The sequence below is a fragment of the Coregonus lavaretus genome (assembly GCF_964263955.1).
Source record: "Coregonus lavaretus genome assembly, chromosome: 28".
Lineage (NCBI taxonomy): Eukaryota > Metazoa > Chordata > Actinopteri > Salmoniformes > Salmonidae > Coregonus > Coregonus lavaretus.
The window spans coordinates 11,706,773-11,770,508 of record NC_140015.1 but is presented as its reverse complement, the minus strand read 5'-3'; the positions used below and the strand labels follow the sequence as shown (position 1 = coordinate 11,770,508).

At 44.5% G+C, this 63,736-nt stretch overlaps 2 protein-coding genes across 2 annotated transcripts; one reads left to right on the top strand and one right to left on the bottom strand.

Annotated features, from left to right (window-relative positions):
- Positions 1-7,614: 7,614 nt before the first annotated feature.
- Positions 7,615-31,286, bottom strand: LOC311103641 (F-box/LRR-repeat protein 20). The gene is made up of 15 exons (XM_084145247.1): positions 31,006-31,286; positions 26,973-27,034; positions 18,890-18,944; positions 18,703-18,777; positions 18,374-18,468; positions 18,160-18,228; positions 17,947-18,042; positions 17,396-17,522; positions 16,831-16,905; positions 15,836-15,966; positions 15,436-15,496; positions 15,299-15,343; positions 14,972-15,028; positions 11,971-12,183; positions 7,615-11,823 (listed from the first exon to the last, which is right to left on the bottom strand). Exons 1-15 carry the CDS (start codon positions 31,045-31,047, stop codon positions 11,716-11,718), a joined length of 1,311 nt encoding a protein of 436 aa, XP_084001373.1. The 5' UTR covers positions 31,048-31,286; the 3' UTR covers positions 7,615-11,715.
- Positions 31,287-34,778: 3,492 nt separating this feature from the next.
- LOC311104542 (uncharacterized protein) lies at positions 34,779-51,440 on the top strand. The gene is made up of 14 exons (XM_084146407.1): positions 34,779-36,122; positions 39,035-39,748; positions 40,302-40,481; positions 40,703-40,842; positions 41,139-41,309; positions 41,421-41,610; positions 43,902-43,958; positions 44,803-44,904; positions 45,255-45,332; positions 46,127-46,243; positions 46,383-46,514; positions 46,722-46,945; positions 47,126-47,569; positions 49,498-51,440. Exons 1-14 carry the CDS (start codon positions 34,864-34,866, stop codon positions 49,920-49,922), a joined length of 4,233 nt encoding a protein of 1,410 aa, XP_084002533.1. The 5' UTR covers positions 34,779-34,863; the 3' UTR covers positions 49,923-51,440.
- The last annotated feature ends 12,296 nt before the right edge of the window (positions 51,441-63,736 follow it).

The window sequence follows — 63,736 nt, the reverse complement described above, 5'->3', positions numbered from 1 at the left end:
CTGTGGTCTCTGTCTCTCTAACAATAGAGCCCTGCCCAAAGGGAGATAGAAGAGAATTAGAAGTCTCAGAGGGGAAGACAGACACCATGTTATAGCACAGCCTAAAGCAAAAACTCAAAAGCTAACTGAGGAGAGCATATTGAATTAGAAAATTTGGTGTTGTTGCTGTCTTACTGAAGGAGTCATTAAAGTTCACATACAGTCTCCCTGAACTCTCCTGTATTCTGTAGGCTTGATCAAAGCCATCACAGTGGGTTTCTAAGGAAAGAGACTGGTGGTAAGTCAATCAAATATATTTATAAAGCCCTTTTTACAGATGTCACAAAGTGCTTTACAGAAACCCAGCCTAAAACCCCAAACAGCAAGCTGTAAAAGGACTGTGGCTAGGAAAAACTCCCTAGAAAGGCAGGAACCTAGGAAGAAACCTAGAGATGAACCAGGATCTGAGGGGTGGCCAGTCCTCTTTTGGCTGTGCCGGGTGGAGATTATAAGAGTACATGGCCATTAAGGCCAAATTGTTCTTCAAGATGTTGATAGATGACAGTCTGCAGCTACGCGAAGGGTGCTATTTTTGTGGCTGCTGTCCACTCCTCCAGAATCTCATCTGTTCCTAGACACACCTCAGCCAGTCTGGACATTACACACCACTGTAAGCCAGCCCAGTCAGCCCAGCGGCGACACTCTATAGAGCCATCCTCTCCTCTCCTTCTCTCTCATTGGCTCTCTGCCTTTCTCTCAATTTCTGACATCCTTCATCTAAGTTGGGACTAGTGGGAACATGCTGCAGGCAGCTTCAGGATGATGAGAGTAATTCTTCTCGATCTCCCTCTCATCAGAATGGCCTTGTGCTTGTGTGATATCTGATCCCATCAAATCACTCAGGAGGCCTTATCTTTTGGAGTGGCTCTGATTGTGTGTGTGTGTGTGTGAAAGAGAAATAGATGGATAGAAAGATAAGATAGAAGGATAGACGGAGAGATGGGATGTGTGCAGCGTGTGTGTGTGTGTGTGTGTATGCGTGTGCGAGAGACTGACAGCAAGACCCCCACATCCTGAGACCATCAGACCCGGTCTATAGGGTCCATTCCCCGCCCCCTGATCCGTTTATTTGGATAGAATGGCTTTAACATTTCCCACAGTGGTCATCTAATGGATTCTTAATAGACTACAACTGAGAAAGTGTCTTTGGGCACCAAGCTACTGAATTTCAAGCATTTAATGGGAGCTCCATAGACATCGCAATTAACCTACTATTTTAAAACTGCCGGAGTCAACCTCAATCAGAGCCATGGGGTTTACGGTGAAAGAGATTAATCATTGTGGCACTGACCCTTGATACTACAACCTAAGCTCCCAGTAATGAAGGGCGATATTAGTAGCTGACATTGAGGAGTGTGTTTTCATCCTAGTAGTGATGACATGATAGGAACGTTTTTGGATTGCAATGTCAGAGTGATGTAGTAAGTTGTATGCTTAAAAATAAATAAAGAGAGTTGCATCCTCTATATACAAGCTCCCAGTAATTTATTAGGTAAACCACTAACGTTTTGGCATCACTGTGCCTTCTTCAGGGTGATGTAGTAAACCATAGTAACCTGGAATAGAATAGAAATGTGCAGCATGTGTGAGCTGATTCAGTGTCTGTGTGAGATAGTGTGTGGCATGCATGTGTGTGTGTGTGTGAGAGAGAGAGAGTATGAGTGAGTGACTGAGTGAGCGTATGTGTGTGTCTGAATGCATCATGGTCCATGGATGGACTCAAGAAGACTGAATCTCTTACAGTCAGTAGCCAGTTGTGTACAGACAAAACTGTCTGAACAGAGGCTAGTAAATGGAAGCAACCTGAGAGAAATGGATGTGGCAGGTGGCTGCTGTCTGTGTGTCTGTTTAAAAAGGCACTTCAAGAAAAAGCACTTTAAACCCTGACACACTTTACAATGTATTCTATAGTCGACTACGTCAAGGTTACCTTTCAAAATGGTGTCTCGCAGTCAGGTAGCATTTAATGCAATCACAAACCTGTGGTCCTCTGTAGCTCAGCTGGTAGAGCACGGCACTTGTAACGCCAAGGTAGTGGGTTCGATCCCCGGGACCACCCATACACACAAAAAAATGTATGCACGCATGACTGTAAGTCGCTTTGGATAAAAGCGTCTGCTAAATGGCATATTATATTATAAACCTAATTTCAACAAGTGAGGCTGAGCGTTGTTAGGCTACATCAAAGGATGTTCTGTGCTCTTACCTTATGCTGCATTTAGACCAGGGACGCAAATACCGTCATACCAGTCTGCATAGCGGGACAAGAAAGACGGTGACGGCAAAAGCAAGCCAGTACGATTGTATGCCTTGCTGTGGTGATTTCAGTAAACGAACAGTGCAAATCAACATCCGGTATAAAACAACGTTATGGCAGATGGCAAAAGTTGAAATATTTTAACTCTGGCGGCAAGTCCCGTTTGTACAGTGGCGCATTCACCGCCAGCCTCAAGGCATTTACCGTCGTTCTCTTATTGAAAACAATGACATCCAGTTTGCCATCTACCGTCTACCTCGTGCCATCTAAAAGCAGCATTAAACTCAATCTCAGCAAATAGTACAAAAGTGCTGCCGACACATTCAATGACACATGATAGGCAATGATAGGAACATGACAAGGCAGTCAAATGACCAGAACATCAAGGGACAACATGTAATAGCTTGTTTCTATCATGTTTGACCACAGGGGCCCTTGAATTCTGGACAGTAAATTAGTTTGTATCAGTTGAGAAATTGCTTGGCAATCTTTAATCTCTTCCATTAAACTAAATGTTGTGAGTGGAGTAGTGCTGTGAGTGTCTGCAGTGTTCAAACCATTTACATTCAAAACTAAACAAACTTTCCTAATGGGCCTAATGGTAAGAGAACCTGGACAGGACATTCATTCTAAAACATTCTGGAACAGGCGTGCCCCTTTCTTGGTAAAGTCTTCTTCATATTGAGCATGTGCGTGTAAGCGCACACACACACAGCAAGAGAGAGAAAGAGAACGTTCCAATCCTCTTATTTTAGTTACCCCTAGTGACGCAATTTACCCCTAGTGACGTAATTTACTGATCATGCGGTTTTGAAATGCACCTGGCTGCAATCTACTGTGTTCAAGACAGTTGAGTTTATTACCTTTCAAATTATGAAAATAAACTATATATATATATATATATATATATATAAGCAGTGATTAACTATGATTTTTTTCTGATATTAAGTCAACAGTAACTCCATCTCAGCATTGTATAACAAAATAAAGATATCAATGTGATGGTGAAAGCAGCAAGCACTTTTAACTTTCTGAAGCCAAGTCATACAGGTTACTGGTATGTGGTTGTCATGGCCTTCTGGCCAAATATTATACATGTGTTAACACAAATCAAACATATTCACCATGTAAAAACACCTGGAACAACCATTCAAACAGCTTCACATTTCAAAATCTCCACTATCTAGTCAAAAGAACGGACTGCGTAAAACCTGCAAACCACTGTGGACTGAGGTTCAAATTTCTCCAGCTGGTTGTCTCGCAAGGATATTAGTTGTTTCACCGCGGTCCGAAACAGTTGTCAGCCAGTGAGACATTTGAGTATAGTATACTACTTGCCTTGGACACAGGTGTGATGGACATGTTGCTTGGCGAGCGTTGGAGCTGCGTCTCGGTCTCCATCTCGCTGTTCTCTGTCATCATCATTCTCTTCACGGGATGAAACGAGACAGTCGGCTGTATGTGGTCCGGGTTCCAGAATAAACGGACTGTTACAGCTGAATTCATTCAAATGTGAGTTAGTCAAAAGTACTTCCCAGTGTAGCCATTGAGATTGGCTAAATAAAGTGTGCCATCTCACCACCTTTTAAGGAATCGCGCGCGCGGGGAATAGGCAGGCTGTTGAGGATCATGCGCCACGAGTTGCACAGGTTTACATCCAATTAATATACATCACAAGTCTAAAGGCATTTCAGGTCAGGGCTGCAGAAAGGGTGCAGTCTGTGGCGGTATCCGAAAGATTGGACCTTAGTTACGCATCAGCAAATAACGGTCCTATCCTTCCATGCGAGGCAAGTAACCTACCAACTGCTATTCTCCCTGGTAGTACTATAGTTGTCAACTAAAATCTGATCCAAATACCTCATGTTGGAACAAGCAGGTGCGACTCTCCTAAAGAAGAACAAATATTGATGTTTTCCAATCTGAGGGCTTATAGTCCATTAGATTTCCCAAAAACAAATAGTTGAGATGTTCCGGGAAGGTCTCTCGCACAAGCCAGAACTTCTGTAGTAGTGGTAGTATGGTAAGGGTACAATAGCATTTTCCTTTCGTCGAACCTTTTACTGGACGTGTGCTGCCAACATAAATTCGACTAAACCTCAAACCCAGTCACGCCTCCATGTGCGTCCGTGGCGCATGATTGAAGCACTCTTTACAACTATGTCAATATTAATTTACTCAAAATTCAGGATTGGTGATTTTCCGAATTTCATAAAAGGGGCGGTATCTTGATGTAACAGGAGTTTAGGATAGAAAATACTGGGCTTCAAATAAAGCTCCCATAACCGTGTTGGGCACATGGAAAATCTGTGTGTAAATGAATGCCATTTCATAGAACATTTGTATTGTCAACATTTCCATTGATGGGCTATCATAAAGTGTTTCCTCACATGCCTAAGACGATATGGTTGAAAGAAAGATATCTTTTGCATAATGATTACATTAGGAATTATGTGATTTTAGAACAAATGGTCAGTGTAGTGGTGAAAAAATAAATTAACACTTTTGAAAATAATCTCCAGGATTTTTGTTTCCACCTACACCACCATGTCTTGTTTCTAGGTGTTAGTCATCAATATAGGTAGCCAGCCTATACGTGCCCTTCTTTATGTGTCATCGAGCACAAGTCAAACAAGATCAGACTCTCTCTCTCTCTGTGTGTGTGTGTGTGCACTGAACAGCGCATGAATCAGCATGATGAATCACTTCGAAATAATATACTGTACCTTATTACACATTAGAGCACGTACCAAAGGGTACATGTAGATGTCATACCTGTCTATTATGAAATGGATAGGGTAGGGGGCCAGGTTTTCCAAACTGATGTGATGACATCTTGCCTGAAGTGTAATAGATTATTCGAAAACAGTTTCAATCATTGCACGTTGACTAGTGCACTTGTCTTGGAATGAATACAGAGAATGAAGCTGTCTCACCAGGTATCCTACTGATAATGGGGTCTGTTTATACTTAGGCTACATATGAAAAAACACTGATCTGAATGACCCAGAGGAGGAAAAAAAAAATCTGAGCAGTCAGTGTAATGTTTTAAACAGGACACTTAGGAATCTAATCCGAGAATAGCTTCAATTTTTATTAATAGATTTTTCCCCAGAAAGATGACCCATGTGGGAGGGGTTGGCCCATTTTCCACTGTCTGTGTGTAAGTATCTACATGAGCATATCTAAAAGAGAGGTAGGAAGTAGGAGGACAGAGTTCGAGAAAGGGAATAAAGAGAGAAAGAGCAAGAACGAGGGAAAGCATCTTCGACTAATGATCTTCTCTGTTCTCTTCCAGGTTTCTGTCCTCTCCTTTCTTTAACCCCTATGCTCCGCTCCAAGGTTACCTGTGCTTATAAAACGAACCCCTACATGCTATATTTGTTACAGCATCTTCCATTTAGCAGATACAGTAAATGTAGCACAGCCCATCTCCCCTTCATTTTCTCACCGTCCTATAAAAACACAGCGGGCACAGTCACAGACACTATCTGCAAGGCTGCCTTATAGTCACAGACCCTATCTGCAAGGCTGCCTTAGTCACAGACCCTATCTGTAAGGCTGCCTTATAAAGGTGAGCTCCTAATCTCTTATACAGATGTGCCTCTGATGCCTAACCAGCAGGCAGTGGCCATTCATCATGGGTCACGTGATACTGACAGTGGGATGGTTATAAAGGGGGGCTATGGATGGTGGCTGTGATTGCAAACAATTTCCTTAGTCTTTGAACCCATCACATTCATCTGTGGTTTTCCACTGATTGATCATTACATACAGTGGCCATCCCAATTAGCAATACTGCACCCGTCCCCAGCAGTAGGGAATTCAGATGGAGACAGAGAGAGAACGGAATAAGGACAAAAACAAGTAACATGGGAAAATAGAGATGGAGGCAAGAGAAACATAAGAGAAAAGGGAGATGAGAGGAGGAGGGAATATGTAAAGGTTTGGGCGTTTTGGTCATTTGTTCAACTGTGGACTCACAGACAATCTCTTCTACTTTCACATAGGTGAACGTGGAAGAGTGATGGAGAGCCTGTGTGTGTGTGTGTGTGTGTATGTTAGTCTGCCACAACATCAGAGAGAGCTACACTTCTGCATGATTACAGTATTTCTATGCATGTATGCGTTCCATTATTCCACCTAAGCCCTTCATCAAAGTTTGAGCTAAGCTGTCAGAAGCCATTTCATGGAGGAGAGGGGGAGAGGGAGAGGAGGAGAGGGAGAGCGAGAGAGAAGTAAAGGAAGCCAAGGAGAGTGACATTATTGTGTTACCCCAGCAATCATATTCCAATGAATTATTCCTAGTTTTCTCCAGCGCGTCAGCACCAAGTGCCAGCTGTGTGGCGGATTGTGCAGACACAGAGAGCAAAGGAACATGCTACCTAATAGAACACTGGGGCTGCAGTTTGTTCTCCTGCATGTGTGTTTAGGGGAGGTATGTTTGTCTACTGCAACATGCGTCATATTTAAGCATATGCCACATTAGTCTCTTAAGTGTGTGTATAATGTCATTATGCTGAGTGGCACAAGTGTAAGCGTGACCATAAACTTAGCCATAGAACACAGCATTCTTATTAGTCAATTGCTTTGTGTGGAGAAAACAATACACCCTCATTGAACATTCATAAGATTTTCAATCTCCCTGCTCTGCTGTGCACTCGCAGACTGATACCCCAGGTGTCTGTAAGCCAGCTAAAAATAAGGTCCCCCCAGTGACAAGATAGGAGGCAAAAACAAGCCACCATGCCAGAGGGAAGGAGGAACACAATATCTCCAGCAGCAGGGGGACAACTGGAGCCAAAATGGCCCCCACGTGGCACTATGATCCCAACAACATCACAAGCTAAGTCGCTGGCCGTCATGGCACTGTAGGAGGAGTAGCAGTGTGGTTACTCCCAATGGGGCAGACAGAATGATCCTGTTCATTCATGTGTGATTTCATCACTGACATCTGATACCCACACACCACTAGTATGGAGACTTGGGTTACATACATGTTTGAGTTAAGTGTTGCTACAAAGTGGATCAATTAAGTAAAAGAGCATTTAACTAGTCTTAACATAGTTCCAGTCTGCTTCTTCCAACCCAGCACAGTACTCAGATTTGGATGTCTCCACAGCCATATTTTGGAAAGAAGCTTATTGCTGCCCTCTAGTGTTGCGCTAAGGTTGGGACAATACGCATTCTGGTCCCTACATATAGCCTATACCTGGAGCCAAGAGTGTTTCCTAGTAAGGTCAGGAAAAACTTCAGAGCGAAACAAATTAACACTTCAACATACTGCAATTACAGAAATAACAGGCAGATCTTAATAATATAGTTATATATTTATTCATACATACATATTCATTTATAATCAGTTAATTGTAAAAAAAAAAAAAAAAAAAAAAAAAAAAAGGGAAAGATTTACATTAATTTATATGAACTACAGTCATTGTCAAAAAAAATAAAGTAATCCCCAGGTGTCAAACTACCAAGAACACACTTTAGATCCACCATCTTGTTCATGCAGCCAGCCGTCCTTCCCCCACCCCCTCCAACACACAGTCTAGTCATAGGGACTGAGTGGGCATGAAAATGGACTGATCCAGAATACAGTAATCTGTTATCTTCCATGTAAACTGCTGGAAAATCAGAGGGATGAAGCGCTATAAATTGTTCTGCATGTGTTTAGTCTTGACATTCTACAGGGCAGTTTGTGTCGTTTATGAGACAACCCGGTATGGACATGTTCTCGTGTGTTTGTATATATATACATTCTAAAGGAACCGCTTGAGGCTGAATTTGTCTGTTGTCTGTGCTGTCAATAGTGTGTATGTGTAGGCATGCATGTCTACTCTGCATACCTTCGCTCTGAACTGAGTTATGATTCAGAGAGGTCCATGGCAGTGCAAATGGTCAGTGCATACCGTGTGTGTCTCAGTCTCAGTGCGTCTGTGTATGACTAAGCGTATATAAGTGGTGCCTGTGACTCAGCAACTATGTGTGAAGAGGGCAAACAGGTGTTATGGATCCAGGCGTCACCATGACTTTCCCTCTCCCTCTAGTAACTCCAGACTGTACGGAGCAGTGGGAGTACAGTTGCACCCAGCCAGAGGGTGAGTAGTATGAGAGTACATTATGCATCTCTGTCATCTTGGCTCCTGGATGTTCTCTAATCCCCCATAAACCCACATTCAAACAAAACAGATTAGACTGGATTAATCTCAGCTTGCATTATCCCCCTCCCACTCCGACTGACAAATCACAAAATAGAAAATAATCATCATTAAATGTTTTGCCTGGTTGGTTTGAAAGATGTAGTTTTAGAGAACATAAAAAAATTCCTATTGGGCGTACCAACTGTTTTTTGTTTTGTTTTCTATAGTGGGCTGGGCAGCAGTTTGCATCATAGTTTTAGGGGATCCCCAAACCAAGGCATAACAAGTAAAGGAAAAGCACATCAGGAGAGGAATCTGTTTCTGCTACATCAACACACAACCTAGGCCCTAACCCCCCCCCCCTCCCCCGTTCCCAGACAACGCCTTCATGGAAACACATTCAATATGTTGTATAACATCCATTATACATACAAGCAACACCGGTTCATCCTTACCGACTCATCATTAACTTCTATTACAAATTGCACTGGCTCCAACCCTTCCTCCTGTACAAAGGCTACACTCTGGACATTAGGTAACAAGAACTCTTAATAGAACACAAACTGCATAAGACCAAAACCAAGGACTGCAAGAGGGCTCAAACTTAACGGGGGAAAACACTGAACTCATGACTGAATGCAAAACAAAAACAGCCCCAACCCAAAACACACCAAACGGAAAAGAGAGAGGGGAGGGGTGAGAACGAGATGTAGAAGTCACCAACTTGAACAGAAAAAGGCTAAAAAAAGACTAAACTATAAAAAGAAAAAACAGAACAGAGAGAACAGAAGAGGAGAGACAGAAAACAGAGAAGGTTAAAGTGTGGGAGAGGAGGAAGGATCCAGATGAAAGGCTTTGATACTCATGAGCAGGGGCCAAAGTATTTTGGTAAGGTGGTAGTAGTGGCGGTTTGGGACACATACCCCTGCACTCCAACATGTCTCTCAGCAGGCCAGTGTTGTGCGCTCAGCTCACTCCAGGTCAAGATTCTAAACTACTTCCTTGTTTAGTGACCGCATCTATCCAATCCCAGCGGCCCCTCCTCCTCCCATGTCACTGGTCCCATGCAGAAAGAGGGGGGGTGTTGCGCTGGAGGCTGGGTCAACTCTACTGTCACCCTTTCCTCTGCAAGGCCTCATGGGAGTTGAAGGGGTATCACTGTCACTGACCAGATCATGGTGCCTGCTAGCAGCCTGGCACTCCAACACTGGGCATCTTCTTCTACCCGTGTGTGGTTCACCAGCTCGCATTCATCAAGAATGCTCATCACCAATGGAGAAAAAAATGAAAATTAAGATACCTTGTTTTCGGTTGGCTTTTTCTTTCCGTCCTCCTGGTCTGCCTGGTATCACAAACTCACACAGTGACGTCAATCTTTTTCATTTGATGTGTTTGTGTCTCTATTCTATATTTTGTTGTTGTTGACAAGACTAGCTTGCAGTGGCCTGATTTATTATGTCTCCAAGATCCAAAACCGGTGCTAGTTCACTGTCCAAACTACTCCCCATAGCCCCGGAACATTCTCTCACACACATACACACACACACCTGTGTGTGTACAGTATGTGTATGGCTTAACATAGTTCATAGTGTGAGACCCATTGACGTAAATCTCTCCTTCACACCATGGTGCTGGATTTCCACAGTACTTACATATATTACATTTAGATTTTTAAAAAAACTAGAATTGTTACATGCAACATTTGGCATCTTCTCAAGTCCCCACATGTAAGTCTCAATTGGTGTCCTTTTTAGAAAAATATTTGTCTTTCTCTTTTTTGTTTTGTACAATGAAGCTTCTGGTTGTAACAGAGAGAGGGGAAGGGGAAACGGGCATTGAGCTGTGTGTGTGTGCACCAGTGTGTAGTCATGTGGCAGTAAACTATTAGGTGAGTCATATAACTCTTTAAAAAGTAATTTTGCTGGATAAACTCAGCATATCCCTTAGCAGGCCTGTACTAAGCTGTAGCTACCTTGAGTCTAGAGAATAACTACTACCCACTGTATCTACACTATGTGTGTGTGTGGGGGGGGGGGGGATTGGTAGGCAGTTTAATGGCTGTAGAAGACACCAGGACTCTGTTCAATTAAGCCCCTTTTCCACTGGCTCTTAAAATTCGGGGCAAATTCGAGTTGGTTCGAATGGAATTCTCAAATTCGAGCCAGCGCAGCTACATCATATCAAACCGGTCGTCTGGTTTGATTGGTTAGCTAGCTAGCAGCCAATAGCCAATGTAATGGCAAGCAAGGTAGGAATTAAACTAGCTAGCCAGTTATACTAACGACGACGCTAACCGTTCAGCTAGTTAGCGATCTAAATACATGGCTCTGAGTATGGCTAGCACTGACAGGAGTATGTGGTAACGTTAGTTACAGCTGGTTACAGCATGGTGATGGTGAATTAAATTATTCAACATCTTGCTAGTTAGCAACATTAGCGAAGCCAGCTGCAGTCACATATTGGCTACCTAGCAACATGACATCATTTATTATTTTTGGAGGCAGTGGAAATGCAATTTCAGCTAGCCCACCAAGGCCAGCCCAACCTGGGTTGACTTCAAAGTGCCAATGGAAACGGGTCTTTAGTTAAAAAAAAAAAACAGGCCTAGCTATAGGTTTGGAGTGGGCAGTCTGGAATCAGAGGCTAACAAAGAGCTACTCACATTGAAGTGCAGTTTTGTCTAGAGGTAGCTTGTCAGTCGTTTAAAGATTCTGAGGACATTTCTACCAAACCAATATCCTCATAGTAGCTCTAGCCATGTTTCTGGTTATCTGCCCAGCGCCCACAGACACACATTGGATGTGAGTTTCTTATCCAAACCTATCTTTCTGATACTTCAGTAAAAGGTCATAGTAGTCCTTAGGGAACCTTGTATGAAGTGAGCCCTAGCTACATGTAGTCCATACAGTATATCAGGAGCCTAATCTGTGAACAGCAGTGGTTCTATTATGTAATCCTCCCTGTAATGCTGGGCTGTCTTTAGAACATGGGCCCGGGGACAGCAGGGAATGTGCTGACGTTCATCTGTGGTGATGTGTGTGTTTGACAAAGGCTGTTGTGAGTGGGTTTGAGAATGTCGTTGGGAAGGTTCTTCCCAGACCCTGTGGTGGTTGGGCTCTCTCCCTCTCTCTGCGGTGCCAATCGGGGACACACACCAGCATGTATACCTTGAGGCCAGATCGGACCATGCCGAGCTAGGTTGGGTGGAGGGGCAGCAGGGCCAGGGGTGTTCGGGTCAGAAGTTGGGCTGTGGGGGACAGGGGCGTGGTCTTCACATCATAGCAGGATACAGCAGCGACAGAATCTCTGGCGACTCCCCCCGACCGAGGGGGGTGGGGTGACGGGGGCGAAATACGCGTGCACTTTGATGTTAGGCAGATGGGTCTGGAGAGGAGGACAGAAAGAGATAAAAAGATAAGTGTTGGTGTAATGCATCTAAGAAATGTTAATTCATCTACTGTAATCTATGTGAGTCTGGGTGTCCGTGCACAACTCATAAGCAGCCATGTATGCTATACCACCAGTGCCTACCCTTAGTCTCTTGATGCCTGCGCGGGTGATCTGCTGGCAGTCGTAGAGCTCGATGCGGTCCAGGCTGTGGCAGCTCTTCAGGTGCTCCAGCGAGGCGTCCGTGATCAGGGGGCAGTTGTCCAGCTCGATCACCTCCAGCCGGTCATGGGCACAGGGCCCGCTACCCAGATGTCTGATGCCATCGTCAGTAATCAGCTCACAGTGAGATAGGCTCTGAGAGAGAGACCACAACAACAACAAGGGCACAGTTTAGAACAGCAACACTGTACTGTCACCCGACACACACTGGGTTTCTTTTGGTATTACACTATGAGAGTGTGGATTATCTAGGAAACAAGTTGTTCTTCAGTGATCTCAGCGATCACTGCCTTATTGCCTGCGTTCGTAAATGGGTCCGCGGTCAAACGACCACCCCTCATCACTGTCAAACGCTCCCTAAAACACTTCAGCGAGCAGGCCTTTCTAATTGACCTGGCCCGGGTATCCTGGATGGATATTGACCTAATTCCGTCAGTAGAGGACGCCTGGTTGTTCTTTAAAAAAGTGCTTTCCTCTCAATCTTAAATAAGTATGTCCCATTCAAAAAATGCAGAACTAAGAACAGATATAGCCCCTGGTTCTCCTCAGACTTGACTGCCCTTGACCAGCACAAAAACATCCTGTGGCGTACTGCATTAGCATCGAACAGCCCCCGCGATATGCAACTTTTCAGGGAAGTCAGGAACCAATATACACAATCAGTTAGGAAAGCAAAGGCTAGCTTTTTCAAACAGAAATGTGCATCCTGTACCACTAACTCCAAAACATTTTGGGGCACTGTAAAGTCCATGGAAAGGGAACACTGGAAAAGGAAACACTGTCACCACCGATAAATCTACAATAATCGAGAATTTCAACAAGCATTTTGCTACGGCTGGCCATGCTTTCCACCTGGATACCACTACCCCGGCCACCAGCTCTGCACCCTCCGCTGCAACTTGCCCATGCCCCCCCCCCGCTTCTCCTTCACACAAATTCAGACAGCTGATGTTCTGAAAGAGCTGAAAAATCTGGACCACTACAAATCAGCTGGGCTAGACAATCTGGACCCTTTCTTTCTCAAATTAACTGGCGAAATTGTCGCAACCCCTATTACTAGCCTGTTCAACCTCTCTTTCGTAACGTCCGAGATCCCCAGAGATTGGAAAGCTGCCGCGGTCATCCCCCTCTTCAAAGGGGGTGACACTCTAGATCCAAACTGTTACAGACCTATATCCATCCTGCCCTGCCTTTAGAAAGTATTTGAAAGCCAAGTTAACAAACAGATCACCGACCATTTCGAATCCCACCGTATCTTCTCCGCTATGCAATCCGGTTTCCGAGCTGGTCATGGGTGCACCTCAGCCACGCTCAAGCTCCTAAACGATATTATAACCGCGATCGATAAAAGACAGTACTGCGCAGCCGTCTTCATCGACCTGGCCAAGGCTTTCGACTCTGTCAACCACCGCATTCTTATTTGCAGACTAAATAGCCTTGGTTTCTCTAATGACTGCCTCGCCTGGTTCACCAACTACTTCTCAGATAGAGTTCAATGTGTCAAATCGGAGGGCCTGTTGTCTGGACCTCTGGCCGTCTCTATGGGGGTGCCACAGGGTTCAATTCTCGGGCCGACTCTATTCTCTGTGTATATCAATGATGTCGCTCTTGCTGCTGGTGACGCTCGGATCAACCTCTATGCGGACGACACCATTTTGTATACATCTGGCCCTTCATTGGACACTGTTAACAAACCTCCAAATGAGCTTCAACGCCATACAACACTCCTTCTGTAGCCTCCAACTGCTCTTAAACACTAGTAAAACTAAATGCATGCTCTTTAACCGAACGCTGCTTGCACCCGCCCACCCGACTACAATCACTACTCTCGACCTAGAGTATGTGGACAACTACAAATACCTAGGTGTCTGGTTAGACTGTAAACTCTCCTTCCAGACTCACATTAAGCATCTCCAATCAAAAGTTAGATCTAGAATCTGCTTCCTATTTCGCAACAAAGCCTCATGCTGCCAAACATGCCCTCGTAAAACTGACTATCCTACCGATCCTTGACTTCGGCGATGTCATTTACAAAATAGCCTCCAACACTCTACTCAGCAAATTGGATGTAGTCTATCACAGTGCCATCCGTTTTGTCACCAAAGCCCCATATACTACCCACCATTGTGACCTGTACGCTCTTGTTGGCTGGCCCTCACTACATATTCGTCGCCAAACCCACTGGCTCCAGGTCATCTATAAATCACTGCTAGGCAAATCCCCATCTTATCTTAGCTCACTGGTCACCATAGCAACACCCACCCGTAGTCTGCGCTCCAGCAGGTATCTCTCACTGGTCATCCCCAAAGCCAACACCTCCTTTGGCCGCCATTCCTTCCAGTTCTCTGCTGCCAATGACTGGAACAAACTGCAAAAATCTCTGAAGCTGGAGACTCTTATCTCCATCACTAACTTTAAGCGTCATTTGTCAGAGCAGCTTACTGATCACTGCACCTGTACACAGCCATTCTGAAATTAACCCACCCAACTACCTCATCCCCATATTGTTATTTATTTTGCTAATTTGCACCCCAGTATCTCTATTTGCACATCATCTTTTGCACATCTATCATTCCAGTGTTAATACTAAATTGTAACTATTTTGCACTATGGCCTATTTATTGCCTTACCTCCATAACTTACTATATTCGCACACACTGTATATGTATTTTCTGTTGTATTTTTGACTTTATGTTTTGTTTACCCCATATGTAACTCTGTGTTGTTGTTTTTATCGCACTGCTTTGCTTTATCTTGGCCAGGTCGCAGTTGTAAATGAGAACTTGTTCTCAACTGGCTTACCTGGTTAAATAAAGGTGAAAACAAAAAAAATGTATTTCATAGAATTGAAAGACGTTCCTTAGATTGAACAAAGCAAGTTTGAGACAAGCTCTTAGGATAGAAGCCATTAGCTAGGGCTCACCAGAACTTGCAGACGAGGGCAGTGGATGGACAACTGGATAAGTGTGCCGTCCGTGATCTGGGGAGAGACAGAAACAAACGTATCTTTATTTTTGTCTTCATTTAGCAGACGCTCTTATCCAGAGCGACTTACATGAGCAATTAGGGTTAAGTGCCTTGCTCAAGGGCACCGACAGATTTTTCACCTAGTCGGCTCGGGGATTAGAACCAGCGACCTTTCGGTTACTGGCACAACGCTCTTAACCACTAAGCTATCCTTCTGGTAGATGGTGCTACAGTGTATGTGAGTGTGTGTGTGTGAACGTGCGCACTGCACAGGCTAGCTCACCTGCACACACTCTTCCAGGTCCATCTTTTCCAGCTCATGACAATTCTGCCAGGGGGAAAAAATGAAAAGAGTAAGACAACACATAATTTATATGTCAGAGATGTGTGTGTGTAACCTGCGTCAGCTTCCACACTCACCCTTGCTAGCGTAGTGAAGCCCACATCTGTGAGCTGAGAGCAGCGAGCCACCTCTAATATTCTGAAAGGAGACAGGACATACTGTTATGGGTCGGGGGAACTGTGTTACGTATTGACGTGTCTGAGGAAATACAAGATGGGTTAACTTGGGCACTAACCAGAAAGGAGAGAGGGGTGTATCTGAGTCTTAAAGGGTACCCCTGTATGAGTAGTTGTATGGAGTTTCTGGTGTTATTTGGAGTGAACAGGGGTTAGAAGCAGGGATGGGTGGGGGTAGCGTGGATGTGGGTTGGATGAGGCGGGGGGGGGGGGGGGGGGGGACACACCTGAGACCAGTGTGGAGGGGTTGGAGCAGGGGTCTGGGGTGAGGAGGAGGACTAGGAGCAGGGGGAGTACCAACCTGAGGCGGGGGCAGTTCAGTCCCAGGGCGTGGAGGATGGCGTCTGTGATGTTGGCACAACCTGAGACACACAGGGACTGCAGATGGTGACAGCCCCGGCATATAGTAATGAGACCTTCGTCTGTGATCTGCTGCTCAGAGGGAAACGGACACGGGTCACTAGCAGAACTTCCACGGCATCAAACAGCTATAACACCATTATCAAAATTAACATAAAATTATCATAACTAATGCCGTAGGCTATGAATATCCACCTCCTCAGAATGGGGAATGAGAATCATATCTTGGTTTTTGTGATATATTTTAATCTCTTTTCCCTCTATAGTTCTTATCTTACAAGATTGCAGAAAGTTGCGAGGGGGAGCCAAACAGAGAAAGCACGGGTGTAAAAAGAGAGAGAGAACAGAGGATGACAAAAAGAGGCGAGTCTGGCAAAAGATGAGGAAGCTGCTGAAAGGTGAGACAAAGTGAAAGGGAGACAAGGAAGGAAACAGGGAGGGAGGGAGGGTGAGAGGCATTTGGGGTGTAGACACAGCAGGAAGGGAATTTGGAGACACAGATAAAGAGGATGCCAGAGAAACAAATGTGTTGTCTGGGTGGATTTCACACGCTATTAGGCATGTAGGTTAGATGGCAGGGTAGGCCTCAGTCCACACCAGCCCCTCTACTGCAGGGTAGACTGACTGAGCAGCCTTGTACACCAGAAATTCCCCTCATCCACAAAAAAAAAAAAAGACAGCAGAGGAGAGACAGGACATGACCCATTTACCTACCATATGGATGGCCACAACCCCACAACAGCTATTAGAGATTCATCATTTCTCAATGACAAACCTATTCAGGAGTTACAAGCCCCCAACCCACCACAACAAAACATTCAGCCCCAAACATGATGGGTGCTGAAATATCAAGCAAGACACTCACTATTTTGGAGCTGTGACCAGCAGGTTTTGCTGTTATGTGACACAAACACTGTGAAAGAGGTGCTTGCTTACCGAACACGTCTGCAAGTTGAGAGTGACCAGCTCTGGACAGTGTGCCCCAATGTGCTTCAGTGCTTCATCCTCCAACTAGTTAATAGGTGGAGATGGAAAGAAGCAGATAGGAGACAGAGAGGGAGTGAGAGAGAGAGAGAGGGTGTCATTTGAAATCCCATTAGCAGTGCACCAAGGTAACCCCACCAATGAGCTAGCTAGCTAACCCCCTTCAGCAACTAAATGTCCTACCTGCAGTTTGGATCTACCATCCCCATCACACTGCTTGCAATACAAACATTAGCCCTGGTCCCATATCTAGACTAGCTAAGCCCCTCTCCCCTCAGTCAGCCCTTTAGTCTACGCCTCATCCTCCTGGCTACAATACTAAACTTACACAATCCATTTGTTTATTTCACCTCCAAGGGTGTCTGAATACCTCTCACGTATCCAGTCCGTTCTTCTGTTCATGCACCTTGCTTAGACTGAGGTAGCGACCTTACGCTTTTTAATGGTCCAATTTAACTTTAGCCTGGTCCCATCTCCAGCTGACCCTTTTGTTGCCCTGCCCTGGCCCTGGCCTTACCTGTGTGCAGCCCTTGAGGAAAAGGCCTTTGAGTCCAGGGCAGCATCGTACCAAGGCCTGGATGCCATCCTTAGTCACCTGGTCACACCACGAGATGTTGAGCTGCTCTAACAGAGGACAGCCCTCACTGCAGGGGAAGAAATGGGTCAGACCACGACACAGATATTAGATAAAAAGCCAGCAAAACAACAACAAATGTGTGTGCCATATTTATGCACATCCCCTGAATCGCTAAATGACCTGTTCACCCTACACTTGTACAACAGATGCAACCATCTGCTCCTGCTGAGGAGACTCCCTGGTGTGTGTGTGTGTGAGAGTGACTATTGTCGGAGCCCTGGAAAAACCTTGTATCGCAAAAAAGTCATAGGACATTTTGAATGGCTTATATTAGTCCTAGCGTCAACAAACTGTCACAGAACATGAAGGGGGACGACTACTTCATAATCAAATCACCAAAAGGTGAGTGACAAGGTTTTTCCAGGAATGCTGACAGTATGAGTGTGTGTGCAAGAGAGAGGGAGACAGAGAGACCATGAAGCCCCACTCACCTAAGTGCTTTGAGTGACAGGTTGGTGATTGAGGTACAGGAGGCGAGGTCCAAGTGCTTGAGCTTGGGACAGAACTTACTGAGGCTATTACATGTGCTGCATGGGAGAGAAAGAGACACGAGGCTTAAAGATATAATAATGTAACACTTAATACATTAGCATAACATAATTATACTAGGCAAACAAGCATAAGGCATAAATGTCTGCAAATACCTGTCAGTAATCTTGGTGCAGCCATTCAAACTAAGCAGCTCAATATTCCTGCAGTTCTGGGAGAAGGTTCTGTTGAAAAACAAACCAGAACAGACATATTTGCACTGGAGTGTGTGTACTTGCCCTCCAGCTCCCACATAAATCTCCTCCCCTCACCCTCCTTTCTCAGTGCCCAGAGCACCCAGTCTACGCCAGATTCCCAATCAGTCCTCACCTCAGAGCGCTGTCCCCGACCCCCAGACAGCCCCTCAGACTCAGCTTCCTCAGGAATCCCCCACACCGTTTTGAGATGTTCTCCACCACTCGCCCCTGCAACACACGCACACAAACAAACAAACGCCTCTCATAAAACATAGATTCATCCCCAGATCATCTTCTCGTTCGCATACATGCAAGTTTATAAGGTCAAAAAGGTTAAAGTCATGAATGTCCACTTTGTTTCCATAAAAGATGGCAAGACAGACAAAAAAATGGATAAATCAATGGGAGGTGAGGAGGAGATGGAGAGGATAAGAGAATAAGGGATATGGAAGACTTCCTGACCTCAATATCTCTCTGAAAGTCGAAAAGGTCGATCCTCTGCCAATTACTGCCGTCCAGGGCGAGCACATTCCACGACTGAGGGAGAGAGCGGCACAAGGTCAACTTCACTGGTTTCACTATTCTGTCCAACACACAATTGCACACACTCACACTGAACCAAATACACACTTCAAAAACACAAACTCACCCGTGAGACCTGGGCACAGCGACAGAGTGTCACCACATCCAGAAAGGAGAAGATTCTGGAACACAGACAGGGATGGTTCAGAACCCCTGGTACCCAGAATCAGAACCAGAGCCCTCTATGTATACAAGGCTCTGCCCAGAATCCCTGTTCTACCCATATAATTACATACAGAACTCTGCTATGTATGCCAGTATGTGTTTTGATGAGCATACACTGCATACGACACTGTTATGATTGTGTTATTGTGTGTGTGTGTGTGTGTGTGAGAATTTATGTTCACTCTATTATGGTTATTGTGTTTGAAGGATAGATAAATAGTTTACTTTTGCAGAAAGATTGTGTGGTGGGGCATTACACACACACATTAAGAACACCTGCTCTTTCCATGACATACTGTACACTGACCAGGTGAAAGCTACGATCCCTTATTCATGTCGCTTGTTAAATCCACTTCAAATCAGTGTAGATGAAGCGGAGGAGACAGGTTAAAGAAGGATTTTTAAGCCTTGAGACATTTATTGTGTATGTGTGCCATTCAGAGGGTGAATGGGTAAGACAAAAAATTTAAGTTTCTTTGAACGGAGTTTGGTAGTAGGAGCCACTGGTTTGTGTCGAGAACTGCAACGCTGCTGGGTTTTTCACGCTCAACAGTTTCCCATGTGTATCAAGAATAGTCCACCACCCAAAAGGATATCCAGCCAACTTGACAACTGTGGGAAGCACTGGAGTCAACATGGGCCAGCATGGCTGTGGAACGCCTTCGACACCTTGTAGAGTCCATGCCCCGACGAATTGAAGCTGTTCCGAGTGCAAAAGGGGGGGGTGCAACTCAATATTAGGAAGGTGTTTCTAATGTTCGGTATACTCTGTGTGTGTGTGTGTGTAACAAAAAAAATAAACACACACATACACTACATGACCAAAAGTATGTGGACACCTGCTCGTCGAACATCTCATTCCAAAATCATGGGCATCAATATGGAGTTGGTCCCCCCTTTGCTGCTATGACAACCTCTACTCTTCTGGGAAGGCTTTCCACTAAATGTTGGAAGATTGCTGCCGGGACTCGCTTCCATTAAGCCACAAGAGCATTAGTGAGGGCTCTGTGCAGGCCAGTCAAGTTCTTCCACACCGATCTCGACAAACCATTTCTGTATGGACCTCGCTTTGCGCACGGGGGCATTGTCATGCTGAAAGAGGAAAGGGCCTTCCCCAAACTGTTGCCACAAAGTTGGAAGCACAGAATCGTCTAGAATGTCATTGTATGCTGTAGCGTTAAGATTTCCCTTCACTGGAAGTTAGGGGCCTAGCCCGAACCATGAAAAACAGCCCCAGACCATTATTCCTCTTCCACCAAACTTTACAGTTGGCACTATGCATTCGAGCAGGTAACGTTCTCCTGGCATCTGAAAACCCAGATTCGGCCGTCAGACTGCCAGATGGTGAAGTGTGATTCATCACTCCAGAGAACGTGTTTCCACTGCTCCAGAGTACAATGGAGGCGAGCTTTACACCACTCCAGCCGACGCCTGGCATTACGCATGGTGATCTTAGGCTTGTGTGAGGCTGCTCGGCCATGGTAACCCATTTCATGAAGCTCCAGACGAACAGTTATTGTACTGACGTTGCATCCAAATGCATTTTGGAACTCTGTAGTGAGTGTTGCAACCGAGGACAGACAATTTTTTACGCACTACGCGCTTCAGCACTCGGCGGTTCCGTTCTGTGAGTTTGTGTGGCTACCGCTTCGTGGCTGAGCCATTATTGCTCCTAGACGTTTCCACTTCACAATAACAGCACTTATAGTTGACCAGGGCAGAAATTTCACAAACTGACTTGTTGGAAAGGTGGCATCCTATGACGGTGCCACATTGAAAGTCACTGAGCTCTTCAATAAGGCTATTCTACTGCCAATGTCTATGGAGATTGCATGGCTGTGTGCTCGATTTTATACACCTGTCAGCAACAGGTGTGACTGAAATAGCCGAATCCACTAATTTGAAGGTGGGTCCACATACTTTTGTGTGTGTGTGTGTGTACGTATATACAAAGTACCAGTCAAAAGTTTGGACACACCATTCAAGGGTTTCTCTTTATTTTTACTATTTTCTATGAAATAACACATGTAGTAACCAAAACAATGTGTTAAACAAATCAAAATATATTTTTGATTCTTCAAAGTAGCCACCCTTTGCCTTGATGACAGCTTTGCACTCTTGGCATTCTCTCAACCAGCTTCACCTGGAATGCTTTTCCAACAGTCTTGAAGGAGTTCCCACATATGCTGAGCACTTGTTGGCTGCTTTTCCTTCACTCCGCGGTCAAACTCATCCCAAACCATCTCAATTGGGTTGAGGTCAGGTGATTGTGGAGGCCAGGTCATCTGATGCAGCACTCTATCACTCTCCTTCTTGGTTTACAGGTGTGTTGGGTCATTGTCCTGTTGAAAAACAAATTATAGTTCCACTAAGCGCAAACCAGATGGGATGGTGTACCGCTGCAGAATGCTGTGGTAGCCATGCTGGTTAAGTGTGCCTTGAATTCTAAATAAATCACAGACAGTGTCACCAGCAAAGCACCCCCACACCATCACACCTCCATGCTTCACGGTGGGAACCACACATGCAGAAATCATCCGTTCACCTACTCTGCGTCTCAAAAAGACACAGCGGTTGGAACCAAAAATCTCACATTTGGACTCCAAACCAAAAGGACACATTTCCACCAGTCTAATGTCCATTGCTCGTGTTTCTTGGCCCAAGCAGGTCTCTTCTTCTTATTGGTGTCCTTTAGTATTGGTTTCTTTGCAGCAATTCGACCATGAAGGCCTGATTCACACAGTCCCCACTGAACAGTTGATGTTGAGATGTGTCTGTGACTTGAACTCTGAAGCATTTATTTGGGCTGCAATTCCTGAGGTTGGTAACTCTAATGAACGTATCCTCTGCAGCAGAGGTAACTCTGTGTCTTCCATTCCTGCGGTGGTCCTCATGAGAGCCAGTTTCATCATAGCGCTTGATGGTTTTTGCGACTGCACTTGAAGAAACGTTCAAAGTTCTTGAAATGTTCCGTATTGACTGACCTTCATGTCTTAAAGTAATGATGGGCTGTCGTTTCTCTTTGCTTATTTGAGCCGTTCTTGCCATAATATGGACTTGTTTTTTTACCAGATAGGGCTATCTTCTGTATACCGCCCCTACCTTGTCACAACACAACTGATTGGCTCAAACGCATTAAGGAAAGAAATTCCACAAATTAACTTTGAAGAAGGCACACCTGTTAATTGAAATGCATTCCAGGTGACTACCTCATGAAGCTGGTTGAGAGAATGCCAAGCGTGTGCAAAGCTGTCATCAAGGCAAAGGGTGGCTATTTGAAGAATCTCAAATAAATTAATTCATTTAACACTTTTTTGCTTACTACATGATTCAATGTGTTATTTCATAGTTTTGATGTCTTCACTATTATTGTACAATGTAAAAAATAGTACAAATTTAAAAAAAAACCTTGAATGAGTAGGTGTGTCCAAACTTTTGACTGGGACTGTAATATATATGAGAGAGAGAGAGAGAGAGAGAGAGAGAGAGAGAGAGAGAGAGAGAGAGAGAGAGAGAGAGAGAGAGAGAGAGAGAGAGAGAGAGAGAGAGAGAGAGAGAGAGAGAGAGAGAGAGAGAGAGAGAGAGAGAGGTTTATTTGAACAGTGAGAGACAGAACAACAACTAAAAAATCCAGAAAAACGCATGTTAAAAATGTTATAAATTGATTCGCATTTTAATGAGGGAAATAAGTATTTGACCCCTCTGCAAAACATGACTTAGTACTTGGTGGCAAAACCCTTGTTTGCAATCACAGAGGTCAGACGTTTCTTGTAGTTGGCCACCAGGTTTGCACACATCTCAGGAGGGATTTTGTTCCACTCCTCTTTACAGATCTTCTCCAAGTCATTAAGGTTTCGAGGCTGATGTTTGGCAACTTGAACCTTCAGCTCCCTCCACAGATTTTCTATGGGATTAAGGTCTGGAGACTGGCTAGGCCACTCCAGGACCTTAATGTGCTTCTTCTTGAGCCACTCCTTTGTTGCCTTGGCCGTGTATTTTGGGTCATTGTCATGCTGGAATACCCATCCACGACCCATTTTCAATGCCCTGGCTGAGGGAAGGAGGTTCTCACCCAAGATTTGACGGTACATGGCCCCGTCCATCGTCCCTTTGATGCAGTGAAGTTGTCCTGTCCCCTTAGCAGAAAAACACCCCCAAAGCATAATGTTTCCACCTCCATGTTTGACGGTGGGGAGGGTGTTCTTGGGGTCATAGGCAGCACTCCTCCTCCTCCAAACACAGCGAGTTGAGTTGATGCCAAAGAGCTCGATTTTGGTCTCATCTGACCACAACACTTTCACCCAGTTCTCCTCTGAATCATTCAGATGTTCATTGGCAAACTTCAGACGGCCCTGTATATGTGCTTTCTTGAGCAGGGGGACCTTGCGGGCGCTGCAGGATTTCAGTCCTTCACGGCATAGTGTGTTACCAATTGTTTTGTTGGTGACTATGGTCCCAGCTGCCTTGAGATCATTGACAAGATCCTCCCGTGTAGTTCTGGGCTGATTCCTCACCGTTCTCATGAACATTGCAACTCCACGAGGTGAGATCTTGCATGGAGCCCCAGGCAGAGGGAGATTGACAGTCATTTTGTGTTTCTTCCATTTGCAAATAATCTCACCAACTGTTGTCACCTTCTCACCAAGCTGCTTGGCGATGGTCTTGTAGCCCATTCCAGCCTTGTGTAGGTCTACAATCTTGTCCCTGACATCCTTGGAGAGCTCTTTGGTCTTGGCCATGGTGGAGAGTTTGGAATCTGATTGATTGATTGCTTCTGTGGACAGGTGTCTTTTATACAGGTAACAAACAGATTAGGAGCACTCCCTTTAAGAGTGTGCTCCTAATCTCAGCTCGTTACCTGTATAAAAAGACACCTGGGAGCCAGAAATCTTTCTGATTGAGAGGGGGTCAAATACTTATTTCCCTCATTAAAATGCAAATCAATTTCTAACATTTTTTACATGCGTTTTTCTGGATTTTTTTGTTGTTATTCTGTCTCTCACTGTTCAAATAAACCTACCATTAAAATTATAGACTGAGCATTTCTTTGTCAGTGGGCAAACGTACAAAATCAGCAGGGTATCAAATACTTTTTCCCCTCACTGTAAGTCAAACTGTAACTCAGCCACTCAGGAACATTCAGTGTCTTTTTGGTAAGCAACTCCAGTGTAGATTTGGCCTTGAGTTTTAGGTTATTGTCCTGCTGAAAGGTGAATTCATCTAGGATTTTTTTCCCCTGTACTTAGCTTCATTCCGTTTCTTTTTAATCCTGAAGAACTCCACAGTCCTTAAGAATTACAAGCATACCCATAACATGATGCACCACCACTATGCTTGAAAATATGGAGTGGTACTTTGTAATGTATTGGCCCCAAATATAACACTTTGTATTCAGGACAAAAAGTTAATTGCTTTGCCACATTTTTTGCAATATTACTTTAGTCCCTTGTTGCAAACAGGATACATGTTTAATGTTTTGGAATATGTGTATTCTGTACAGGCTTCCTTCTTTTCACTATCAATTAGATTAGTATTGTGGAGTAACTACAATGCTGTTGATCCATCCTCAGTGTCCTTCTATCACAGCCATTAAAAACCCTGTAACTGTTTTAAAGTCACCACCGGCCTCATGGTGAAATTCCTGAGCAGTTTCCTTCCTTCAAAAAACAATTCCCCTTGGACATTATGGGGTATTGTGTATAGGCCAGTGACAAAATAAAAATCACAATTTCATCCATTTTAAATTCAGACTGTAGCACAACAAAAGGTGGAGGAAGTCAAGGGGTGTGAATACTGCCTTGCTGCCTTGCTGTATTTAGTCAGCCACCAATTGTGCAAGTTCTCCCACTTAAAAAGATGAGAGAGGCCTGTAATTTTCATCATAGGTACACGTCAACTATGACAGACAAAATGAGAAGAAAAAAAATCCAGAAAATCACATTGTAGGATTTTTTATGAATTTATTTGCAAATTATGGTGGAAAATAAGTATTTGGTCAATAACAAAAGTTTCTCAATACTTTGTTATATACCCTTTGTTGGCAATGACACAGGTCAAACGTTTTCTGTAAGTCTTCACAAGGTTTTCACACACTGTTGCTGGTGTTTTGGCCCATTCCTCCATGCAGATCTCCTCTAGAGCAGTGATGTTTTGGGGCTGTCGCTGGGCAACACAGACTTTTAACTCCCTCCAAAGATTTTCTATGGGGTTGAGATCTGGAGACTGGCTAGGCCACTCCAGGACCTTGAAATGCTTCTTACGAAGCCACTCCTTCGTTGCCCGGGCGGTGTGTTTGGGATCATTGTCATGCTGAAAGACCCAGCCACGTTTCATCTTCAATGCCCTTGCTGATGGAAGGAGGTTTTCACTCAAAATCTCACGATACATGGCCCCATTCAGTCTTTCCTTTACACGGATCAGTCGTCCTGGTCCCTTTGCAGAAAAACAGCCCCAAAGCATGATGTTTCCACCCCCATGCTTCACAGTAGGTATGGTGTTCTTTGGATGCAACTCAGCATTCTTTGTCCTCCAAACACGACGAGTTGAGTTTTTACCAAAAAGTTCTATTTTGGTTTCATCTGACCATATGACATTCTCCCAATCCTCTTCTGGATCATCCAAATGCACTCTAGCAAACTTCAGACGGGCCTGGACATGTACTGGCTTAAGCAGGGGGACACGTCTTGCACTGCAGGATTTGAGTCCCTGGCGGCGTAGTGTGTTACTGATGGTAGGCTTTGTTACTTTGGTCCCAGCTCTCTGCAGGTCATTCACTAGGTCCCCCCGTGTGGTTCTGGGATTTTTGCTCACCGTTCTTGTGATCATTTTGACCCCACGGGGTGAGATCTTGCGTGGAGCCCCAGATCGAGGGAGATTATCAGTGGTCTTGTATGTCTTCCATTTCCTAATAATTGCTCCCAAGCTGCTTACCTATTACAGATTCAGTCTTCCTAGCCTGGTGCAGGTCTACAATTTTGTTTTTGGTGTCCTTTGACAGCTCTTTGGTCTTGGCCATAGTGGAGTTTGGAGTGTGACTGTTTGAGGTTGTGGACAGGTGTCTTTTATACCGATAACAAGTTCAAACAGGTGCCATTAATACAGGTAACGAGTGGAGGACAGAGGAGCCTCTTAAAGAAGAATTTACAGGTCTGTGAGAGCCAGAAATCTTGCTTGTTTGTAGGTGACCAAATACTTATTTTCCACCATAATTTGTAAATAAATTCATTAAAAATCCTACAATGTGATTTTCTGGAGAAAAAAAATCTCAATTTGTCTGTCATAGTTGAGGTGTACCTATGATGAAAATTACAGGCCTCTCTCATCTTTTTAAGTGGGAGAACTTGCACAATTGGTGGCTGACTAAATACTTTTTTTCCCCACTGTATGTATGTATGTATGTGTGATCGATTCATATGTAACACATTGCACTCTGCAACCCAGTGTGATGTAGGGTGAGTATACTGTTGCAATTGGCCTTGGCCAGCCTGCCCCTAACCCAAAAGCCCTAGTAAATCAGAGCTCAGTCTGTGGCCCCCGTTCTGCTGGCGAGACCCAGGCTTGAGTTATGGCCTCCATTTTCTGTTTGCTCAGGGGCTTTTGACTTTTTTTTAATGCTTAATCGATTTGAATGTTTTATAGCCCAGACCATCTGTGTTTATTTACAGTTTTAGCATTGGGGGAGGAGAAATTGGGGAAGTGGGATGGGGAGCATGAAGGGAGTGGCATATGGCAGTTGGTTGGGGATGTTGACCAAGCCACTAAAGCCTCAGTATAGTGACCCTTAGTTTCTAAGGTGACCACTCAAGTGTCATGATGTAACCTCCCTAATTGTCAGTGGCTGTGTTGTGTGGAAAAGGGAAAGAGCAGGTGGATCAGAGTGTACACAGCTGTGTTTTGGGCAGGTTAAGATATTTGATGGTGTTGAGCATGTGGCATGCCATATTCTGTGTCTGCATCCAGCCCAGTCATTGAAAAGCCCAACTCACCGTAGCAACAGCTCCTTGGGCAGCTTCTTATTGATGACGGCCTCATCGCTGTTTGAGAACATCTGTGAGGAAGAGATGAAGAAGAGCGTGTTAACTTCCTCTGGCTCTGTCACTCACAGCAGGACCAGCTAGGACTTCCTCTATTCTCTCTGCTCCACAGCTTTAGCACATAACCAATGATAAACAATCACTGTCTCATCAGTCGAGATAGGTTCAATGGCAAAGCTTGACAGGAGAAAGGGGGTGATAGAGTGAGTGGGATGAAGAGAGATCGAGAGGAAGGGAGACATTTTCTGTCTCCTAATCAAACCCGGTGTGAGATGTCTTTTGCTTCCTTCGATCCGGTCTGATCATCTCATTGTTTTCTTCTTTGCAAAAATTTATAAAAACCTGTTTTTGCTTTGTCATTACGGGGTATTGTGTGTAGAGCACGGCGCTTGTAACGCCAGGGTAGTGGGTTCGATCCCCGGGACCACCCATACACAAAAATGTATGCACGCATGACTGTAAGTCGCTTTGGATAAAAGCATCTGCTAAATGGCATATTATTATTATTATAGATTGATGAGGGGGGAAAAAACAATTTCATAAATTTTAGAATAAGGCTCTAACGTAACAAAATGTGGAAAAAGTCAAGGGGTCTGAATACTTTCCGAATGCACTGTATGTATATTTTGAATGTGAACCTATGATTTATTTTCTGTTAACTTATTATACAAATTCAGTGGACACACTGGGTCAATAGTACATTAAGCCTCTCCTACGATCCCTGTTTACTTTCACACTCCGAGGGAGCAGGAAAGGACAGGCTTTTGGATTTGGGGCAAATTCACTCTGACAGCTTGCCTTTCAGAGAACTACTCAACAGGTCAAATAATCCACGGCCATTTCCAAATGCACATGGTCTGGGGCACGTAGGCTACAATGTTTTTCCTTTGTGGTGTAACTTTATATGGTTGTTTGCAGGTCTACAGTAGTTATTGGTCATTTCCATTTAAAAAGGACCCATGAGCACCAACATGTGAAGTTCACAGGAGCATGTCAAATTGGGAGTCAAATGAAAGCTAAGAGTCTATATTGTTGAGAAATTAAGGCATATACACATTTTTCAACCATTTTCCATCCTAAACATTTCAGAATAAGTAAAGGCTTTGATTTCTGGTCAAACAGATGGAAAAGGGGGCTTAGAAAACATCTACCAGAAAAAGTCTTAAAGGTATTAAAATTACATCAAAACAATAATGCGGACGTAAATAAAGACCCCTGCCAACTAATATCAACATGTTTAGTTTTGTGTATAAAAAAAAAAATGGCCTTGTCTAAGTTTAAGAAACATTTCCTTGTGCCTTAATTCCTTTACCAAAAACCAACATCTCTTTAAGAAGTAACAAGCAAAAGGTAGACCTATTAATAAGTTAGTGTTTTTACTGATATACATTTTGTTTATTAATTATTAAGTGATTAAACCCCAAAATGTCCAAATCAGTAACAGAATTTCCAACAACAACACACAAAAATACTAATAAAAAAATGTAATCTAAAATAATTATAATTGGTAACTGAATTTCTGCAATTGAATTGGCTAAAATGGTAAACTATACTGAACTCTACGGTTCTGTCCTTTACTGAGTTATATTGTGTTGTACAAACTTGTGAAACATGAGGTCTATGATTGGTTTTGATTTGGTCTGGACGAACCAAATTTGGTCTTGTTTGGGGGCAGAGCTCATTAAAATAATAGCCAGTGTGTAGAATAATACCCAAATATGCAGAGGAGGATATTAAATATGTATACGTTTGTATACCTATTTAGGATACATAACCATGAAGGGAATGACATTCATATCCATAACTATGCATTTCTGTGTAGTACAGATCAGGGACCCATGATGAAATTCTGTTACTGCAATTCCATTACCGGGTGTAAATCCACTTCACTTGCTGTAGTTTAATAATCAAAAGAGATTTTTTCTAAGTCAATGTGTCATGTCATAGCTGACACCCCATTCTGTCTGCAGACATCGTTGAATCTTAATTCGGAGCAGATGTTTTGAGTTTCTGGAAAATGTTGACACTGTGATTTTACCGAACTTCTGTTACCAAACTTTGCATCTGCACAGTTCTTCCAGTAAATGTGTTTTTGTAAAATGTTCAGTGTAAATTGTTTTCAAAGGTAGTCCTTGTGCATAGAGTTGTATGGTTTGTTAAACTTTGAAATCAATGGTTTTTGTTTGGCATACATTTTAAGTGAAAATCAGACTCAATGCAATTCTGTTACCATGGAACTGCCCTTATGATTTGAGTATGTTATGTCACATATTATTACAGAGTACCTTTTCTTGAATGGTGAGAAATACTCTTCCATGTGATATATCCTATTGTATATCAGATGGTTTTGAAATAAGGCTAAAACATGTTTGAATCTCCAATCATACTCATACTATTTAGACATTTTTTAAATAACTCATTTTGGATAATTTACCATCATGATATGGAAAAAGTAAACTGTACTAATTGTTCACTATTTTCTCTACTAGTTGAATATGAAATCATATCCAGAATATCTCTAGATATCAATGACTTTCTATTAGTTAAATAACTGATGGTGTGGTCTAAAAAAACGTTGAAATACAATGTTCAGAATACAAAACAAAACTCAAAGTCAATGGGTTAGAATTTAGAATTCTCTTATAACATTTTAGGCTCTGGTCTATGAAAAACTGTTTGAAATGCTCAAGACTTAAGAGATATGTGTTGCCTTGCCTTAGTTACACTACATGAGCTGAGCTCACTGATTGATTCACACTGTAAGGATTGCTGAGGACAACACCCCTACCTCATCCCTTTGGAAACTAAATACACACAACGCAAGATAGAGGGCACATCAAACTGTATCGTTTCAATCATCAACACTAGGCCACTTGACAATATGCAATATGTTGATCCATAAAAAAACAGGGGGGTGACTAAGAATAGGCCTGCCTATAAATGCAACACAATTTCAATTCTACTCTCCAAACCGTTGAAGTCCATTGTTATTGGCTAATAAACTACAGATCACGTATCTGCGGCAGCTGTCAACCGGTCAGGCCAGAAGGTACGGCCTGAATCTTCTGAGTCGTCAGCTGTTGCACCGTTAAAAATAAATAAAACCACACAAATCCCACGCCGCCTAGTTGAGGATTAAACAACACCGAGTGCTCAGGGTAGACAGGCCAATGTCACGGCGTGAACACACACGGACGGCATTTGTTAATGAGACTGCATTTATCCAAAGCCATATTTCACATTTGGTGCATTCTTTATCGCTGTGTATAAAGCGACGAAAACTTTGCCACAACGTTGAATAACGATCGCTTGCATAACAAACAACATGGGGCTTCTGTCAACGTAAACATCTATAGGGAAATCACAGCCTGTATGATTTGAAAAACAGATAGATCATGTTGTATTTGCTGTTGATATTTGGAGTGTGGTGGTGGAATAGCCGAGTCGTGGCGGAGCGAATGGCCCATATGTAGCAGAATCAACCCACAGCGGCCATGAGCCTACACACAGAACCCTAGCTGAGCAAAGACAACAATCCAATTCTCCAACTCTGTGAAATAACTCAGCCACAGTAGGATGGAGTAGGCCCGAATATTATATCACATTTTCTGTTTATAAAATGAAGGAAGATATAGAGCTTCGTATCAGTGTGAAGCCTAAAAGTCTGTCTTTATGCCATTGTCTTTGTTTTGACGGCACAAAGAGAAAGCTCGGATAGGCTCCACAATTTTAATCAGCCTTGAAACCTATGAATGCTTTATAAAACACAACATGTGAAACTATAATCCCATTTAATAATGGCAAATTCTGGTAGGCTATTGAAGAAATCAAGATGTTGTCGTTACTTGAAACAACGTTTGCCCTAATCCAAACATTGACTGCGGAAACTGCAACGGTGCGCAACCATGGACGCATTTTAACAAACACCATAACACCAATCAAAAATAATTATGTCATCTATCAATCGCATATATTATAAACTCACCTCAAACCGGCTCCGCGAAACACCATTAACCTCCTTCCCCATCTCGGACGGTGGTTTACCCGACTCGATCAGGGGGATAAGTAATTCGGTGTTACAATTGCAGTAACGTATAGATATCGGCGCTCGTCTTGCAAACTCCCTTCAAAAGCTACCATGCTACCGTTGTTTCGGCAGCTGCGAAGGCGGATTTCATAGTTTTTTCGGTTTGTATCACAATTGCAATAGCCTACCTCTCGACAACTGCCCCAGCTAACAACCCGAACTCTTATATCTCCGCTCACTAGTTCGCCCTCCCCTCCTCCGTTCCCCCTTTATCTGTGAACACTGCTTTTAGCATTAGCCTTCTTCATTATGGACACAAATAATTACATTTGGTAATAACCCTGGACGAAGTGTAGCCTACATGCATTTTTCCCCAGGGCAATATTCTGCCATTATTTAGAATTCTATAGAATTAGGCCTAGCCTATTTCTCCCTTTAGCCTAGGCCCAGCCTACATCATTAGGCTATTGGATATCAAAACATTAACCTGAAATAACTGTGATATAAAGGAGGCCACTATGCAAGAGCAGTTTATTGGGAGTCCCACTGTATAGGCTATTGTGCTGTCCAGTTGTCATTGGAGCCATGTGAGGCCTAGTTTTGGACAGGAGCATAGCCTACCAACCATTTGTTTGGTACAGTTTTTTTTGTGTGTTGTCTTTCATGCAGGATAAAGTGCATAATTAGGTTGCATAAATGAATATTACATACATAATATCATCGCCTTGTGCATAGACCTACTTTGTGTGTATACACATAAATGGTCATAATAATGTAGGCATAGCTTTATAAAAAAAATAATGTACTGTGGTGTCCATAACTTCAATAGCCACTGATACTTAGTGACATTGACCAAACACAATTTGTCAATTTGGTGATCGAATGGATACATTGTAACTTTGTTGTTGCTGTTTGGGGAAAGCGCACTTCCGCTTTGGACTCCCCTTCCAGCTCTCAAGAAACCAATCAAGACACGTATACGTGACTTGTCATCGGACGTCATTATAGCGGGAAAAGGTGCTTGTAAACAGGGAGCAGAAAACCATGCTGAGCCATTGCACTTTAAATCAAGTTGTGGTTCTTTCTGGACTCCTATTGTCGACATACACAGTATAAAGACAAAATAAATACACATAATGTCCTTATAACGGAGGTAATATACTTTTGCCATAATTGCTCACGTCGCATGCAAATACATCCAGCTGCTAATACGTCATCTATCCGGGACATGTGCCGCGTTCAAAACAACTGGGAACTCGGAAATCTCCGACTTCCGAGCGTTCAAAACAACTGGGAACTCGGAAAAAAACTAGCTCCAACTGGGATTAATCGATTTGAACGATCATCCACTCGGAATTCCAACTCGGGAACTCGGGCATCTTTCTAGAGCTCCGATTTCCGACCTGAAGAAAACAAACGTCATGATTTTACTTCGTATTTTTCCGAGTTCCCAGTGGTTTTGAACGCAGCAATGGACAAGCGTGGTTGGTCGAGAAATGGCAGGCTGGTCTCATAGACTAGGCGTAACATAGTAAACTAAAATCCGTTTGGTACGTTAGAGAAGGTCAAAATGAAAGGAGGTTGGTTGGGGTGGATATGACATGAACGTCTAGCAACCCAAAGGTTGTGTGTTCAAATCTCATCACGGACAACTTTAGCAACTACTTACTACTTTTTAGCTACTTTGCAACTACTTAGCATGTTAGCTAACGCAAAGGTCTAGAACCCAAAGGTTGCATGTTCGAATCTCATCACGGACAACTTTAGCATTTTAGCTAATTAGCAACTTTGCAACTACTTACTACATTTTAACTACTTTGAAACTACTTAGCATGTTAGCTAACCCTTCCCCTAAACTGTTAACCTAAATCCTAACCTTAATCTTAACCCCTAGCTTAGCTAACGTTAGCCCCCTAGCTAATGTTAGCCACAACAAATTGGAATTCGTAACATATCATACGTATTACAAATTCGTAACATATTGTATATATTCTCAAGCGTAACACATCATATGAATTGTAATTCGTAACATATCATACGAAATGGATGATGGACATCCACAAATGAATACATGTCTGTAGCTCAATTGGTAGAGCATGGCGCTTGTAACGCCAGGGTAGTGGGTTCGATCCCCGGGACCACCCATACGTAAAAATGTATGCACACATGACTGTAAGTCGCTTTGGATAAAAGCGTCTGCTAAATGGCATATTATTATTATTATACCAAATGTAACATATCATACTCATTTGAATGTCCCGGATTTTCGTTTACTATGTTAAGTCTACCCTTGAGTCCAGGTTGGAAATTGAGGTATCTGTTAGTTAATTTACTATTTGGTTCAACATACAATTATTGATAGTTTTTCGTGACACAAGTCTCTGATGGTGGAGACCGGTCTACGATAACATTAGTGATGAAGATAAAAGAGTTAGTATTCATTTAACATTGGCATTACTACTAGAAACTGGCTAACTGTCTACTGTTGAGCACTGCACTGATTTATTATGGAGCAAAATTATTATTGAATGTGCAGATACCTCATGGAAGCAATAGTTGGTCTCTGGTTGCCATTTGTGTGGTTAATACAAATAAATTGGTATTAAGTCGGTCAGTGTCAGTTTGCTATGTTTTACGACAGAGAGGTCTCAGTATCTGTACTTACACATCATAACTAGCTGTTTCTCTTTGGACGGCTGCACAGGGCTATGGCCACTTTCTGTTTATTTCTCAATAAAGACACATTACTCTACCCGTATCGTTTTTGTGTTCAGTATTTTTTTGTCAACTTCTGAAGTTGTTTAAATTAATTACAAGCTAGGTAATGTAGTTGGAAAACAATAACGTTGACTTTCTTGGAAGGAAACGTATATTTAACAGGCCCTCTACAGGTGAAAAGCTGCGGCGCGCCAAGGGCAGAAGGCGGTGCAGCTCCCTGAATAGTGCTTTCGGATAGGCTGTTGCTGAGCTACCATGAAGAATGACAGCCGTCGAGACTTCCGGTTCTAGTCATAGGGCGATAACGATAAGAGCGCAGTTGCAGAATTTACAACAGGAGCCACAATGGCGGTTGTCGTCTCTTGACAGGGCTGTGGATGTTATTAAATCCACTATCATCGCCCTAAAGATAGGCCTGGTTGATTCCCAGAGCAATTAAAAATAAACTGGAACATCTACTGCACATTAAAATACTATAATTTCTGATCAATATCAAATTAACAAGAGATACAATTATATTAAAAGGGACCATGTAAACAGTACCAACCGGGTCAAGTTTTCATTTTGTTCGAGAAACAACATCGGCTGTTAATGACGGCTATCTGTTTGTTTATTGAACTCCAAAACCGTAAATCTAAGGAATAATAACACCTAAACTAAGATTGGCACCGGACAAGGGAAGCTAAAAGAAAAGGGACTTATTTTTTTCTTTCGTTTTTTACCAAACAGCATGCTAGCTACACAGAGCTAGCTAGCCAAATAGAAACGGAGAAGAGCGCACAATGCTCCGATTTATTGTTTGGGCCTTTTCAGCCAGTTTCTCTAACTAGCTAAATGCACAGGCCTTCATTTTAGTGGCGTTTTTTGGCACTAACAACCTTTATTTTTCTGCTTTGACAAACCATGCTGCCGAACGGCTTGGAATGAACTCGGATAATGCTTGAGGACTAAACCTGGGCAGACTATTTTCTGTTTTGTCGGCTTGCTTAGAACACTGGATCTCATTTTACCGGATTTCAGAGTACTACTCTCCCGTTAATGTATTGTCTCGGCTACAGAGGCCCACGCTCGGGAGAGGTTCCGCGGCTGACGTGAGGAATGCCTGGGTCGGATAGACACCATGGGACCAAGAGGAAGCCGGAATCCAACAGTAGCATTGCCCTGCCGCCCCAAACAACGAGCGGCAACAGCGGGCTACACCAGCCCCTGGTCCTGCCTCATACCTCTGCGGGCAACATGACTAGCAAGGACGGTAACCTCCAGTCAAAGTCGTCAGTGCCATCTTCTTCCAAGCGCAAACGGCATAAATCAGCCAAACATGGACGTGAGTCCGAGGTGGCTCAGGGCCCTGGTTTTTCTGCCCTCAGCTCCACAGCGCCTCCTTCCGTTAGCGCCGTGAAGCCGCTGGTAGAATATGACGACATAAGTTCCGATTCGGATACTTTTTCGGACGCACCTACTGCAAGGTCTGCTGGGGATCGCTTAGAACCTGTCCCAGATTATAGTAAAGGGGATGGGGGCGGGGCTGTTGGTAGAGATGGTCGGGAACACAAGCACCGACACTCTCGCAAAAAGTCGAAGGATCCCAACAAAGTTAGAGACTCTGGTGAAGGGGGTCAGAGTACTAAGAAAAAAAGCAGCAAAGACCGTGAGAGAGGGAGCTCTGGAAAAGTCAAGGAGAAGGTGGCCTCCCTGTCCTCTGTAGCATCCCTGTCCTCTGGGTCACGACGTCAGGGTCAGCTGGAGGCTGACTTGGGGCCAAAGCGTGGAGAGTTGCCCCTCTTCTCCCAGGCCCAAACTGCGGCCAGTGTGGGAAGCACCACCTCCTCCTCCTCGTCATCTCGCAGCAAGGAGGGTGGTCGCTCCGGGAAGTCTCGCAAGGATAAGCAGCAGAAGCGAGAGGGGCGCGAGGGTCGGGGGGACGCAACCGCCAGCCAGAGCACCTCTGCCTCTCAGAAGGTCCGGACGGAGAGGAGCCAACGGAAGTCCTCAAAGAGCCACAAGTCCAGCCCTAAGGGCAAGGGGCAGCCTTCCTCGAGCAGGGGGAGCCCTCGCCGGAAGGCCCCAGCCCCAACACAGTCCCCCAGCCCCCCCAGGAGAGGGGGTAATGGAAGCCCCATGGTCGGTGGTTACAGCCAGGAGGTGGACAGCTACCACCACCAGAAACGCAGGCCGGCCCCACAGAGCCCCAGCCCCTACAGGGAGATGTCCAGGCGGAGCAGGCAGAGGTCAGACAGCCCCTACGCCAGCAGGCAGAGGTCTTCTAGCTATGAGAGAGACGACAGCCCCTACTCCAGGAGACGCTCCATCAGTCCCTATGGTAACCGCAGGTCCTCCAGTGCTAGCCCTATGTCCCGGTGAGTATTCTGGCCTGGCCCAGGCACCTTCCGTTCAGCCTGCCTCATATACACGTTCACATTTATGCTAGTTGTGTAATACGTACCAAATCACACTCTATTCCCTTTATACAGCACTACTTTTGACCAGGCCCCATGAGACCCTGGTCAAAAGTAGTGGACTACAAAGGGAATATGGTGTCATTTGAGACAAAGCCTAATACTATCATGTAGCTATGTACTACTACTAGCCACCCAATCTCACTCAGTTATTCACTCACTGTATGCATGGCATGCACCTCCACACACAGAGACATATTCCCCAGTGCTGCCTAACACACACATTGATTCTCACAAATGCTCAAAGTGCCTTTCTACTAAGGCCCAGTAAGGCCCCAAACGTGATAATGAACTGGTGTTGTTACTGTTGATGTTCTCATTACTGGAACCGGGCCAGGCCACTGGAGGAGACACTGTGTCCACTTTGACTGTTTCTACAGTTTGTTTGTTTGTTTTCTACCCCCATTTGTCTGTGTGCTAAGGAAGTGCTTGTACTGTGTGTTTGTCAAAGATGCAATATGTAACTTTTTGGGCGACCTGACCAAATTCACATAGAAATGTGAGTTATAGATCTGCCATTCTTATTGAAAGCAAGTCTAAGAAGCAGTAGATCTGTTCTATGTGTGCTGTTTCTTTGCTTCCCGTGCTTATGTTTCCTTTTTGCATCTTTTACTTTCGGTTTTGTACACCAGCTTCAAACAGCTGAAAATACAATATTTTGGGTTTTAGACAATATTTCACAGCGAGTTTAGTTGGTACAATGATGCATTGCTTGTTTTGTCACAAACTGAAATTAGGCAAACTATTAGAATTTTTGCAACCAGGAAATGGCGGAGAGATTTCTGCATATTGCACCTTTAAATCGTAAGTGGTCGAGACAGTGCTTTAGACAGCTGGGGATTGAGCCATGGGAACAGACGGTACCTGCAGCTTCCTCTCCTGTGCTCCTAGCCTCAGGGTGTTGGAACGGGAATGGCTAGGCCAGGTTGCAATGTCCTGCATGGGCTACTTAAAACTATAGTCAGGGAAGAGACATTGATTCTATGTTCAGATGTGTCTGTGTGACATGCAGGGCTGTTTCTGCCAGGGAGTTGTTGCCTCTTGCCATGTGGTGTAGAGGGGGAAGGGAAACCTATGTAAGTGAGGACAGGCATCACATGGGGCTCAGACAGACATGCAAGGCCTGTGTGCTCCAGGCTAGGGAAACCCTATGAGGAGCTGTGGTGGTCTTTGGAGCAGGAGAGGGCATGGGTTGGGGGGTAGACTACACTAGCCAGGGAGCGGGGTGACTGGCTAGGCCATGTCTCTCAACCCTGTTCCTGGAGAGCTACCCTCCTGTAAGTTTCCGCTCAAACCCCAGTTCTAACTAACCTGATTCAGCTTACCAACCAGCTAATTATTAGAATCAGGTACACTAGATTAGGGTTGGAGTGAAAACCTACAGGACAGTAGCTCTCCAGGAACAGGGTTGGAGAGCCTTGGGCTAGGCTGTTGACATTCAGCCATTTTGATTTTGTGTCTCATCAGAGAGTGGACCTTGAGCTTCTGTTGGTGGGAGGGGGCGTAGCTGTAAGATAAAACTAGGCCCTCAGTCGTGATCATTAAAAGGTTCTCTGCTGACAGTAGACTCTGCTGCCAGTAGACTCTGCTGCTGGTGAATCATGTTGGTGTAGTCAAGCCTGTAGCTAACTGTAGGCTATTTGTTTAGTCTAGCTAATTAACTTCAATGTCCCAGTTCTTAACTCATAATAATCACATTTTAGATTTAGTTTGTAGTCTTTTATACATTTTCATGCTCAGGGACATATTAACTTGCTACTAGTTTAATTGTTTTCCTAACCCCTCATACAAATGATTGAATCTGAATGTTGTCTCCACAATTAAAGGGATACTTTGGGATTTTGGCAATGAAGCCATTTATCTACTTCCCCAGAGTCAGATGAACTTGTGGATACCATTTTCTTGTCTGCATGCACTTTGAAGGAAGTTGCCAACTAGCGCTATCACAATTGCTAACTAGCGTTACCGTTAGCATTGGCTCGTGAAACTACCTCTAACTTCCTTCGTACTGGACACAGACAAAAAAATGGTATAGATGAGTTTATCTGACTCCCGAAGTATCCCATTAAGTACGTTCAGAATCATCATACTTTTCATCTCCCACATTTGAATAAGGGTTACTTGATTGTTATCAAAGTATGTGTGGTGATGAGCTGTTTGAATGTATGTCCCAAAGCTATTTGGCTTAATGCCAGAGGAATGTTGAGACAGGGAACTTATGGAGGAAGTTTGTACACAGTGCTTTAGTCTGAATTTAAAGTAGCCAAAGGTTGTCCTCCTGACTGACCTAATTTTATGTTTGAATGCTGACTAAGGGAATGGGAGGTGTAGCACATATGGAAGAAGACATAACTCCTTTTATGTGTAAACGGCGTCAGTGTGCTATCTTAGCAAATAGCGCTCCCTCTCTGAACTTGCCTCTAACTGGGCTTGAACCAGGGTCCTGCCTCGCCAACACACGTGACCGCCAGTTGACAACTTACGAACCAGTTGAGCTATAGAAAATGATCCAATTTGATAGAACCATTGGTGAAATGTCAAGCTAGCTGTGAAGTGAGCTTGCCACATGTCTTATCTCATTATATAAACATAACAAATGTTTGGAAGATATCATTTGCCATGACTTGCCATTTGTTGTTTTTATTAACACATTTCTTAATACACAAGTGCACAAGGCCCCAGTAATGTAATGTCAAATGGCCTCCTCCCTTCTTCTAGTTCCTCTTTCTTGGTGCCCCCTCCCAACTTAGAAAGAGAGAACTTGCAGCCAACAAGAAATTATTGTTTTCCTAACATCTCGTCTCTCTCTCCAGGCGCTCAGTTCGCTCCCGGAGTCGTTCGCCACCTTTCTCCTCTTCCCGTCGCTCCTCCTCTCGCTCTCGCAACAAGAAGCATTCGTCCTCTGCCGGGGGGGCTGGGGGTGGCGGGTCTCACAGCAGCCGGCCCACCAGCCGCTCCCCACCCTCCTCCCGCCTGCCACTCAACTCCAGCCTGGGGGCGGAGCTTAGCCGGAGGAAGAAGGAGCGCCAGGCTGCGGTGGCTGCAGCTCGCCCCCCCTCCCCTCCACCTTCCTCACGCAAGACCAAGGGGTCCACTTCACGCCCCCCTAAAGCTGAGCCCGAGAGAGCACCTGAGAGAGACTCTGTCCAAGCCGCGGACCTCCAGCCTCCACCCAGTGCACCCCAGCCACAGGACACTGTTGGGGAAGAACACGGCTCTGCATCTCCACCCTCCACCTTCTCATCTCCTGCACCCCCTCTGCCCCCCGGTCAGACGACCCCACTGCCCCCACCTCCTCTGCCCTCCACCCCTGTCACCCAACTTCAGCCACCTACACCCCAGGGCCAGACAGAGGCCAGCCTCCCACCCTCCACAGCCCTCTCCTCCTCCTCCTTGTCGTCCCCCCAGTCCAAATCTCCTGCCCCCATGCCCACACGCAGCCCTGCCCGCCTGACACCCATCCACAAGACCTCCACTCTGCCCCCCCTACCTTTACCACCCATGCTAATGGGAGACTGCCAGGACAGGTGAGCCATGGAACGCACATACACACACACACACACACACACACACAACTCTCCGCTCCCCAGTCCTGTTGCTTGGCAAGCGGGTAGTCATCATCACAACAGTTATTAGGCCTATACTGTAGGCTCAGGTTTCACCCAACAGTCAGTCACACACCTGCCTGCAGTACAGTACTGGAATTCTGAACAGATTCCCTGACTGCTCTGTATGCCTATGCTTTAGCTACCATTAGACCGTGAGTATGTCAAGTAGTCAAAACAGGCCTACTCGGGACTTAAAAAGAATCACTAACTCCTTGCAGCCTTGTCAAATTCAGTGCTTCCTCTACAATGGACTGCACTGGCCAAAATGGCTGCCACAGTGAAACTGTAGTTCATGGGCCCCACATCCCTTTGTCATGGTATTTGGGGATACATTTGTACTACAGACATAAGGAACATAAAATTCAAACTCACTAGAAAAACAACGATGCGCTGGAGTAATGAAATTGTTTCTCTCCTTCCTTCTCTACCTTCAATCTCTCTCTCCCCCTATCTCCCTCTCTCCCTCCATCAGTCCGAAGAAGTCCACTCCTCCTCAGAGGTCTTCCAGGAAGGAGAAGGAGATGCGGAGTCGGCCGTCTCTGATCGACCTCCCGCTGCCCCCCACGCTGGCCGGAGGAGACCCCTCGCCCCCTCAGTCCCCCGTCCACAGAGCTCCACCTCCACCCCAGTCCGCCCTCAAGAAGAGACCAAAGTGAGTTCCTATCTGCTCAACCTAACCTTCTCCTTCTTATCAATCCCCCCAAACCACTGAACTCTAATTGTCTTTTCCACAGCCCTCCTCTCCCACCGCAGCCTATTTTCTTTCAACAAAAAGAAAAAATAAGCATAAGATAGTACAAAGTTATCATCAAGGGCGTATTCACTGAGGTAAAACGTTTCCTAATAGCAAGTCTCCTCTGCTCTCCTCTCTAGGTTTTGCTGTCCACGCTATGGCGAACGCAAACAGACACAGAGCGACTGGGGCAAACGCTGCGTGGACAAGTTTGACATCATCGGCATTATCGGAGAGGGCACCTACGGCCAGGTGTACAAGGCCAAGGACAAAGACACCGGTGAGAGCCCCGTGTGTCCTTTCACTGACATACCTGTGTTTCGTTGTTCTTGAGAGAGGCACAAATCAGAGGCTTTTTCTCCAACCTCTCCTGCCTCTCTATGTGTGTCTGTTGGAGGAATTGGAATAAAGCAGAAGACACATTTCCATTGGGCATCCGTGTACATTGGACACGTATTTTATATAGCACATTTATTAAACTTTTAAACAGGACAATCAACAGATATGTTTTCATCCATCCCCTACATTGGACAATGAAGTGATCTGTAATGTTCATCTTGTTCTCCCGTCCTCCAGGTGAGCTGGTGGCTCTGAAGAAGGTGCGTCTGGACAATGAGAAGGAGGGCTTCCCCATCACGGCCATCAGAGAGATCAAGATCCTCCGCCAGCTAAACCACCGCAGCGTGGTCAACATGAAGGAGATAGTCACAGACAAACAGGATGCACTGGACTTCAAGAAGGACAAAGGTGTGTGGAAGGGGGGACTGTGTGTGGGGTTTGATCTTGGTGCATGAGCCAGCCATGTCTGCCTGTATGCGTGTGAATGCGCATCCTCCTAACCCCTCCCTGTCCCGTCAGGTGCCTTCTACCTGGTGTTTGAATACATGGACCATGACCTGATGGGTCTGCTGGAGTCAGGGCTGTGTCAGTTCTCCCAGGAACACGTGAGGAGCTTCATGAGACAGCTGATGGAGGGACTGGATTACTGCCACAAGAAGAACTTCCTGCACAGAGACATCAAGTGCTCCAACATACTGCTTAACAACAGGTACTAGTGTTGCACGGTGGATCGGTACCACGGTAATATCACGGTACCAAAATGTCATGATACCAACATTGTAAAATACTGTAGGACCATTTCGCATGATACTATTGAATTTTTAAGCCCAACCGATCTAAAGAACCTGCTGGCGCCTGTTATAAAATGTTTATAAAGTCAGTTTGGTTTATAATTTCAGTTGAATTTAAGCAACAGCCACTAGTCTCTTGTATGCGCAGGTCCAATAGTGTCCACTTCACTTTCATGCGCATACCACGTGTGGCAGCTGTAATCGGCCAGCTGCATCCCCTACCATCCCTCACTCACCTGCTTCTCTCTGTCCGCTCTTCATGCGCATCTATTCCTCCGTTCGTTAAAAAAAGATATAATTTAGCCGTGATGGCGAGCGGGGATGCAGACCCCGATGAGTCTTCTGTTGTTAGATGTGTACATTTGTTACATTGGAGCAGTGCGCAGAGTGAGCAATGTTAATACAATGTGTCATTTTATTGCCTGTTATAACCAAGAGCACAGGCCAGTCTGAGTAGACTTTGCAAGTTCACTGTCATACAGCCTCTGAGTGTCAGAGAGGGGAAATGCAGCACTGCTTCACGACAGGCACGCTTGCAGCTTTACAGCAAAGAAAATGGCTTGTCTCTAGCCTAAACTGCAAAAAGAAAATATGACCCATATAACCGGAGATGCATTTTTTTTTTTTCTGTCGGGATTCGTGTGCATTTTATATAATTTCACAAATCATGTCGCGGGCTGTTTTAAACTAGTCCTGGTTTGCTAATTATTGGTTTGATAACAAACAACGTTGTTCAGTCATGTTACCTAGCTAGCAATCAACCTGGTAACTTGACAGTAGGTTTAGACAAATTTGATTGGCCCAGGAAGAAAGGAAAAGGGTCTGCTACTCATGAGATGTGTTTCAAAGGTAGGATTCATATAGGTCTAATGTAAGCCTAAACTATATCACAAAATCAATTTCTTTCTGGTGCTCCTTAAATTCTGTTTGGTGTCTAACGTTTTAATAGTTGGAAGCAGCGTGTGTGTTTGTGGGAGAGAGAGAGAGTGGTGTGTGTGTCTGTATTAGAGAGGGAGACTGAGAGAGTGTGTAAGGGAGGGAGTGTCTGTGTTAACTGAAGAGTAAAGGTTTCATGCAGTGTTTTCCCCTTAGTGCTACAATGACATGCAGATCATAATGCTATTCCTTCCTCCAGCCAAAGCACTGGTAGGCCTTTGCAAATATGAGCAAATCGGCCATTCTATGCAGTATTCTATTATACACTGAACAGTGTGAAGTTAAATTCAGTGTGTTGTATTGGGTAGAAGTGTGAATTTCAGTGACAGATTTTTGTGTAGCACATGTGCAGAACATTTAGAAAACGGGAACAAGCGTCCGGGGGACGGGGCAAACAAGATGCTAGGCCACAGATTATTTTTCTTTCTGTAGTATCGCGATACTACTCGGTATCGTGATACTGGCCTGGTATCGTATCGTTAGTAAAATGTCGGTATCGTGACAACACTAACAGGTTCACAAGGAGGAGGGAACAGTGTTTCTCCGTCCATGGGCCGGTCCGTGAGATGTTGCTGGCTGGTCGCTGAGATGGTTCACTGTCCATTCATGTATACAGTTCTACAGTGCTAGATTTAAAGGTAGACTCAGCGAGATGACGTTGCCACGAGCAGATAATGAGATGAGAGTGGTGCAAGACTTTGCTCTCACACAGTCACACAGAGTATCTGCTCATGTGCACAGGTGCCCTTCACGCTGCTACAACGTGGTATCTACGGGACCAAAACAGCGATGAAATTCAGCCTCGCGCTTCAACGCTCTTAGTTGTTGTGGAAGTTGACCAACTACTGCTGTTTACTTTGTACATCTACGTCGTCTCGCTGTAAGCAGTTCCCCAAGGAGGGAAAAGGATAGCTTTGCCGGTCCCTGGTATAAAAAAATGGACCCACTAACCTAGAATGTTATGGTAATAGCAACAGTAGTAGTTTGTGTGGTTTTAGTAGTGAGGACAGGGAGCACCGGGAGTTGTTTTGAAATGATTGTTGTAGCTATAGTAGGATTGGGTTTTACCTTTGATTGGTGCTTTCAATGTGCAACATTCTACCATGGGAATTCAAATGCCCTTTCCTCTGCCTCGCTGTTTTGATAGAATTATTCACTTCAGTAGTTAGGGTTGTATAAGTTAACAGCTGTAGAATGTAATAAGTTGTCTTGTTATTGAGCTTGATTCTCTGTCTCTAACCCCTCATTTCTTTATCCCTCTCTCCTTGTGCAGTGGTCAGATCAAACTGGCTGACTTTGGTTTGGCCCGCCTCTACAACTCAGAGGAAAGGTGAGACTTGGATTTCTCAAGTTGCTTTGGCGCAACGATGACATCATCATGTGTTTATAAGTACATTAAGTCAGAGGTCCTTCCTGTCTCTGGTTCAATCCTTTTAAACTGTGACCCTCACACTGGCTTTTTCTCATTTGGGCAAAAGCCCGTCCTCCACCCTCTCTCCGCTCTGCTTTGTGACCCAGAAACCGATACGTGGTCGATGAAATGTAAATTCGTTAGTAGGCGTCCGGAACAGTGTCCTCCATTCCTCGATAGCCACCTTTTCATTAGGATAGTCATGTATCCTACCAGAGTCCTTCACGGAAGAGTTTTGATATCTGCCACACCCCCTTTGAATCAGCTTTTGTTTTGTCCGAGGAGAAAAGCATGCACACAATCAATATGTTACATATCTTTTTATCTATAAAATGTCTTGCACAACTAACTTAATTCGTTTATCACTTTACACATTTATTTTGGGATCCACCCCTGTAAACTTAATTTGCCTGATGATGCGCGAGTGGAGGAGGCACATTTTTGTCCACGTTCCCTCTCCTCGATTACCTTTGACCTTTTTCCAAAAGAAGACGAGAGAGGACGGAGGAGAGTGGATGCGGGAGTTGAGCAAATCCAATTGAGAAAAGTCCTCTGTTGCCATGGCAGTCTGAATGAAAACACCTATCTATTCTAATGATTCCCCACTAGGTGGTGCTGTGTCCTGTATTAAGAGGTTCTCCCTCCATCAGAGCCCATTGTTGAGAGATGAAGTGTGGGTGTTTGGGCACTGGAGGGCATAGTAGGGGTACTGGTACTGTATCTGTGTGTTATATCTGAATGTCCCCTTCCCTGCTCCCTCCAGTCGACCCTACACTAATAAAGTAATCACTCTATGGTACCGCCCCCCTGAGCTCCTCCTGGGAGAGGAGAGGTACTCTCCAGCCATCGACGTCTGGAGCTGCGGGTTAGTACACCCACACACACACACACACTGTCATGCACCTGGACACTGATTCTGTACATGCCCAAGAACACTCATTCCCTATTTGTTAAGAGGTTTATTGGTGCACAAACATTTCATTCACACATTCTCCAATCAAACATGCTCTATTTAGGAAATCAGATTGCACTTACCTTATTGTTCCATATGGTGTCACTATAAAATTGCCATATCATTTTGACTGAAGTAGTCAGAGCTCTGAACCTAAGGATTGGCAAAGAATTATCACTCTTAGCAAATCCTAACTCAAGATTTGTGAATCCTTTTTTTTTAATGTGAGTCGCCAACATTGTCCATTGACTGTTTGTGCACAGGTGTATTCTGGGAGAACTGTTCACCAAGAAGCCGATCTTCCAGGCCAATCAGGAGCTGCTGCAGTTAGAGTTGATCAGGTATGCTGCTGTTGCCCCCTACTGCCTGGAAGACTGCAACTCAGCATTAAAATCTTGTCTGACATGGCAACCTATTTCCTATATAGCAGCCATATTCTACAGGCGTACTGCAGTCCAGAACTCAGAACGGGGTCTATACGGACCGCGGGTCTTGACTTTTTTTTGTTTTTGGAACTCAGTTGGGCTTTCAACTTACTGCTGTCGAGTGCAATTTCTAAATGTAGAAGTTTTACTCTTATGTCATTCACTGACAGATCTTAAAGATATATTTTTAACTGAAATGTCCAATTGATCAACTAGCTAGATAGGTAAGTTAGGCTAACCAGCTACCTACATCTTGTAGTTATCATGGCCAAATTGTGCCAAGGGGCATCGAACCCCAGGGATCCCCCATTTTAGATTTTGTTGAGTCACTCGGGTATCAAATGAACACACATAAGAAATGGCGAAATGTGTAGAATTGCAGTAAATTAGCTTGTGAAAAGAATGTTCTCTCCGCCAAAAAGAGGGGTGTGAACCCTTTGGGGTCGCATGGGATGCGAGGTGGGGGTTTGTTACTACTCCGATAAATGACAATACCCATCCGGACCTTTACCACCTAGGAAATATGTGTGACTGGACCTTCTCAAATAGTAGTTGAATACCCCTGCTATATAGTGCGCTACTTTTGACCAGAGCTCTAGGGGCCTTGGTCAAAAGTAGTGCGCTATATAGGGAATAGGGTGCCATTTGGGATACAGGCCATGTTTACCAAAGCTCTAACTTTCTCCCTCTCTGTCCCCCCTCTGTCTCAGTCGTCTGTGTGGGAGCCCCTGTCCCGCTGCCTGGCCTGACGTCATCAAGCTGCCCTACTTCAACACCATGAAGCCCAAGAAACAGTACCGCCGACGGCTACGCGAGGAGTTTGCCTTGTATGTAACATGACATACAATCCGTGGGATTTTCTTGTCCTTTCATCAATCTGATAGTTGTGGCAGTACATCAGTTGTTGATGCTATTTGTTTGACACTCACTCTCTAATTTCACTCTCTCTCTCGCGCTCTCTGTCAGTCTGCCTGCCCAGGCCCTGGACCTGCTGGACCGCATGCTGACCCTTGACCCCGCGCGGCGCTGCACAGCCGAACAGGCCCTCAATAGTGACTTCCTGTGTAACGTGGAGCCCAGCAAGATGTCCCCGCCCAAGTGAGGGCCTTGTCTTTGGCCTGTCCTTTCCTGGGCCCAATACATATATCTAGAGAACACCCTTGAACTATCCACTACCATACTCCTACACCCTTATTGCTTTCTTTCTTTCCCACATCCCTGGCGTTGCTAGCGCCATGCTCTTCCAACTGAGCTTTCACCACTCCGTTTTTGCCTCTGTATCTTACTCTCTCTCTCTTTCTCCAGTCTCCCTCACTGGCAGGACTGCCACGAGCTGTGGAGTAAGAAACGACGGCGCCAGCGTCAGAGCGGGCTGCCCGAGGATGTGCCTGTGCCCAAAGTGCCCCGTAAGGACCCCTCGGGGGCTTCCAGTGGAGAGAACAGCAGGCCACAAGCCAGCCCAGCTGGAGCCCCGCCCCCTCCGCCTGGAAGACCACCCTCCTCAGCTATCTCAGCCAATGAGCTAGCAGGTCAGGCAGACACAGTAGTCACAGTTCACTACTATAGAAGAACATACCCTTACCAAATGTCTCCTTGGTTAAATAGTGGCTGAACAGGTTGTTGTAAGTCTATAATGTGAACACGTTGTCTCCATACACTCTCAGCAGGCTGCTGTCTACAGTATGTGTGACCATTGTCTCTCCCATCAGGTCTGGGTGCTGCAGCGGAGCAGCTGAACCAGACCGAGCTGGCTGTACTGTTGAACCTGCTGCAGAGACAGACAGACCTCAGCTTGCCCCAGATGGCCCAGCTCCTCAATGTCTCCTCCAACCCAGAGAGCCAGCAGCAGCTAGAGACCCTTAGCCAGTCCCTGTCTGCCCTGACCGAGGCCTCCCACCACCGGGGGGCCTCAGAGGACCAGGGTCCGGCTAGGTCCCAGCCCCCCGAACCTCCCCCAGAGCCCCAGGAGCCCTCCCCGCACCACGGCGAGCCGTCCCTCAGCCAGGACGACCAGGCCAACCTCCTTGCCATCCTATTGGGCCAGCTCATCAAGCCGCAGGCCGAGGGGGCGGAGCAAGGCGACGAGAGCAATGGCGTCCAATCAGAGGAGGCGGTGAGGCGCGGTTCGTCCGCCTCCACTGCTGACCGCAAGGGCAAGTCTGGGTTCAGTCTCTAAGGGGTGGGGCAGAGAGCACTGGGTCAGGGGGATCTCACAGGGGACTGGTGGACGAAAGGGAGGGGGAGGAGACTGGGCGGAGGGTGTCATGGTGCGGATCTTGTCATTAATTATTTTTCTGCTTCCCATAAAGCAGTTGTAAATTCCTTTATAAACGAGCTGATGAGATGAAAGATATTAACTAAATGGCAAATCGAAAGAAAGATTCCACGGTTACTTTAAATATTTTTGCAGGAAGACTAGTTTTATGTTGTCTAGACCCACCTCCTCTCACCAACAGTTCCACCCCCCTACCCACCTTTTGTCTGTCTCACCCATCTCCCACTTCAAAGGCTACTTTCACCCACTCAGTCACACATAGGTGGAAACATACCATACATGAAGTTGGCGAGTCCTCAAGATGTCTGACCAGAGAGTGGCTTCGGACGGCCCAGGTCACATGGACTGGGCTTTGGGCACAAGGACTTTTCTCATTGGTGTGAATGTAAACCATGAGAAGGTGTGTAGTGTAACAGCATTAGAAAGAAAATGGTTCACACTGCACTCTCCCCTCCACCCTTTCACTCCTGCCTCTTTATCACCCTGTTTTCTTTTCCTTCGTGTTTCTTTTCCCATTTCCTCTTTCTCTCTCATTTTTCAATTTGTTAAAGCAGGTTTCTTGGATTGTTCTTCCTTCCATAAAAAGATATTGATTAAAAACCAGTCTGTAATGTTAACATTTTTATGAAGAAAGTCTAATAAATTATCAAACAAAAATAAATGTTTTGAACCTTAGACTTCACCTGCATGTCTTTCTTTTAACTTTTATTTAAATTACCCATTTAAATTTTATTTTTGTATGTTGTCTTTTACATTAGACCTCAATCATCCAACGCTAGTAAAGCGTTCTCCTCTGTCTCTATCTGTAGTCACCCTGCTGTTGGCACTTATAGCAACAACACTGTTGCCTAGGAAACAATGGTAGCAGCAGTGTTGCCCGGTAGCCATGACAGCAGACTGAGAAGGCATCTCTTTCTCTCTTAGCTTTATGGCCTGCGTGGAGCTTTACGTACCTCTCTCCCTGTAGTGTCATCCCCTCCCCAAACCCAAACCTCATGTTTTACCCCTTCCAATCCATAATAATCCATGAGCCCTTCTTTCCATATTGGTGTTGTTGTTGAAATAGAATTGAGTGTCTGTCAGGGTTGAACAAACCCTAAGGTGAGCATCCCCCTCTACTATGTAAAGCGCTTTGGCTGTCTCGAAAAGCACTATATGTGTCCAAGTTATTACTATAAACACCCCCCATGTCCTGAGTCTTTCTTTCGTTGTGCACATAATGTGTGAATAAATGTTATATTGATTATTTAGGCCACCATGAGGTCTTTTGATATTTCACCATCTCTCAACATTTCAACGTGTCTGTCAACATTTTGTTACACTTTAAACACCTACGTAATGATTTTATAACATAACATACCAGTAACCATGAACCAAGAGGGGATAAATAACATAGGTGACACACTTCCAGATTAAGTTAATCAACATTTATCGTAGTCACATACTTGTGGTATTTAGTAGCATTATTAACCTATGACACCTACACCTTTTACTCACCCAATTCTACAGTAGCCTATTGAAAACATTTATCATACTGAAACTACGTTGTTGATTGGATGGTGAGGATCCAGCTTTAGGAACGGTACATGCTCTCCCTCTGCTGGCCAAGGTGGGAGATACAGCTGTATGTTGTCTAGACCCCACCCACAAACACTTACCCGGTTCTCTGGGACATTTCACTAAAGGGAATTGAAAACAAATGCATCTGTAGTATAGATTATGGCACAAATGTCCAGGTGAAATCTCACTGTAACTTTGTGTTGACTGTTTTGATTGACTGTCTTGTTTTCTCTGACTCCCCCTCAGACTGTGCGATCACCAAGCGAAAGCAGCAGATCGGGACAAATCAGGTCCCTCCATCCTCCGAGCGACGTCCCCCCTCTCCGCCTGGCCCTCCCCCCTCAGCCCTCTTCCTCCCTGGCCAGCAGCAGCCCAGCTCTGAACCCCAGCCCGGGCCTGGTCAGGACATCAGCCCAGCGGTGGCAGCCGCCCTGCTGCAGCTCATCTCCCAGCAGGACCCAGAGGCCGGGCCCCCCCAGCGCAGCAGGGACCACTCCCCCGCCGTGGGCACCCCTGTCCGGGGACAGCCACCCCCTGCCTGGACGACTGACTCCCCTAAACCCTCCCCTGCCAGAGAGCCTCCTACTGGCATGGAACCCGCTGCCTCTGCTATAGCAGCACAGTTCCCCAAGGACCAGGACCTCCGCTTTGCCCACAGGACCGCTCGCTGATCGCTGATCCTGGGTAGGCCTGTTTAGAGACCTGGGCTACAGTGGGTCGACCTACAGGGACAGGAGCCAGGGACATCTACTGTACTGATAATGATGATACTATAGACCAGTCTCTCTTGGTGAGAACAGAAGAGCAGCTCACCTGAGCAGGTTGTGTATATTGGAAGATGTGAGGTAGATGGCTGTGAGATTGTTAGTCTGGACGAAAGAGCAGGCCTTTGGGTCTGGATATTTGGAGGATGTTATTGTGAAGACGGGCAGTGTTGGTTTGGCTCTTAGGACAAACTAAGCCCACTCTGGACGGACGGACAGACAGACTGGGGTTGGGCCTTGGTGAGGGTTCTAGAACTGGGGGTGGGACAAACTTCCACACCCTTCAATCACTAACACTGCCCCTCCTCCTGGACCTCCTGACTTGTTGAAGAAGTTGGTTCCAAACGAGTTCCACACATGGAATGTTATCAGCTGTGATTTCGTTTTGTTTAATTTGCAAATCAAATGATTGTTATGTCTACTGCAGTGCCCTCTAACGATTAAGGCTATCAGTGGGTTTTGGAGTCTGGTGTCATCACTAATCTTCATCTGCAGTTGAATGGGTTGGTGTCTGCTACGTATGACACCGGTGGAACAAAGAACCAGTCTGAAATGTAGAGGTGGTTAACTGGGGGACAATGGGGGTACAGATGTAAAACACTGGGATTGAGAGTGAGTTAACTACTAACTCAGTCTCATCATGCTTGCTGGCTCCTGACTTTCGACCTTGTGCCTCCTTTGTGACCTTCGACCCCTGAATGATATTTTCCCACAGGGAAGAGTTGGGTTGTTTTCTTCTGTTCTGGAAGGCACATTAACAAGAGAAGGCATGGCTCAAAATTAATTGGGATACCTTGTGTTTCTTTCTTTGGCCAAAGGTACTGTAAAATTAGGTATTTGGTTCTCAGTCCTATATCCCCTTGCTGTCTCTCTCGCTCAATTTATGTATGTCAGCCTCAGTCAGCTTTCCCATGTAGAAATGAAAATGTTCATTCTCGAACGCTATCTCTCTAGTAACAGGTACATGTGCCTCTAACCCTCATACTCCCTTTGCTACACACTTACAGAAAACACAAACTCTGACATTGTCTCATGAACTGCTCCTCTATACTCAGTCACTGGTCTTTCATTGACCCTCTGGTCACAGCTAGCAAGCCGGTCACCCAACCCCATAAATACTGGACACCTATACACCTCTCCAAAGCTTTCCCTGACGGTCTCTGATAGCCTTGTCTTATCTCTTGCCTCCCTGCCTAACTCTGTGCAGCAAATATGTTTTTGTGTGATTATTTTCTACTTTAAAGACAAAGTTACATGTTAAAAAGATGGTCCATGGTTTTGTTTCCTTTGCTATGTTTTGGTAAGGGAGAAATTGGGAAGAGATCTGACTTTGGGTTTCATGTTACCATGTGACTGTAAAAGATGATATTTTGTAATATGTGTTTTCTCCGTTCAATTTATTAAAGGAAATCATGCGACCAGAAAGTTTTAGTGATGTTCTTGAGTCTCTTGTCATGTACACAGAGTGTAACAAACATCAGGAACACCCTCCTAATATTGAGTTGCACCCCTTTTGCCCTCAGAACAGCCTCAATTCGTCGGGGCATGGACTCTACAAGGTGTCGAAAGCGTTCCACAGGGATGCTGGCCCATGTTGACTCCAATGCTTCCCACAGCTGTGTCAAGTTGGGTGGATGTCCTTTGGGTGGTGGACCATTCTTGATACACACGGGAAACTGTTGAGCATGAAAAACCCAGCAGCGTTGCAGTTCTTGACACAAACCGGTGCGCCTGGCACTTACTACCATACCCTGTTAAAGGCACTTAAATCTTTTGTCTTGCCCATTCACCCTCTCAATGGCACACATACACAATCCATGTCTGAATTGTCTCAAGGCTTAAAAATCCTTCTTTAACCTGTCTCCTCCCCTTCACCTACGCTGATTTAAGTGGATTTAATAACTGACATCAATAAAGGATCATAGCTTTTACCTGGATTCACCTGGTCAGTCTATAAAATGGAAAGAGTAGGTGTTCTTAATGTTTTGTATACTCAGTGTATTTTGCATGTGTGTTAGAATTCAGAATGGCCACTAGGTGGCACATTGAATCAACTTTCTCACAAACGCTATCTCTCACTCGCTCTCACACACACACAGGGCGGCTGGAAAACGTGTGGCAAGGCAGAATTTGCACCAGGACCTTTCAATCAGGTGTGGCAGCGCCACTACTTTTGATTTAGTTTAATAAAATCTATTGACGCACATTTTTAAAAAGAGGGGCAAAGTACTTTATTTTTTACAGATTTGCCGACTCGTGCACAATTTCTGTCCTTCACGTCAGGTGATGCTGCAGGCTCTAAGCGTGTCTTGACCAATCAGTCACGGAAATCGCAGTTCGCGCGGGCCGGGCACAACGCTCTACACTTTCCTCCGGTATTTATTTAGAAAGCGTGATAACACACTCCAGACAGACACAAGCAAAACCTCATGCATAAATGTAGCAGCATTAGTGTTCGGACATGCTTTATGGATGGGAACGAGAGAATGTTTCAGTCTGATCAACTGTATGCTACTAACAGCAGCTGTCCCTCTGGCCAGGGTAAAAAAAAAAAAGCGGTAGCGTTAACCTTGTGCATTTATAGCCCATTCGTTTGTGAGACAATGTGAATGGATCAAATTTGGTTTATACTGAACAAAAATATAAACGCAACAATTTCAAAGATTTTACTGAGTTACAGTTCATATAAGGAAATTAGTCAATCGAAATAAATTCATTAGGCCCAATGGACTGTGAGTAAATGTTTTATTAGGCCTACAGTTGCATAGGGCAGGACTACAAGATGCAAACCTGCATAAAGCTATCTCAGCCCTGTGAGTTTTATTGTCCAATCATGTTGCTTTCTCTGTGTCTGTCACAGGAGGTTGATGGCACCTTAATTGCGGAGAACGGTTTGTGGTAATGGCTGGAGCTGAACGGTATCACACACATGGAAACCATGTGTTTGATGATTCTATTCGCTCGGTTTCAGCCATTATTATGAGCCTTCCTCCACTGGCTGTGTATAGAACCCCCCTAGTTCTTCTGTAAAATAGAATTCATATGAATGGGTTTTTATCCTCCACAAGGCCAGGGTTTTTCCCAGGATTTTCTTTTTTTTAAACCATGTAACCTGATTAGAAAAACTGGTCCCATCAGCCCATATTAAACCTTTTTACAACAGATTAATCATGTCATACCATATTACGTCCAGAGTTTTACCAGGCTAGCTTACCACCTCTACACACACACACACACACAATCCATCGCATTAATACACAAAATCGGATTTCATGGAATACTTGATATGATTCATAATGCTAACAAGCAAAAATTAAAATAGCTTTAAATTGAGATATCTCCTCTATTTCAGTCCTGATTAGTGGGAGTTGGCTCAAGGTGTTGTTGTTATGTTGTCCACTGACAGAATAAGGTGTTGGATTTGCCAGGCGAACTGCAGCTCAGCGTTGGCCTGGAGCTGGGTCATTACTCAAAGTAGGTTGATGTCCATTGGTGTCCACTGACTGTGACTGTGGAGCCTCGGCAGCGGCAGGTGAGCTGGACTGTCTCTGTCCTTGCCTTGAATGTGCTGTAGGTCTACCCTGTGGAAGAGATAGCAAGGTGTTAGACAAATCCACGTCACATTCAACACAACTATCCCGATCTGAATATTAGGCTCATATAGTTCAACTATTGAAGTAGCCCAATTAAATATGTTAGCCTACTGAGAAAAGAGAAGATACATGCTATATTTTTGCTTACATATGTGAATGGTGGTCCTCTGTAGCTCAGCTGGTAGAGCACGGCGCTTGTAACGCCAGGGTAGTGGGTTCGATCCCCGGGACCACCCATACACAAGAAAAAAATGTATGCACGCATGACTGTAAGTGGCTTTGGATAAAAGCGTCTGCTAAATGGCATATTATATTATATGTGAGTGGAGAAGGACACACCCTGGTCCTGTTCCATTTCTCGCGTCTCCTTCGCTGATACCAGGGTGTCTTCTCAGTAGGCCTAGTCTCGTTCACTAACACCAGTCCAACGGAGGGTGCTGGGGGAATGAGAGACTGACCCTGCGCGCTCTCCGAATTTAGGTTTTACAACCCGTTGGGACCTCCGTCGTGTAGGGAGGGAAAGGTTTGGACCCTGAGGGACAGGGATGGGGTTTAGTCTTCTGGGTGGCATTGGCACATTAGGTTGCAAAGACTGTGTTGAAGACGCCGGCTCCGCATATTCCTCCTGTGGGGGCACTGGGGGCATCCACATGAAAATAGTCCTCGGACAATTCTGAGACACCAAACCCATTTCAGTAGCAAAAAAACGGTGCGCAAAAAACCTTAAAGTTGTCTAGCCTAGACCTACCTGTATTTTATCCAGACGGTAACACGGTTTATTTGGTTATACCACAGGAGATACTATTTGTCTTCTGAAAACATTGTTGTCCTGTCCAGCATTTTATGGGCAGCACGGCCATTAGCACCTTTTGATGAGGTGGGAAGCGTGAGAAACCTCGTTATTTACCGTGACAAAGACCACACCTGAATCGTCAAGAGTACATTACATAAGCAATTAACTGGTGCGTCATTTGGGTAGGCCAAAACTGTATCCTATAGACTCCCAAAGTAAATGCAGATGAGACATCATGTGCACAATTAACACCTACAGCATGCTATGGATGCTCAGTCATGAGAGGAGGACCTAAGGCCAAAAGTGTAATGTATTGTCTGTAATTTTCTTAACTCCATGGCTTAAACATTTGGTTTGCAATTAAAAAGTAGCTGGACATCATGTGAAATTTAGGATGATACCTGGTTAAAGATTTTGTCTAACTCAGGGAGGAACATAAGGGAAGCCAGGGGGAAGGTCACTCAATACGATATACTACATAGGTTCTATTGGACTCCGACAAGGCTTCATAAAATGGGTTTTATCGACAATAATCTGTGCTGGAAATGGCAAGCTATATGTGAATGCACATATAGGATATTCTGAAACATTTGAGAGAATGGTCGGGATTAACAATCCCAGTTTCACCAAGAATATGTCTCTTGGGTGACAACATACATACCTAATGGTTTAAATTAGGAATTTTCACTGATCACTGTTGGTATCATTACAGCTTCTAGATTGATCCTTCTACATTGGAAAGGCCATGCCACTCCTACTCTGAAACAGTGGATAGAATCAATGCTGGAAGTGGCATCTTATGAACAAATGATTGCTAGATTCACTGGTAGATATGAAAACGTTAAGAGAATCCGGACACACTTTCTTTGTCATGTCATTTCTGGGACTGGGAGGTGATAGCCCATGTTGTATGGTAATACTGTGCTTGTGAACCCATTTTATATTGTAGCTTATGCGATGCTGAAGTAGTATTAGATTGTGTATGTGTGTTATCCTGGAGGGTATGTCTGGATGTCATGCTCAATGTTTTTATGCTGTACAATGTGTTTGTTTGATTAAAAAAAGCACTAAACTAATAACTTAAATACCAACATGTATTTTTTTGCTGGACATCATTCTAGCCCATGTAGCCTAATGAACAGTAAAAAGTAAAGATTGGGACAAATGTAGAGGTGGAGCTGAACAGTCTAATGGCAGACTGTGTGTGTTGGTGTTGAGTTCTCTTCTCACCCTATTTTGCCCACAGACTAGTTCTACACTTGGCACACATACAGACACGCTTACCCCCTGCACCACCAACCAGACACAGGCCCAGCTGAGTCCTCTGGGTGAGTGATCCTTTATGATGGTGGTGATGGTGGGGGGCTCACCTGCCCCAAACGCAGAGTGTGTGACTGAGAGGGTTGTGTGTGTGTGTGCATATATATGTCTGTTTGTGCGTTCACATGCTTGTGTGTGTGTGACGTGTGTGTCTGTCCTATAGGGGCTTTATACGATAGTGAATGTGCCCGCGGGGAGCTGCCACAGGAGAAGTAGTGGGCATGCCAGTGCCAAGTCACAGAGACAAGAGGAATAAATTGAGGATTGAGGAGCGGGGGGGGGTTGACAAGGTTTTATCATCAATCAGGGAATGCCCATAAAAGTGCCACCCTGCCACTTTGATTCTCATACTCACTATGGCCCATCCAGACAACCCTTGGACTATACTGTCTGTGCTAAGACCCTCCATTTTGATTGTTGTCATTGGTTTCATCCCACAGCTTTTTCTACACGCTTCTTTTTGATATGGTTTTGTTACGTGACAAACGAAACGGACAAAGGGGCATAAAAGTAAAGTGGTAGGCCTGGAGGAATAAGAAATATTATAAACTGGGTGGTTCGAGCCCTGAATGCTGTTTGGCTGACAGCCGTGGTATATCAGACCATATACCACGGGTATGGCAAGACATTTATTTTTACTGCTCTAATTACGTTGGTAACTAGTTTATAATAGCAATAAGGAATCTCTGGGGTTTGTGGTATATGGCCAATATACCACGGCTAAGGGCTGTATCCAGGCACTCCGCATTGCGTCCTGCGTAAGAACAGCCCTTAGCTGTGGTATATTGGCCATGTACCACACCCCCTCGGCCTTATTGCTTAATTCTACCGCTAGTAATTGTCTGTACCCATAGAGCGGTAGACCAAGATTCTTTGATATGTTTGTCTGGAGCAACAATGTGGTGTTTGTGTGTGTGTGTGTGTGTGCGTGTGTGTGTGCTTGCTTGCAGGTGTGCGTGTGCACAACTGTGCATGTATGTGTGTGTGTATTTTTGGCGTATGCTTGTTGTACCTCCTGTGTATTTGCCTGTAGTTTTTTGTGTGTCTGGGCCACTGTTGCCTCCCTGCGCCCTGCTAGAGTTTGATGTTCAGTTTGATGACTGAGGCTCTTTGATCCAAGGCTGTGTAAACTCAGGGAGCGGAGACAGAGACTCCCGCGGCCCCAGAGCTAAGACATAGTCATATATATATATATATACACACACACACACACACACAACACACACCACTGGAGAACAGAGAAGGGAACAGGCATCGGTGCTGAGCATGTCACATTCAAAGCCCATATAAAGTTGCATGAACAGCAAAATTGCAAAATGTTGTTCAATGGCTGAACACTTACAATGAACCTCTCCTAACGTTGCGGAGTCCCTTCTTCCTTTTTTCGGGGGAAATGGAAAATAGGTTGAAAATACTGTATCCCTGAAAACCAGAAACATCTGCTTTCTGCCAGGCTGCTAAGGGTGCTCATGGCTAAGACACAATTATAAACGTTGAAAAACATTGAAAATTATGAATGCAACTCAGGCCATGTGGTGAAAGTTAAGCACTATTTTTAATTAGCTCCCCTCTTTCTCTTCTCCACCATCTTTGCAACAAGATTTTGTGTCAGTCATTCCAGTTATGGTTACGTCTTTATTTATAGGCTATTGGAAAAACACTTTGACTTTATTCCTCTAGTGATATAGGTTTTACTGCTGCAGCAGAGTGCTTTATTGCTGTTTTAACACCAAATACAAATCCTCCTCAGTTTATAGTTTAGAGCCAAAATGGTGCCACATTTTCTTGTTCACGGTTTTATCACTAATGAGTAACAGCCACAGAAAGACAGAGACAGAATCACTAGTTGATAATCATTATGTGGAACTTGTCAACAAGCTATAATCACAACAAATGATTCTACTTTACCAGAATCACTAGACAGAGAGGAGAGAAACAGATCAGTGTCCATAGCGTGTCAGTGTCCATAGCGTGTCTGAGGGGGCGGGGTAAGACTAGGGTTAGACAATAGAAAGCTCCATTGACCAAATATAGTCACTGCATAATCCCACATTTCCGGTGGATAAAAGTGACCATTGTGACCCTTCGCTCTGCCTCTTTCTATTTCTCACTCAGGTCTGCCTCTTTAAGGGAGCAGGGGCTGCTGGGATGGCAGACTGCTGGAAAGGGAGGGGGTGGGGGGGTTAGGAAGGAGGGGTGGCCCTGCAGGACCATTTGTGCTGAAGCTCATTTGCACAGCGACACTTAATTGGCTACAACAATTAATTAATGTGTTGGAAAGTTGGCACGAAAAGTTCATTTAAGAGGGTTTTAATAAGCAATTAGAGGAAAACCAGGAGAGAAAGGGAATTACCAGACTGGAAAAGAGGAGAGATGTACATGAGAGATGGAGGGAAGAGGAGAAATAGAGATGGAGGGGAAAACCTGATCACAAAAGGCAGGTGTATGTTTTGATACAATATATCGGTTAAGTTCAACTCTCTCTCTCATGACTGAATATGAAAAACATAGTTTTGAAAACATAACAAATTATCTGAGATCATTGTTCTCCTCTCTGAGACTGTCATTACTGTTGTTAAGTAGACTTAAGCCTCATGCAATGTGTAGTGTGTGCTGCACCACGACCCCCGACCCCACTTGTCCCGGCGCCAGCCAAGCCCAGTGTAAAATATCACATGACTAATGAGAGGAGGTGGTTGGAATCCTGGGGAAGATGTCCTTGGAAGACGAATGCATTTTCAGCAGAATAATTAACTTAATTAACAAATTCACATGCATATTCATCAGCCTATTAATGTCTGCTCCGCGCTGCTTGATGAGCAATGCGGTAATAACCATTTCATTTGCATACTGTGATCACACTACTCTCTCCTTTCCCAAAAAAAGAGAGAGGGGAGGAAATAAAAAAAAATGGGCGAAATAGGATGCACTCATGAACACTCATACTGTCTGTCGCCAAACTTGCGTACACTTTCATATACTATACACACAGGTACATGTAGTCAGTACCTACAGTACTCACAACCCCACATTCAAACGTACAGTTTAACTAGAGCTTCTGCTAGTTGTGTATGCAGTGAATAATGTAGTTCCTGCTGTCTATTAAGTTTCAACAGCTGTGAGTATTGGTATTAGGCTCAACAGAAAAGTGAGATGGGGTGTCTACCCTCCCCAGCTGTCTCTGTCTTCACTCTCACTTCCTCACTCTCTCCCCCAATCCCTCTCTCTCTTGCTCTTGTTTCCTGTTTGCATCTCTCTCTCTCCTTGTTATTAATTCATCTCTAACATACTTGTCTTTTATTTATTTATTTATTTGTCGCTTTTTGAAGTTTCTCTCGTCAGTCTGTCAGTCTGTGTTTGTGGGAGAGGGTTTGTGTAGCTGACTGTGAGAGCACTTGTGACAGTCATTTTTTTGTGCTTGTGAACGTGTGGAACCTTCTCCTTTTACAGGGTGTGTGTGTTTGTGTTTACGCTCTATCTCTCTCCATTGGTATTCTGAGTGGCACTGATTCTGTATGTGCGCTTGTCACTGATGAACTGTTTGTGTGTATTACCTCAGAGTCTGTACACACATCATGGGCTTTCACGGATGTCTGTGTATTTCTGTTAATGTCTTTGATGGAACTTGTATCTGATTGTGTTTGTATTGGGAGATTGCATGTCAAAATACAGCTTGTTCTTTATCTATGATGTGAGCTTGAAAGAATGAGTGTGTGTGGTTTAAAATTGAAAGTGTGTGTGTGTGTGTATAGATCTGTACGTGAATGGGTGGGATCTTAAGTAATTGTCTGTGTTTTAGTGTGTGCCAGGGAGTGTGTGTGTGTGTGGCTGTGTGTGTGTGTGTGTGTGTGTGCGTGTGTGTGTGTGGCTTTGTGTGGTGTGCCAGCTTGTGCTCAGACAGCAGCAGTTTGCGGAGCGAGAATAAAAAGTGAGGAGTGATGCCAAGTGAGTCCCAGGAGACAAATTCAGGAGATAGAGAGAGAAGAAAGAGGAAATAAAATAGGATTTCACACACACACACACACACACACACACACACAAACACACACACACACACACACACACACACACACACACACACACACACACACACACACACACACACACACACACACACACACACGCACACACACAAAGAGACCCAGAGATGTGTCAAACATATAAACACTCTAACACACACATATCATACAATGCACACAGTCACACCAACACGTATAATTGTACTAATTTACAAACGTACATGCTTGAATACTTTCATCAATTCATACACCAACACATCAACACTGAGCGGTTCAGGTACACACAAACACAGTCCATCTTTTCTTTTACCATCCCTCTCTCCCACTCTTTGTCAGAGGGTGGTGACACACCGTGGGGTTTGATTTGACTTCCAACTACTCCCAACCTTGACACCTCTGCCCCCTACTGGGCTAGCCGAGTCACAGCACCTGACCTGCTTCTCTCCCCCCACAGCCTGCCAACTGTGCCCAATAGAAATGAATGGTAAATCATGTATTGTGTCATTTTGGAGTCACCTTTATTGTAAATAAGAATAGAATATGTTTCTAAACGCTTCTACATTCATGTAGATGCTACCATGATTACTGATAATCCTGAATTAATTGTGAATAATTATGAGTGAGAAAGTTACAGATGCACAAATATCATACCCCCCAATTCATTCAAGATTATCCGTAATCATGGTAGCATCTACATTCATGTAGAAGCGTTTAGAAACATATTCTATTCTTATTTACAATAAAAGTGACTCCAAAATGACACAATACATTATTTACCATTCATTTCTATTGGGCACAAAATAATCTGAAACACAACCAAAACAAACATCAAATGCATCCAACACATTTGTAGAATCACAACTTTAATGTAGGCATTACGTACTATGAATATGGGACTAAATACTTCACTTTTTACTACTTTAATACACATACACTAACAGTCAAAAGTTTGGACACACCTACTCATTCAAGGGTTTTTCTTTATTTTTACTATTTTCTACATTGTAGAATAATAGTGAAGACATCAAAACTATGAAATAACACATATGGAATCATGTAGTAACCAAAAAAGTGTTAAACAAATCAAAATATATTTTATATTTGAGATTCCTTCAAATAGCCACCCTTTGCCTTGATGACAGCTTTGCACACTCTTGGCATTCTCTCAACCAGCTTCATGAGGTAGTCACCTGCAATGCATTTCAATTAACAGGTGTGCCTTCTTAAAAGTTAATTTGTGCAATTTCTTTCCTTCTTAATGCGTTTGAGCCAATCAGTTGTGTTGTGACAAGGTAGAGGGGATATACAGAAGATAGCCCTATTTGGTAAAAGACCAAGTCCATATTATGGCAAGAACAGCTCAAATAAGCAAAGAGAAACGACGGTCCATCATTACTTTAAGACATGAAGGTCAGTGAATACGGAAAACTTCAAGAACTTTGAAAGTTTCTTCAAGTGCAGTCGCAAAAACCATCAAGCGCTATGATGACACTGGCTCTCATGAGGACCGCCACAAGAATGTTAGACCCAGAGTTACCTCTGCTGCAGAGGATACGTTCATTAGAGTTACCAGCATCAGAAATTGCAGCCCAAATAAATAGTTCACAGAGTTCAAGTCACAGACACATCTCAACGTCAACTGTTCAGAGGGGACTGTGTGAATCAGGCCTTCATGGTTGAACTGCTGCAAAGAAACCACTACTAAAGGACACCAATAAGAAGAAGAGACCTGCTTGGCCAAGAAACACAAGCAATGGACATTAGACCGGTGGAAATGTGTCCTTTGGTCTGGAGTCCAAATTAGAGATTTTTTTCTTTGTGAGACGCGGTGTGGGTGAACAGATGATCTCCGCATGTGTAGTTCCCACCGTAAAGCATGGAGGTGAAGGTGTTATGGTGTGGGGGTGCTTTGCTGGTGACACTGTCTGTGATTTATTTAGAAAATGGGGGTACAATGTACAAACAGTGTTGTAATATCTAAATGCTTCACCCGATATAGATGAAAATACCCTTAAATTAAAGCTGCACTTTAACCTCATAGTCATTGATTATCCTATGGGGACAGCTGAAGAACCCTTTTGGAACCTTTTTTTCTAAGAGTGTACATTTCATGAATATCACAATGAATTGATCCAGAAGTTGAAGTCAACACTTTATTGGTTTCTGATGCAGCTGGAATCATTTAGTCACTTGTCAGTACACTTGTAAAAAATATTATATAAAAGACAATTATATACATATGTACAACAGCTAGCAATATCTATACCACAATGCAGTGGTGAGCATACTAGGCATTCATAATTATACTACAACATCAGTCTAACTAAATATGAATGTTGTGTTGGTTGAATGTTCCAGGCAGGTTCCAGAATGTTCTTCAGCTGGTGAACCTCTTCTTGTGTTGGGTAATGGCAACTGGTTTAGCAGGCTTTGGCACTGCTGCGATGTTGGCAGGGATGTTGAGTTTGGGGAGCTGTGATTCAGGCTCCTTGTAGACAACCGTCTGGTCCTTTCTGCACTCCACAGCCAGGTTGACAAGCCTCTCGTACACTTTCTTCACCACCCACTGCTTGGACCTCTTGCAGAAGATTTGTATGTACTGCAAGTCTCTTGGAAAGACATGAAGACTGAACATGAGGATGTGTAACCATACAATCAACCATGTTCATCTTTAAACACAAAAGGTTACAGTAGAATGGTATTTGTTTTGTTACACAATGGAGCATTGAGATGGGCTGTTAGCAAAGATGTGAAAAGTTTGAGGGGGGCTTGACTTGTAGACAGTTTAGTGTGTTGGTGATTTTCTTTTCTCAAGAGGGTATTGTACTTTCATAAATACATGTTACCTCATCTTGACTTCTTTTCTGCTGCTCTGATGTTGGCTGATCGGATGCCTTCCTCTTTGAAGTGAAGGGGAAAATCGATGGAATAGCATCCCTTTTCAACATTCGACGACATGGCAACCCCATCAGTTAAGACTTCAGTTCCGTTTCGAAATTCTCTGGCTGACAGTGCTGGCTACAAACACAGACATTTTGATATTTCTCACATTACTGGATACACCTCCATGTGGCTGTGCTATGTCCTAAAATCGCTATGAATTCTGGATATTATGGTCTACTTATAACTAGGATATGTAGCTGGCCTGTTTCTACTGGAGGGAAGCAGAAACGCTCGTATTTGCGTGTTGTTAGGAAATTCTCAATTTTGTGGACATATATTGTGAAATAGAGCAGCGGTGAAATTTCTCTTTAAGCCAATCACAGTCTCACCAACTGCAGTCTGACCGTGGATCACCAGTGCATATGCTAGCCTGCCCTGTTGCCTTGTGGGTAGATGAATGGGCTCAACTCCAGGAGGTGTGGCTCAGCCAACACTCCGAGTCATCACTCTAATATGGCTGATCTCTATGGAGGTGTGTGTGGGCATGTGTGTGCGTGCAGGCATGTGTGTGTTCTTTGTGTCTATCAAAATCTGTACCAGTCAGTCGATATCTGAAGATGATGCCTTTCCTTCACATGATATGTATGTTTCTGTCATTTGGGTTCGTGCGATGTGCTAATACTATAAAAATGTAAGTGTGTGTACGTGTGTGTCCTGGCAGGGCAGTGGCTAGCGGGGCCGGAGTGATTGAGATATAGAGCATTAGCTGGTGTCAGGAGTAAATGAGGGCCAGATCTGTTTTATAATCAGAGCACAAGCAGCGTGTTAGAGGAATTAGGGCGACAGCTGCTGGGAGCTTTTTATTCCTCTCTCCCTCTCTCTCTCTCTCTCTCTCTCTCTCTCTCTCTCCCTCTCTCTCTCTCTCTCTCTCTCTCTCTCTCTCTCTCTCTCTCTCTCTCTCCTCTCTCTCTCTCTCTCTCTCTCTCTCTCTCTCTCTCTCTCTCTCTCTCTCTCTCTCTCTCTCTCTCTCTCTCTCTCTCTCCCTCTCTCTCTCTTCTCTCCTCTCTTCTCTCCTCTCTCTCTCTCTCTCTCTCTCTCTCTCTCTTCTCTCTC

Excerpts from the sequence above, each read along its gene's own strand:
- LOC311104542 (XM_084146407.1), top strand. The coding sequence starts at position 34,864 with ATGCCTGGGTCGGATAGACACCATGGGACCAAGAGGAAGCCGGAATCC. Across the intron at positions 41,310-41,420 it reads GGACTTCAAGAAGGACAAAG|GTGCCTTCTACCTGGTGTTT; the intron begins GTGTGTGGAAGG and ends CTGTCCCGTCAG. Across the intron at positions 46,244-46,382 it reads CTACGCGAGGAGTTTGCCTT|TCTGCCTGCCCAGGCCCTGG; the intron begins GTATGTAACATG and ends GCTCTCTGTCAG.
- LOC311103641 (XM_084145247.1), bottom strand. The coding sequence starts at position 31,047 with ATGGGGAAGGAGGTTAATGGTGTTTCGCGGAGCCGGTTTGAG. Across the intron at positions 18,229-18,373 it reads GTCGGGGACAGCGCTCTGAG|AACCTTCTCCCAGAACTGCA; the intron begins GTGAGGACTGAT and ends GTTTTTCAACAG. Across the intron at positions 11,824-11,970 it reads CAGGCATCAAGAGACTAAGG|ACCCATCTGCCTAACATCAA; the intron begins GTAGGCACTGGT and ends CCTCCTCTCCAG.